At 38.0% G+C, this 72,089-nt stretch overlaps 2 protein-coding genes and 1 pseudogene across 3 annotated transcripts; 1 reads left to right on the top strand and 2 right to left on the bottom strand.

The window, feature by feature from the left end:
• Window positions 1-45,756: 45,756 nt before the first annotated feature.
• On the bottom strand, window positions 45,757-53,919 carry LOC132270559 (subtilisin-like protease SBT5.6; annotated as a pseudogene).
• Window positions 53,920-56,815: 2,896 nt separating this feature from the next.
• LOC132268256 (chitinase-like protein 1) lies at window positions 56,816-60,418 on the top strand. Of its 2 annotated transcripts, none has more exons than XM_059769077.1 (4): window positions 56,816-57,040; window positions 57,775-58,166; window positions 59,202-59,361; window positions 59,736-60,418. In XM_059769077.1, the coding sequence occupies exons 2-4, from the start codon at window positions 57,782-57,784 to the stop codon at window positions 60,148-60,150; spliced, it is 960 nt and encodes a 319-aa protein (XP_059625060.1). In that variant the 5' UTR covers window positions 56,816-57,040; window positions 57,775-57,781; the 3' UTR covers window positions 60,151-60,418. The 2 variants fall into 2 exon arrangements, with proteins under 2 accessions (XP_059625060.1, XP_059625061.1); XM_059769078.1 differs by having other exon boundaries at window positions 57,763-58,166.
• Window positions 60,419-67,947: 7,529 nt separating this feature from the next.
• LOC132270558 (uncharacterized) lies at window positions 67,948-68,529 on the bottom strand. The gene has a single exon (XM_059771737.1). It carries the CDS (start codon window positions 68,527-68,529, stop codon window positions 67,948-67,950), a length of 582 nt encoding a protein of 193 aa, XP_059627720.1.
• Window positions 68,530-72,089: the final 3,560 nt, after the last annotated feature.

Raw genomic sequence — 72,089 nt, 5'->3', positions numbered from 1 at the left:
GGATGAGTACTATATCTGTATACATCCTACGGGAACTATCCGATGTATAACATGACCTCAACCAGAATAGACGGAGATCACTTAGACTCACACTAGGTGGTCAAGTGTCGCCTTTCCCTACCCGGGAAATCAGCTATTATACATGGTGCACGGTACTGACAACACAGACTATAACGAACTACACAGTGATAACACCTCGCAAAGTACTGATGAATATACTGAGCATATAAATTAGGCAACACATGCCAACAATATTAATAAATGTACCGAGAATGTCAATTTAGGCAACACATGCCAATAATATTAATAAATATACCGAGTATGTCAATTAGGCAACACATGCCAATAATATTAAACCACATACCCCGACAGCCACACATCTGTCTATCGCAACGAATGCATAAGGTATAAATGAGTCTAAACTTATTAGTCAGCTCACATGGTTCTATATGGCAACACATCCATATAATATAAATGCGACATAATAAACAGTCCATTTATTCCCTGAAATGCACACAGCATAATAATCATGGTTTATATATCAATTAACAGTATAAACATCCTATAAGATATCATGGATAATTTATCTGACTAAAACCATGGCCTTATTTAATTTAACAGTAATGTTTGATACCATTAAATACGATAATAACACTATTTATATTTAACAATGTCGTTAAATAAATCACATTAGTATCCGTACTGCGAACGAGCCAATAAATGCTTAGAAAAGATTAATCGGCCATAAAAATGAGTAACGGGTGTTAAAATAATAATTTCGTGGCCCGTTAAACCCGTAATTACCAACACAGTACCTAAAAATCCAAGTTTAAGGTTCTGGAATTTACAAAACAGGCCCTAGGGGTATTCTGGTAATTTCCAGCAGCTGTAGGGACCCCACACGCGCCCTCACGCGCCTCCCAGAGCCTCCCCACGCGCAGCCCAACCTTCCCCACTCTCCCACGCGCCTCCACGCGCGTCTGGCATCAGCCACGCGCTCCCACGCGCGCGCACGCGCTGCCACGCGCGCACTAAGGGTGCCTTGCTGACGTGTCACTTCCTGGTTGGTTGGCTGCATCCGGATTCCGTACTCGCGTCACACCGGATCATCTCACCCTATCTTCCCTCCATCCAACGCCCACAGATCCGGGTGTACCGCGGTATCATGGACCGCGATGCACCGGATCAATCAGACTCCACTAATGGCCAGGATGCGCGCGTACACCCTCCTATGGTGTGCCGCGTCGCACCGGATCACTCCGGTCGTCTCCCCCACTGCCGGCGACCGGAAAACTCGCCGGAAGGTCGCCGGAAATTGCAGAAAATGCCCGGAAAAATCTAGAAAATTCTAGAAAAATCCCTAAAGTCTTATTTAATTATTTTTAGCCATTATTAATTTCATAGGACATTAAATAAATATATACCATCCTATATAATTAAAATTCCATTAATTTAATAAAATAAAATTAATAATTTATTAACCCCCAAACCTTGGCTCTGTGCATAAAAATAAGCTAAACAATTAATTTATTAATTCAAAGGGGAAAAGTAGATAATAACTTGCCTTTTTGGATTTAAAATAAATCCGCCGGTCTGCGCGTAGTCGGGTAAAATTGCCTACACCGGTCCAAGCTTCTTTCTCTTTCTCTTTTCCTTTCACTCTTATAAAATAGCTCTCTAGAATTTATACTTTGCTTCTAACTCCCTTTATTTTTTTTTCTAAGGCAAGCTAGTTAATTTATAGACAAAATATATAATATAAATATTACAAATATCTAATTTATAATAACTTCTCACCCATTTCTCATATTCCTACCTATATGGCTTTAATTCCAACCATAACCATTGATGCAATCCTATCCTAATCTCTAATTTCATCATGACTTTGGTTTAATACTATTATTATTATTATAAATATTATTATTATTATTACTAATATTATTATTAATAAACTTTTATAATAATTATTATTATTATTATATTATTATTATTATTATTATTATTAAACTAATATAATTATTATTAAACTAATATAATTATTATTATTACAAAATAATACATTATATCATCATAATACTATATAACACAAATATAATACTTTAATTAACTAATAATGATTAATATAAGCATAACCAACAAATAAAATTATTATTAATAATACATGCATAAATAAATTTACTATTTTAACATACACAATCACTTTACATGCACAATTAAATGAACATAATATAATAATGTAGTATGCACAAATAAATAAAATTAATTAACCTAACACAAAATTAATTTAAATACATTCTTTAAAATTACGGGGTATTACAATATATCATTGTCTTGTGTAATGAGTTGCACATTTTGTATTTGACATCTTTCATGCCATAGTAGTTATGGACTTAGAACATGTATTGTATGTGTTTCCAATTTTGGTTGTGCGTGGTAGATAGTTGATTATCTTGTATCTACATGTTGATATATACATTGTTGCACAACTTGTTGATTTTGGAAACTTGGGGATGTCGTTGTTTGACTAAGGCTACGACATGGTTCTAGTACTGGGGATTGTCCCTCTACAAGTCTAGTGCGCATATAGGGAGGTTACCCATGAGCTAGTAACCCTAAAGTAACTATGGTATTGGTTTGATCCGGCGTGACGTCCAAGTATTCACCTGGTTTGATTTCGCATTTTATTTCAAGTTGATAACTAGATGATATCGTAACTTCTTATTCCTTATTTGATTTTTCATTTTGAGTTTCAAGATGTTAACTTGAGAAATCATGTTTTATGCATGGTATTGGAAGTTCCAATGTTGGTTAAATTGCATCGATATCGTGACTTGTGTTTTATTGTTCTAATGTAGCTTAGGATGATTCCTTAGACTCATTTAGAACATAAACGCTAGGTGGCATGACCCACTTTAATTATTTTCGTATCTTAGATTGCAAATTGATACTGTTGAGAACCTATATCTTGTCGCGTTGTATAGTATGTTTCTATATGGTTAAATTGCATGAATGATGTGATTTATGCTAGAAATGATCTAAGGTAACTTAGGATGCTCCCTGAGTCTCATTTTGACATAGACGTTAGGTGGCATGAGCCCCTTGGCATGTTTCACCTTAAGGTGATAATTTTGTAAAATGCTAAGTTGATGCATGCTCATTTCCTACGAGTAGCTTTATGTTACTCACCCCGAAGTTACTGGGGATTTGTTTCAGGTACGAAGGCTTGGTTCGTGATGCTCATCATTCTTTGGATGACTTGTAGCTTTTAAGTTTCCATTTCATGCAAATGTTAGCATGAAATGTCATTTTGTAGCCTTATATGTTAAAACTTGTATCCTTGATTCCAAATATGTAATGTGTACCTAAGTACACTTTTTGGATGCTTATTCTGTATGTATGGCATGAGGCCAAGGGCCATTAATATTAAGGTTTACAAATATGTTTGTTTTTAAAACTTGAAATTTTAGTACTTGGTACTATTTATCGATTTTTTTTTGAAAAATGTGTCAACCGATCCGAAACTTCCAGGGGTCTTGTGGGTGTATTTTAAGATTGCATTTTCAATTTAGACAATTTAAAAACCTCCCGAAGCCCTATTTCCTTTCCTTTGGCAGCAGCTTGGAAAGATTTTAAACTTCTTGACCTGATTTTCTTGGGGGTATTCTGGGCATTTTACGTTGCATTTTCTTTGTTTTCGTTCGTGTTGTCGGGTAGAAAACTTGTTTTTTTTTTTTGGGGGGGGGGGGGGGGGTTTCTTCTTCGTGTTTTTCTATAAAAAATCGTTTGATAGCCCATTTTTGCTCTCAGTCACGGACAGATCCTGTAGCAGCTTTTTGACCCTCTTGACCTCTTCTGATATAGGGGCAATTTGGGTATTTCACAGTGAGTTTTTTTTGTTTTCCTCCAAGTAGTCAAATAGGAAACTTGATTTTGGGGGGGGGGGGGGGGGGTTCTTCTTCATATTTTTCCATAAAAATTCTTTTCAGACCTCATTTCGGCTCTCAGTTTTGGCTAGAACTTTTCTTCCCCTAGCATGTCATGGTGCTTGTCGGGGTGCTCGTCTCGACGTCATGACGTTGACTTTTGCTTTTGTTCGTTCTACTTCGTCCGAACTCCAAATCGAGTGAAATTTTTTTTGAACTTAATTAATTTTTCACTGTCTTTCTAATGCTATGCTTGGTTGCACTCAGATCTTTCTGGATAATTACCAGTTTACCCTTTTAGCCTTAAGGGCTCGTTTTTCTTCGTCACGCCGTTTCTCCTTCGTCCGGACTCTGAATCATGTGATTATTGAGTCTATCTTGATTAGTTTTTCGTTATTTTTCCAGCGGTGTGCTCGATGGCACCCGAATCTATATTTTTGGAAATAACTATTTTACCCCTAGGGTCTAAATTGTTACTTTTTCGATCTTTTGTTTCCGCGTCAGTTCTCATTGAGTTCCAGACCTCATAGAAGGTCATCAAAGTGGTCTTAGAGGCATGTTGTGGCTTAGCGACTGTTGTCTTGTTTCTTGCTTCCGCATATGGATCCGCTATCGGGTAAATCTCCGGTTCACAACAGGACGCACTGGCTTGAAGAACCAGGGTTGTCACATTCTCTGATTATAAAAGCCTCAAATACCTCTTCTCACAGAAAGACTTGAATTTGAGGCAGCGACGATGGATGTAGTATATGAAGGTTTATGAATTTGACTTGCAGTATCATTCTCAGAAAGCTAACGTGGTAGCTGATGTTTTGAGTCAAAAGTCACGGGGTAGTATGGCTAGCATTGTCATTCGGGAATGGAAAATGATGGATGACATAGTAGAGTTAGGCTTGTGTTTCTGTGAGGACAAAGAGCCAGCCACCTTATTTGGCCTTATTATTTAGCCAACTTTAATGAGTAGAGTGATTGAGGCGTAACAACACGATAATGAGGCTATTGCAGTTCGTACTCGCATTTCGAGCGGTGAGGTAGTAGAAGATTGAGCAGTTCATTCTGATGGAGGTTTAAGGTTTAGAGGCAAGTTGTTTGTGCTTTTGCCCTATAGAGGTGATATCCTTAAGGAGGTTCATTACTTTCGACTTGCAGTGCATCCAGGTGGCATAAAGATGTATCACAATTTGAGTCGCCAGTATTGGTGGAAGGGGATGAAGAAGGATATAGCTCAGTTTATGGCTAGATACCTTACTTATCAGCAAGTTAAGGCAGAGCATCAGAGGCTTGCAAGGTTATTGCAGCCATTGCTAATGGCAGAGTGGAAATGGGAACATGTTACTATGGACTTTGTGACAGGGCTACCAAGATCGTAACAAGGACATGGTGTTATTTGGGTTGTGGTTGATAGACTAACCAATTCAAAATGTTTCCTACCTATTCAGACCACAGATAGTGGGAAGATGCTAGGAAATTGTGCATTGATGAGTGCTCAAATGTGACGTATTTTAGCACCTAAGTGAGGGTATTTTAGTCCATTCATCTATCTTTATTTTTCTGTTTTAGTACTTATTTATGTTTCTATCTATTTTAGGTCAATAAGGTTCAAACGGGCTAAAAATGGTCTATTACAGCCTTTTTGGAGTCAAACAAAAGTTCCTAGAAGATTTCAGAAAAATTCGAAAAAAGGTCAAAACTACTGAAAATTTTGGATGGATCGAAAATATTTTGGATCGATTGAAGTTTTGATCAATCGAAAATGTGCTGGCAGCGAGCTGTTTTATTCTTGCGCGCCCAAACTCTACCTACCACATAGTTACGGGATTAGATATGTTGAGGGCTTATTTTCTGACTTGTTCACTACTCCAATGGCCTTTTATAAAGGGGGAATTGAACTATTTTGGAAGAGAGCTTTTTATCATTTTATTTTTACATTGTAATTTTATTTTCTTTCTCTAGAAAAGTTAGAGATTAGGGTTAGAAGACAGGAAAAGAGTGGAGGCACCAAGAACACATCTCTAGATCTACACACACTCTCTCTCTATAGAATTCAACAAAGAAAAAGAGGAAGAAGATGAAGCCATGTTTGGGGATTGCCCTTGAGGGTTCTAAGATCACACCCACCTCCTCCATGATTGGCTAGGCTTTTCCTTGGGGTTTGGATGAACCCCAAACTTGTAAATTAAACCTTTTCTCTTAACTTTTTAGGGAATTTATCTTGTAATTATTGCTATAGCCTTGTGAATAAAATGAATCTTAGTATATTTATATGATTCATATGGTTTAATTCTTCCTATTAATTATCTTTGTGATTACATGTTGTCTTATGTGTGATTATTTGGGAATTGATCTCTATAATAGTTTCTCTATGTTGGTTGCATGTCTATGTGTGATCAATTAAGGATCTAGTGATGGCTATGCATGATATTCATAGAATGGGCTTGTCAATTAATTTGATGGATTATTCTTATACTTGATGGGTTGTTCTATAATTTAATTCATGCTTGTATGTAGGTAGACAATCTTTACTTGATTTGATATTCCATGGCTTATTATTGCGAATTCCATGATTCTCTAGATTGATGTGTGCTATAATTTTGACTAGTTTGATGGGTCATACTTAGAATTGATGAGTTGTTCTACACTTAGTTTATTTTTTGGTTAGGTAGACAATTCGTTACTGAATTTGATGGCCCATGCTTAATATTGCAATTGGTAGTTGCATTTTATTCATAAGATGGCTTTCCCCAAATTAGTTGAAAGTGTGTGGTTTGGTGAACAAGCTTGGTGGCAATTCCAATGGACCCCAAGACCTCACTTCTCATCTCTTAAATCCCTATCTCAACTTAGTTTATTTTAATTGCATTTTAGTTAATTATATTTTGGTGTAATCAAACAATTAATCTCTCATTTGCAATCTTGTGATCCACTAGAGTCGAAGTTAAATTCCTACACGTATAATCCCTTTGGATGATCCCTATTCACTCCAGCTACGTTAGTAGTAGTGTTGGTAGTGGTTTTTATAAATTTAAACTTGACCTAAAAGGCTTTTCTTGAACCGCACATTCACTACATTATTTTGGCGTATACAAGCGGCCTCATCAAATTTTGGCACCATTGCCGGGGATTAGCGGTTTTGTTAGAATTAGACTAGACAATAGTGTTCATTTGATTACTTCTATTTTTATTTTATTTTCCATTGTATATTCTTTTCTTGCTCTTGATATTATTTGTCCAATTAGGTACCTGACTACAAGGAAGGCAATCATTGAATCTTAAAGCAATCATTGGAGCTTAAAGCTAACATTAAAATTTGAAGTTGCTTAAGGACCTTTGTGAGCAATTCTTGGAACCCTTGTATTTTAATTGTGCACTTCGTTGCATGCTTTTGATAGCCCTTGTTGAGGCTAATTTCATTACTTTATTTTAAGCCCAAGCATCGGCTTGTATAGAGGCCAATATTTTCTTGCATTTGGATTTTAATTGTGAATAGAGTAATTGTTTGATCCAAGTTTGGGGGGAAATTACATTCCTTCACCTTATACCCCTCTATCATATTTTAATCCTTATGAGATTGAGTCTAATGTTCAACATGCATCATTTTATTATGAACTTGATCACTCTTTTAATCCTCTTTATGACTATTACCCTCCCCCACCATTTTATAAAGAACCACCTCCATCACCTTATTCACCCGAGTTTCACGAAAAAGTGTTAGCTCTACTTGATGGGCTTAATTCACAAACTCAACTTATCCTTTCACATTCTCAAATTTTAGCCAAGCTTGAAGCTCAAGTTGAGCAAATTGCAAGTACTCTTTCTCGTCAAGAGGAGGAAGAAAAGGCAAATGAAAAAATGGCAAGAACTTCAATTTATATAGATTGGGATGATGAGAGTGAAGAGGAAGAAGTAACAAGTGAGCAATTTGAGGAGTTAATGAGTCCACTAATGGCTAATCCAATAGACCACAACATGATTAATGAGGACTTTCCTTGTTTTAATCATGATTTTATCCTAACCATTGCTACTTTAGAGAGTGACGAGACAGTGACCACTATAGAGGTAGGAGAGGAGGAGGAGGAACTTGTTGAAGAGGGCCTTCTTTCTATTATCTCCAAAGACCCTCTTAAGACATGCCTTTTTGAAATGTATAAAAATTGTGGTTTTGACCTTGAAAACTCCAAAAATGAAATAAACTCTCTAATGGACTCCTTAGTTAACTTGGAAGGTGAGGAAATAGTGATTATTAAGGAAGAGAAAAGGGAAGAAGAGAGTGCAATTCCTATTGAGTTTTTAAAAGACTTTGCCTTGCCAAGTGCAAGTTCACTCATCATTGATTTTATTTTCAAGACCGTAGATGAAAGGAAACAAATTGCATCTTTAATAATTTCTTTTTAAGTTATTCTTTTGGAGGATATGTATATTGTTATAAGTGGGGAATTAAATGAGAAAATGGAAAAAAAAGGGTCAATAAGGATGTTTCATATCCGGTTTTTGATATGTTTGACTAGTGAGTCGAACCAACGTCTTGCCAGAGACGCTAAACACTAGCATTTGTAGAGTTTTCAACTCTATTCCTCTCCCATTTCTTTTTATTTTTCATTTCTTGCGTCGTCTAGATATGTTTCATTGCACTTCATTGTCAAAAATCATATTTTTAAACCATATTCATGCATTTTGGGGCCTTAGAAAATTTCTGCCATTGAAAAATTTTTGAAATCAGCAATTTGTGCCCAGGCAATTCGATCGATCGAAGACTTTCTCGATCGATCAACGCTTATTTTGATAGATCGAAAATAGTCTCAATCGATCAAAAATAATTTCGATCAATCGGAATTGTGTCGAAAATTTTTGATCCCAGGGCAATAATGTTTATGTTTTTGATCGATCATAGCCCAACTCGATCGATTGAAGTAAATTTCGATCAATCGAGCACTGTTCAAAAAAAAAAAAAAAATTGCATCTCTTATTTCCTTGCATTTTCATTCCTTGCATGCTTATTTGTTTTATTTTTGTGTGTACATACTTGTTATGTCTAAAAAAAATAAAAAATAAAGAGTTTTTATTTTTATTTTTCATTATTTTATTCTTGCATCCTTTCTTACTTTTTGTTTTTTTTTTTATTTTTTTATTTCTTGCATTACACATATTCTTTCATTGCATTTTACCTTCTTAATTTTTCTTTTTGTATTTTGTTCATGTATTTTATTATTTGATTTTCTTGCATTTTGTATATACATACTTTCGTAAAAAAATAAAAAATAAATAAAATTAAATAATAAAAAAAAAAACTTTTCACCGTTGTGCCCTTTTGTGTAGTCATACATACTTTATGATTTATCTTGGGTTTGATCTCATATCTCTTTTTCATCTTGTGCTATATTGTCTTAAAATGCTTGATTTACTTATCTTATCCCATTTAATATTTGATGTGAGTTTGCTAGTGTGGTTATTTAAGTATTTTGTTGATTCCAAGTTTGGGGGTGCACTCTTTCCCAATGGATCACTACCGGGCTTCATGTCTTTTCCACCACGGTATATTTTTTCCATCTTTTCCATTGTTCTCATTGCACATTGAGGACAATGTGCGGTTTAAGTTTTGGGGGTAAGGTGACTTTGTTGTATTCTACTTAAGTTTGAGACTTAATTGCATGATTGAGATTTGGGATCCATTTGAGTAATGATTTTGATCTTTTGAGGACCATGGTACTTAGAATTTAAAAATTACTTGACTTGAGAGTCCAATACTCCTTGTATGCCTTGTGGATGCCATTTAGGAGTAAATTTTTCAAAAGATTGATATCTTACTTGCATTTGTGGTCCACATCATCCTGATTTTGTGATTGTTTTGAGATTCATTCTAGGATTCTACAGTAGCACAGAAGCACACTAGCAGTCATTTGTGGGGTACATACTTTGTTGACTATTGATTTGGTCATATCCTAATTGAGCTAGTAGTGCATTGAAAGCTTTCATTCTTGATAAAGGTGGATAACAAACCCTTTTCATTAAGTAGCCGGGATTCTAGCCTCATCAAGCACTTAATTTCTCGGGCCGAAAGGTAGAAGGCCTAAACTCTAGGTTAATAATTGAACTTGAAAAAAATAAATAAATAAATAAATAATAAGAAAGTTGCAAAAGCAAATAAAAAAAAAATGAGGACTTCTCCCAAAAGGTGAGAAGTAGGAAATGATTAGATGGAGGTAGTTTTGATTTATAACCTAGTCGATTTGAGCTTGTAAGTCGTTAGGGTGTCTAAATGCCTAATGCCCTAAAGCTGTCCAGTTTGGGAGTCATTGATCTTGTGACGGCCCAAGTTTTTCAACCCGGTGCGTCAGTGATGAACCAAAAGTGATCCGATAAAGGATCCGAAATGTGGAAGCTAAAGATAAACCAAGGTCTCTAGAGATAGGAGTCACACCTAAGACACAAATGTGATCCTCCATGAGGTCACGGAACTTAAAGAGGACAAAAACGGAAACAAAAGTCAAAAGAGACAAAATTTGCTATTCAAGGGGCAAAAAGGTCAATTCACTATTAAAAGGAGAAACTTGACTCTAAACAAGTCAAACAAGGTTAATACAACCTAATCTAATCATTTTGAAACATTCCAAGAGGTTCCATAGACTTTGGCTAAGAATCCCACAAAATGTCCCGTCCTAATTGAAGTAAAAACTAACACTACTCACTAAAACATACTTAACTCCCACTGTGTTTATAATTTTAGAATGGCATTGGTACCATTGGAAAGCTAACTCAAAATCCTAGAGTTTAGGCTCAAGAATTACCCCATTTGGATTAGAAACAAAGAAGTTATGACCCTTTGAAGTTGGAAGATCAGTGCTGAAACTCAATAGAAGCTAGGCTCGGTTTCTAGCTATTTTGGTCGACCGAAATGAAGTTTTGGACGATAGAAATGAAGATGCTGAGACTTGAAATCATGAAGAAAGGTTCATGTTGCTTCGATAGACTGAAATAAGGGTTCGGTCGACCGAAATGACCCTTAAACAGTGCATTTGGCTATTGGAATGTGATGTTACTGTGCAAATACAAAACCATTTGACATCGGTCGATCGAAATGGAGTTTTGGTCGACCGAAACACCTCGAAAACCTACTGTTGAACCTGCTATGAGTCTAAGATGCTAAGGTCAAAACTCTACTTTGAATCCCATGATGCTTTGGTTCATAATGAATGTGCAAAACTGATTTTTCAATGAGTTTTGAAAATGTGAACATGTCAACAAGTTTGATATGAGTAAATGAATATAAAACAACGGCCCATGGCCTCATACACATCATTTACAAGATTATCACATGTCAAACCTCAAATTTGATTAAAAGACATTTGAAGCAAAGATTTGATACAAAAAGTGTCTAAGTACAAAAGTAGACATGTTTGGCCCTTAGCCTCTTTACATACATACTTATAATGTCAAAAGTAATTCCTTAAAACATCTTTACACATCAAAGGAGTTACATAAGCTTCACAAGTACCATACACCCATGGTATACAAAATATGACATTAAAGACAAGTCATGCTAAACACTTGGATGCTAATATACAAAAATGCTTCAGCTTTCACATAAGCCACTAAGGATGTTGAGCATCCAAAAACATGGTCTCCTTACCTGAAAAACAATCCAAACTACTAGGGTGAGTAATCAAGTTACTCGTACGAGAAACATATGCGTATACCCTAAAGTTTCAATATCATTGCAAGATTAATATAGACGAATACAAGGGATCATTCCTCTTAACGTCTATGTTCAAGGTATTCTAAGGGATCATCTTAAGCTAACTTAAATGATTCTTTAGCAATACAAATTAATATCAATGTACTTAACAACATCAATTCGCCAATAACATGAATTTCAAGCTACAATTAAGCGTTGGTTGTTAACTTGAAATTAAATGCAAAATCAAGTAAAGGAAGACTTGGACATCACGTCTCGGACTAAACCAAGAACAAAATGGTTATTCCGGGCATTAACCCACTAGGAAGACCACCCTAGTGTGCACTATCTCAATTGGGGAGAACTCATACCTCCCTCACTAAAGCCAAACTTTAGCCATGCCACATGTAATAATATCCCAAAAGAATCCAAAATATATCAAGTTCAAGACTTATATATATATAATAAGGCATATCAACCACCTTACAAGCGCAAGTATTTTAAAACCACACAAACCATGTCTTAGGGTTCCAAGTCTAGAATGGCATGCCAAATGATTAATTCACAACATGATATTATGCACAATACAATATCATAAATTTAGCAATTTAAGTCATGCCTCAACAATAAGCTCTATATACTAATTATCAACATTTTAGCAATAAGCTTCTAAATTAATCACAATTTGTAATTTATAAGAACATAGAATTATTATCACAACAAATATAGCAATTCAAGTCAATAGAATTTGCATATAACATTTATAATTCTACAAGAGTTCTATATCACAACACATGTGAAATTACTAGAATTTAGCATATCACTAAATTATATAATCCTTCTACACATGGTTTACACATATCATACATGCTTAAATCAATAAACCCTAAGTCAAGATATGAGGGTTTCCTATAATATGCAATACTATCATATTAAAAGCATGTACACAATATATATTAAACCCCAAGGATTATAAAACACTTAGAATATAAGCATACTACCACCCCTACCTCAATAGAGAATTGTATCTCTATAATCCAAGCTACCAAGCACAAAATGGAAAATAAGCTTAGGATTCTTGAAGAGGAGAGTGAGAGGAATCTTTTCTCTCCCAAGGTCAAAAGTCTAGGGTGAGTGGAAGAGTGCCAAATGTGAAGTAAAAACTCTATACTAAGCTTTCCTCTAATGGAGTCTTTGCTAGGGTTCATGAGAGATAATGAAATGAAGAAGGTAAAGTGTAAAATGGTGAGTGGAAGGGCTAGAAATCCTCCACTCACTATGTGCTCTTGCACTACCTCTCTCACACACACAATGCAAGACTAAACCTTAATCCTACACTTGTCACTAATCCAATGCCTCTTCCAAGATTGAATCCCAAGCCTACACTTGTCACAAATCAATGGCTACATGTGCACTAATCTAAGGCCAACAAGTGGGTGAATCTCCACCCTCCAAATGTCAAGAAGTCATGGTGCCAAGTCTCTTCACCCAAATGCCAATAAATGGCTCCATGAGAGTGTGACACTTGTCACACTTTCCAAAATTTGCAAAATGGTCATTTTTCAAAATATCTTCTAAAATAAATTGCAAAAGGTCCCTCAAACGAAAAATAATTATTTTACATAATTACACTAAAACCCCAAAATTAAGAATAATTACACTAAAGTATGCATTCATGCCCTTTATGAATAAAGTAAGCAACTAGCATACTTTTCTACAAAAGTAAAAATACCAATGTCATAGAAATCAAATATCATGAATGCATGCAAAATCAGAATCAAATCAGAGCACAACAAGTGAGGTTATGCAAGGAAAAAATGAAAAATGGGAAAAAGACGAAATAGGGAAAAGATAAAATAGAAAAAAGACGAAAAAAGAAAATCACTGAAAATGAAAAAGGAGGAAAAAGACCGAGTCATTACAACCTACCCTCCTTAAAAGGATTTCATCCCCGAAATCGAGTCGTGCCTGAAAGGGAGAACAAATGGGGATACTGAGAGTGAACCTCCTATTCAAGCTCCCAGGTAGCCTCCTCAACGCCGTGATGTCTCCACAAGACCTTAACCATTGGAATGGTCTTGGTCCGCAAAACCTGCTCCCATAAATCAAGAATCTGGACCGGACCCTCCTCGTAGGTCGCGTCCTCATCAACAACAACATCTGTCCATCGTAAAATATGCGATGGATCTGGCTTTTACTTCTTCAACATAGATACATGAAAGACATCGTGAACCCTATCCCGGTCTGGCGGCAATGCTAAACAATAAGCAACTTCACCGACGCACTCTAAAATCTGAAATGGTCTAATGAACCTAGGAGACAACTTGCTCGTTTGCTAAAATCTTAGAAGTCCCTTCCGTGGAGAAATCTTGAGAAAGACGTGGTCCCCTGCCTCAAAGGACAATGATCTCCTCCTTTTGTCAGCATAACTCTTCTGCCTACTTTGAGCTGTAGCCAACCACTGCCGAATCAACTTAATCTTCTATGTAGTCTCAAAGACAATATCGGTACCCAAGGCGACTGTATCACCTACCCCGGTCCAACAAACTGGAGATTTGCAAGGTCTGCCATACAACGCCTTAAAAGGTGCCATGCCAATATTGATCTGGTAACTGTTGTTGTAGGCAAACTCAACCAAGGGTAAGTAATCTTCCCAACTACCCCCAAAATCCAAAATGCAAGCTCGTAGCATATCCTCTAATATCTGAATGGTATGCTCCGACTGACCATCAGTCTAAGGATGGAATGCCATGCTAAAATGAAGCCCCGTGTCAAAAGCCTCTTGAAAACTTTGCCAAAAGTGAGACGTGAACCTGGGATCCCTATCCAAAACAATGGATACCAGAACCCCGTGAAGCCTGACAATCTGCCCCACATACAATCCACTAAGTCTCTCTACGTCATCTGTCACTACTATAGGCAAAAAGTGAGTCGTCTTAGTCAATCTATCAACAATGACCCAAACGGCATCATTCCCTGCCTTGGATCTCAGAAGTCCCGTCACAAAATCCATAGTGATGTGCTCCCACTTCCACTCTGCCACTGGTAATGGTTGCAACAAACCTGCCGGTCTCTGATGCTCTGCCTTCACTTGCTGACAAGTAAGGCATCTAGCCACGAACTGAGAAACATCCGTTTCATGCCTTTCCACCAAAACTGTCTCCACAAATTATGATATATCTTCGTACCACCAAGATGGACTGCAAGTCGAGAATGGTGAAAATCCCGAAGAACAATGTCATGACAAGACAAAGGAACAACCATCTTCCTTCTGTACCTGAGACCACCTTCCGAATACAAGGTCCAACCCTCTACATTCTCGCCGCCTGAAATTCGATTGTGGATAGACTTCATCTCCCCATCCTCCTACTGTGCCTCAATAACTGTACTAACAAGAGCCGGTTGAGCCATAAGGCTAAACAAAATAGCCGGTAAAACATCTTCATACAACTGCAAACCAAGCTCTGCAAGCTCTTCTAGCATCTTTCATCTACGAATGGAAATGCTAGCAAGAGTACCCCGTGACTTCCTACTTAATGCATCGACCACCACATTGGCCTTCCCCGGATGATACTGTAACACAAAGTCGTAGTCCTCCATGAACTCAACCCATCTGCGCTGTCTCAAATTTAAATCCTTTTGAGAGAAGAGATATTTGAGACTGTTGTGATCGAAGAAAACTTCAAACTTCTCTCCATACAAATAATGTCTCCACCCTTTCAGGGCAAAGATCACTGCTGCCAACTCCAAATCATGTGTCAGATAGTTCAACTCGTGAGTCTTCAACTGTCGAGACCTATAAGCTACCACCCATTCAATCTACGTCAGAACACAACCCAAAACTTCTCGCGAAGCATCACAATAGACCATGTAACCCAAACCACATTCAGGTATGATCAAAACTGGAGCTGATGTCAACCTAACCTTCAACTCCTGAAAAGCAAAATCATAAGCCTCATTCCATATGAACTTGACCCCCTTGCGAGTAAGTCGAGTCATAGGTGCCGCTAAATGAGAGAAATCCCGAACAAATCTCCTATAATAGCCGGCTAGGCCAAGAAAGCTCCGAATCTCAAACACTGTCTTCAAACGCTCCTAATCCATCACAAACTCAATCTTCGACGGATCCACTACAACTCCACCCCCTAACACAACGTGTCTAAGGAACTTCACCTCTGGTAGCCAAAATTCACATTTCTCAAACTTGGCATACAATTGGTTATCTCTAAGGATCTGCAAAACTGCTCTCAAGTGATACTCATGCTCCTCCCTCAAAGCTGAGTACACGAGAATGTCATCAACGAACACCATAACAAACTTATCAAGATAGTCACTGAATACACGGTTCATCAAATCCATAAAAGCTGTTGGAGCATTGGTCAAACCAAATGGCATCACTAGAAACTCATAATGGCTATACCGTGTGCGAAAAGTGGTCTTGGATATATCCTCATCCTTAACCCTTAACTGATAGTAACCTTATCTCAAATTAATCTTCGAAAAGCATGTCGCTCCATTCAACTGATCAAACAAGTCATCAATCCTACGAAAAGAATATATGTTCTTAATCGTAGTATGATTCAATTTACGATAATCGATGCAAAGTCTCAAAGACCCATCCTTCTTCTTCGCAAAAAGAACCGGTGCTCCCCATGGTGAAGCACTAGGATGAATAAAGCCCTTAGCTTTCAAATCATCCAACTGACTTTTCAGCTCATCAAGCTCTGCCGGTGCAATACTGTACGGTGCCATAGAGATGGGTGTTGTACCAGGAATGACATTGATGGCAAAACAACTTCTTTTAAAGGAGGTAACTCTGTCAGTTCCTCAGGAAAGACATCAACATAATCCTCAACAACTGCCGGAAGAACATGGCCCGTACTGCTATCCTCGTCAACTAGCAAACTAGCCAAGTAGGATCTGTGGCGACTCCAGTCACTAATGCTGAAAACCATTGCCGAGTAGGAATCGCTCCAATCTCCCATAAAATGGAAACAATCTCCCTTGGAAGTGTAAACAGACACCCTCCCACGAAAGCAATTGATCATAACCCGGAAGAATGACAACCAATCCATCCCAAGAATTATGTCAAAACCCGTCATGTCGAGAACAACAAAATCAAACTCCAAAGTCCGTCCAGCTATCTCAATAGCACAACCCCGACAAACACGATCCAAAGACACTGGACCCCCTATTAGTGTGTCAACACAGAGAAAACTATCTCGAAGTGTGACCTGCAGACCCAATGAATGTGCAAATGATGCAAAAATGAAAGAATGTGATGCACCCGTGTCAACAAGAACTCGTGCCCAAGAACTAAAAACTAAAAAGATACCTCGAACTGAAGCGGTGCCTGTGGAAGCATCTGCCTGATGAAGAGCATAGGCTCGTCCCTGAGCCCTGCTGTGAACTGCCATGATAGCCCGACTGATGTGTAGAAACAGTAGGTGTAGAACCCCTAGCTGGATAAGTGCCAACCGGCGCCACTTACTGTGGTGCCTGAGGAACTCTGAAACTAGACTGAACCCCTGCAGACTGTGCCGGTACCATCTGTGAATCTGTGCCATTACGTGGCTTATTCAACAATCTTGGACAATCCTTCCTGAAATGACCTGGTTTCTTGAAATAGAAGCAAGCTCCCTGCCCTGTCTTCGTAGAAATTGATGTCTGACTGGCCTGTGATCAAAGTTGTGGGCAGCAAGGCTTGATGTGCCCCAGCTGCTGACAATGGTAACAAACCACTCCCTGGGCTGATCCCGAAGATACAGGAACTGTGGGTGCAGAACGATTCTGCTGTGATGCCCCTGTGAGTGAGTATTGTTCCCTGCCCTAGCCTTCTTCCACTGACTCCCGGAAGATGATGGATTATCTCCGCGAGGCTGCTTGTGTGAACCCCTAATCCGTAACTGATCTCGTTCCTCTGTTTTAGCTAGCATAGCCCTTTGGACCACTTCTCTGTAAGTCCTCAAATCAAGAATTGAGACCCGTGGCCTGATGTCAAGATGTAGCCCATCCTGAAACTTCATTGCCCTGGCCTCTCTGTTGCTACCATATCCTCGGCATAACGAGAGAGAGAAGTAAATCGTGTCTCACACTTAATGACACTCATAGTGCCCTGATAGAGACCTGCAAACTGTGTCCTTATCTCCCGCCTCATAGCCCTAGGAAAGAAGCGCTCAAAGAACAAACCACTGAACTCATTCTAAGTCATTAACTCAACATCGTGAACATTAGTTATAGACCTCCACCAAATATCTGCATCCCCCATGAACAAAGAAGCAGTCAAGGAAATCCTCAACCTGTCCGTGGGTACTGCCATACTGCCTAATTTATGAACCATAAGGTCCAACCAAGCTTCTGAGACTAGTAGATCCGAACTCCCCGCAAATGGATCAATCTTGACCCTTTGTAGTCGCATAAAATACTCTAGTGCCTCATTAACTATCGGTGCCAGTGCCGGTGCTGGAATCTGTATCCCTGCCACCTTCCTAAGTATCATCTCCTGTAGGGATTCAGCAATTCCCTGAGTGATACCCTGAGCCACTCGCTCCTCGTAATTCGGTGCCCGTGGTGGATTAACATCCACGCCATGAACTGGAATCCTGGGCCTTCCCGGACCCCGTGTAAACTCGATATCAGCCACCTACTCCTCAGTGCCTTAACGTGAAGACTCTCCACACGTTAAAACCATGATGCTAAATGCACGAAAGAAATAAGGTCAACAATAACACAAGTTATTATGACCAAGTGCAACATACACAATAGATGCACGAAACACAAAGCAAGACATGGTATGCAACATACAGTCATGTTAAAGCAATCAAGGAAAGTTGTGTAAATAGTTAAGCACTTAAGCAAGTAAGCATACATGTCAAACAAGGATGCTTTTAAACATATAAGCATAGAAGCACAAAGTCATGTCATACTACCAAACGTGCAATCAAAAAACACTTAAACATGTTATAAAGATAAAATATGCTATCAAAAGCATCTGGATACATCAAAGTACATCAACAAAAGCATGATATGCACCCAAAACCCGTTTTCCTAAGGTGTTCAAACCTAGGAGCTCTGATACCACTTGGGACGTCCCAAGTTTTTCAACCCGATGCGTCAATGATGAACCAAAAGTAATCCGATAACGGATCCGAAATGCGGAAGCTAAAGATAAACCAAGGTCTCTAGAGATAGGATTCACTTCTAAGACATAAATGTGACCCTTCATGAGCTCACGGAACTTAAAGAGGACAAAAACAGAAACAAAGGTCAAAAGGGACAAAATTTGCTATTCAAGGGGCAGAAAGGTCAATTCACTATTAAAAGGAGAAACTTGACTCTAAACAAGTCAAACAAGGTTAATACAACCTAATCTAATCATTTTGAAACATTCTAAGAGGTTCCATAGAGCTAAGAATCCCACAAAATGCCCCGTCCCGGTTGAAGTGAAAACTGACACTGCTTCACTAAAACATACTTAACTCCCACTGTGTTTAGAATTTGAGAATGGTATTGGTACCATTGGAAATCTGACTCAAAATCCTTGAGTTTAGGCTCAAGAATCACCCCATTTGGATTAGAAACGAAGAAGTTATGACCCTTTGAAGTTGGAAGATCAGTGCTGAAACTCAACAGAAGCTAGGCTCGGGTTCTAGCTATTTTTGTCGACCAAAATGAAGTTTTGGATGACCAAAATGAAGATGCTGAGACTAGAAATCATGAAGAAAAGGTTCGTGTTGCTTCGGTAGACCGAAATAAGGGTTTGGTCGACCGAAATGACCCTTGAACAGTGCATTTGGCTACTGGAATGTGATGTTACTGTGCAAATACAAAACCATTTGACATCGGTCAACCGAAACACCTCGAAAACCTACTGCTGAACCTGCTATCAGTCCAAGATGCTAAGGTTAAAACTCTACTTTGAATCCCATGATGCTTTGGTTCATAATGAATGTGCAAAACTGATTTTTCAATAAGTTTTGAAAATGTGAACATGTCAACAAGTTTGATATGAGTAAATGAATATAAAACAACGGCCCATGGCCTCATACACATCATTTACTAAATTATCACATGTCAAACCTCAAATTTGATTAAAAGACATTTGAAGCAAATATTTGATACAAAAAGTGTTTAAGTACAAAAGTAAACATGCTTGGCCCTTAGCCTCTTTACATACATACTTATAATGTCAAAAGTAATTCTTTAAACATCTTTACACATCAAAGGAGTTACATAAGCTTCAAAAGTACCATACACCCATGGTATACAAAATATGACATTAAAGACAAGTCCTGCTAAACACTTGCATGCTAATATACAAAAAATGCTTCAGATTTCACATAAGCCACTAAAGATGTTGAGCATCCAAGAACATGGTCTCCTTACCTGAAAAACAACCCAAACTACTAGGGTGAGTAATCAAGTTACTCGTAGGAGAAGCATAGCGTATACCCTAAAGTTTTAATATCATTGCAAGATTAATATAGACGAATACAAGGCATCATTTGTCTTAACGTCTATGTTCAAGGTATTCTAAGGGATCATCTTAAGCTAACTTAAATGATCCTTTAGCAATACAAATCAATATCAATATACTTAACAACATCAATTCGCCAATAACATGAATTTCAAGCTACAATTAAGCATTGGTTGTCAACTTGAAATTAAATGCGAAATCAAGTAATGGAAGACTTGGACATCACGTCTTGGACTAAACCAAGAACAAAATGGTTATTCCGGGCATTAACCAGCTAGGAAGACCACCCTAGTGCGCACTATCTCAATTGGGGAGAACTCATACCTTCCGCACTAAAGCCGAACTTTAGCCATGTCACATGTAACAATGTCCCAAGAGAATCCAAAATATATCAAGTTCAAGACTTATATATATATAATAAGGCATATCAACCACCTTACAAGCACAAGTATCTTGAAACCATACAAACCATGTCTTAGGGTTCCAAGTCTAGAATGGCATGTCAAATGACCAATTCACATCATGATATTATGCACAATACAATATCACAAATTTATCAATTTAAGTCATGCCTCAACAATAAGCTCTATATACTAATTATCAACATTTTAGTAACAAGCTTCTAAATTAATCACAATTTGTAATTTACAAGAACATAGAATTATTACCACAACAAATATAGCAATTCAAGTCAATAGAATTTGCATATAACATTTATAATTCTACAAGAGTTCTATATCACAACACATGTGAAATTACTAAAATTTAGCATATCACTAAATTATATAATCCTTCTACAAATGGTTTACACATATCATATATGCTTAAATCAATAAACCCTAAGTCAAGATGTGAAGGTTTCCTATGATATGCAATACTATCATATTAAAAGCATGTACACAATATATACTAAACCCCAAGGATTATAAAACACTTAGAATATAAACATACTACCACCCCTACCTCAATAGAGAATTGTATCTCTATAATCCAAGCTACCAAGCACAAAATGGAAAATAAGCTTAGGATTCTTGAAGAGGAGAGTGAGAGGAATCTTTTCTCTCCCAAGGTCAAAAGTCTAGGGTGAGTGGAAGAGTGCCAAATGTGAAGTAAAAACTCTATACTAAGCTTTCCTATAATAGAGTCTATGCTAGGGTTCATGAGAGATAATGAAATAAAGAAGGTAAAGTGTAAAATGGTGAGTGAAAGGGCTGGAAATCTTCCACTCACTATGTGCTCTTGCACTACCTCTCTCACACACACAATGCAAGACTAAACCTTGATCCTACACTTGTCACTAATCCAATGCCTCTTCCAAGACTAAATCCCAAGCCTACACTTGTCACAAATCAATGGCTACATGTGCACTAATCTAAGGCCAACAAGTGGGTGAATCTCCACCCTCCAAATGTCAAAAAGTCATGGAACCAAGTCTCTTCACCCAAATGCCAACAAATGGCTCCATAAGAGTGTGACATTTGTCACACTTTCCAAAATTTGCAAAATGGTCCTTTTTCAAAATATCTTCTAAAATAAATTGCAAAAAGGTCCCTAAAATGAAAAATAATTATTTTACATAATTGTACTAAAACCCCAAAATTAAGAATAATTACACTAAAGTATGCATTCATGCCCTTTATGAATAAAGTAAGCAACTAGCATGCTTTTCTACAAAAGTAAAAATACCAATGTCATGGAAATCAAATATCATGAATGCATGCAAAACTGGAATCAAATCCGAGCATAACAAGTGAGGTTTTGCAAGGAAAAAATGAAAAATGAGAAAAAGACGAAATAGGGAAAAGACAAAATAGGAAAAAGAAAAAAAAAAATCACCAAAAATGAAAAAGGAGAAAAAAGACCGGGTCATTAAAGATCTAACGCTCAACCTCATGAATCGCTAGAAAGCTTAATAGATCAACACATTACACCATACTTTTATCTTTGATCCTCTAGGTTAGTTAAAAATAATAATAATAATAATAATAATAATAAATTTATTCGAGTGAAAAGAATAAGTGCACCTAGTTGAATAAAGCTTTAATAAAAGGCTTACTCTTTATTTTGATGATCGGTACTAGATTTGTGTACTAGTTTGAGGCCAGATGTGATCATTTCTTTAGTTGGCTTAGATAGCAACATATTTAATGTCGGTTTAATTAAAAAGGATTCTAGAGTTGTTTTGATTTGCATAATCATTATCTTGATGTGTGGAAGACCATTCTTATTTGCTTGGTGTTGAGATTTTAGGAGATTACTTGGAAATGATTGAAAAATTGCATACTTGAGGTAATTCTCTCCCAATGCTTGTTTTGTATATTGGTTCCTCTTTAGTGAGAAAGAGCTTAATGTTTATGGGTATCATTTCTGGAAACCCTCACGAGACTTCACTCGTCCACTAGGGATTTAAAAGGCTTGTTGCATATGCTAAATGCAATAGTATTCCCTACGAAAGTGGCGTTATCCTTTTATTACTTTCTAGTTCATAGTTACTTAGATGTTTATTTCTTTCTTCTCCTTGTAGTTCATTGCTAGGGACTAGCAATATCTAAGTTTGGAGGTGTGATGAGTGCTCAAATGTGACGCATTTTAGCATATAAGCGAGGGTATTTTAGTCCATTCATCTATCTTTATTTTTTTGTTTTAGTACTTATTTGTGTTTTTGTCTATTTCAGATAAATAAGGTTCAAACGGGCTAAAAATGGTTTATTACAGCTTTTTTAGAGTGAAACAAATTTCCTAAAAGATTTCAGGAAAATCCGAAAAAAGGTCAAAAATGCTGAAAATTTGGATGGATCAAAGATTTCTTCGATCGATCGAAAATGTGCTGGCAGTGAGCTGTTTTATTCCCGTATGCCCAAACTCTACCTGCCACAAAGTTGCGGGATTACATATTTTAAGCGCTTATTTTCTGACTTGTTCACTACTCCAATGACCTTTTATAAAGGGGGAATTGAACCATTTTGGAATAGAGCTTTTTATCATTTCATTTTTACATTGTAATTTTATTTTTCTTTCTCTAGAAAAGTTAGAGATTATGGTTAGAAGAAAAGAGAAAAGTGGAGGCACCAAGAACACATCTCTAGGTCTACACACACACTCTCTCTCTAGAATTCAACAAAGAAGAAGAGGAAGAAGATCGAGCCATATTTGGGGATTTCCCTTGAGGGTTCTAAGATCACACCCACCTCCTCCATGATTGGCTAGGCTTCTCCTTAGGGTTTGGATGAACTACAAGCTTGTAAATTAAACCCTTTCTCTTAACTTTTTGGGGAATTTATCTTATGATTAATGCTATAGCCTTGTGAATAAAATGAATCTTGGTATATTTACATGATTCATATGGTTTAATTTTTTCTATTGATTCTCTTTATGATTACATGTTGTCTTATGTGTGATTATTTGAGAATTGATCTCTACACTAGTTTTTCTATGTTGGTTGCATGTCTATGTGTGATCAATTAAAGATCTAGTGATGGCTATGGATGGTATTCATTGAATGGATTTGTCAATTAATTTGATGGATTATTCTTATGCTTGATGAGTTGTTCTACAATTTAATTCATGCTTGTAGGTAAGTAGACAATCTTTACTTGATTTGATATTCCATGGCTTATTATCAAATTCCATGATTCTCTAGATTGATGTGCGCTACAATTTTGACTAGTTTGATGGGTCATGCTTAGAATTGATGGGTTGTTCTACACTTAGTTTATTTTTCAGTTAGGTAGACAATTCGTTATTGAATTTGATGGTCCATGCTTAATATTGCAATTGGTAATCGCATTTTATTCACAAGATGGTTTTCCCCAAATTAGTTGAAAGTATGTGGTTTGGTGAACAAGCTTGGTGGCAATTCCAATGGACCCCAAGACCTCACTTCTCATCTCTTAAATCCCTATCTCAACTTAGTTTATTTTAATTGCATTTTAATTAATTGTATTTTAGTGTAATCAAACAATCAATCTCTCATTTGCAATCTTGTGATCCACTAGAGTCGAAGTTAAATTCCAACACGTATAATCCATGGGGACGATCCTTACTCACTCTTGCTACGTTAGTAGTAGTGGTGGTAATGGTTTTTATAAATTTAAATTTGACCTAAAAGGCTTTTCTTGAACCACATATTCACTACATTATTTGGCGTATATAAGCGGCCTCGTCATATATCAAAGATATAGTGAAACTATATGGTACTCCAGTGTCTATTGTATCAGATCGGGATACTCGATTTACAACCCGATATTGGTGAGGTTATCATGAAGCTTTTGAAACTCAATTGAAATTTAGCACGGCTTATCATCCTCAGACTGATGGGCAGTCAAAATGGACTATTCAGATTTTAGAGGACATGCTACGTGCTTGTATATTGGATTTTCGTGGTAGTTGGGAAGATCATCTTTCATTGGTGGAGTTTGCCTATAACAACAGTTATCAATCTAGTATTGGGATGGCACCATTTGAGGCATTGTATGGTAGGCCATGTAGGTCACCTATTTGTTGGGCTGAGGTAGGGGATGCAACTACCTTAGGTCCTGATTTAGTCAAGGAGACTATAGAGAAAATCAGAACGATACGCCAACGATTGGTCACAGCTTAGAGTCGCCAAAAGAGCTTTGTCGACCGGAGACGACTACCTTTGTCATTTGAAGTGAGGGATCTTATGTTTCTCAAAGTTTCTCCACGTAAAGGGTTGTTGCGATTCATCTCAGTAGGAAGCTGTCTTCACGGTTTATTGGACCATTTGAGATTTTGGAGAGAGTTAGAGAGGTAGCTTGCCGTTTGGCACTACTACAACAGTTTTCTGATGTACACAATGTTTTTCATGTGTCTATGCTAAGAAAGTATGAACTGGATCGATCCTTCACATGTGCTTAATTAGAAAGACCTTGAGATTGAGAAAGATGTGTCATATGAGGAGTGACCGGTGAAGATTTTGGACTCTAGGGAGAAAGTACTTCGAGGCAAGACCATTTCCTTGGTCAAAGTACTATGGAGACACCACGGAGTGAAGGAGGCTACGTGGGAATGTGAGATAGAGTTCGATCCAAGTATCCTAACTTGTTTGCCAATAGAGGTATGTTTTAAAATTTTGAGGATGAAATATTTTTTAGGTGGGGAGGATGTAAAGACCCGAAAATATATATATATATATATATATATATTTATTGGTACTATTAATTGTATATTACTATTTAGGTTAGTTGATTTTATATTGATTAATTATATATTAATATATATGTGTATTCGTGCCTTATATTTGTTATATGCTAGTAGTATAAAATTAAAGGACGATAAATGGATAGTATGATTTGCATAGGAAGATGTGTTTGGTATCATGTGGGTGAGTAAGTGTTTTAGTTAAAAAAAAATAAGGAAATTCAATGCAACTGGGTTTCAGGTCTTATACATATATTGGGTATAAATATATGTATGCAGTATTAATAATGAAACTAGGAAAAAGAAGGAAAAAAAAAAAAAAAAAAAAAAAAAAAAAAAAAAAAAAAAAAAGAGAGAGAGAGAGAACGGTGGTGTGAGAAACGTGCGAAGCAGATAGTTGGTGAGAGAAAATTAAAAACCCCAGCCTTTTTTTCTTTGATCTTTTTCTCTAAACTTTGAAGATCTAGAAGTGGGATTTTGCAAGGAGTTCAAGAATTAAAGTTTCTCTATTCAACGTGCTCTATAATTGGAGCAGCTATTTGTGATTATTGATCTTCTAGAGTTTTGCTTTTCTTTGATTGAGGTAGGGGTATACTAACCTTACTAACCCTTAATTATGTGATTTGTTCTTCTTTGTGATTTTGTTGAGTCATGTTTTATATACTTATTTTAATTATTGTTTAGTTGTTTTAAAGTAAAGTAATTTTCTAATTTAATTTGTGTATTAATCGGGAATATACTATTGTTGATTGTGATGGATCATGGACAAAAATTGTTGCACAATTTGGAGTTTTAAATTCTATTTTTTGATTTATTTGAGAATTAATGCATTCAAGGTGTTAGATAAAATATTTTATTGAGTGGTAATAATTTGACATACTTGGTAAAGGTGTGGAATTTGGTTTAAGTATTGTTGATTGGTTAACAAGGTTGTACCGGAAAAGCAAGATAGGGCTCGGTGCCCTTAGGTGAAAAACCTTAGACTTGGACAAGTGGTGCTCGTACCCAACGGGTTAGTAGCCCGTGAACCGAGCAAATGTTACGTGGCTTGCGATGTCAAGTGCACGGAATTACGGACAATGCCCGGAATTTATTTGATTGAGACATGATAAATATTTGGGAGGAAATTGATTAAAAAGTTTATATGATTAATAATATTATTATTTTTATGTTCATGCTTTCATCAAAGTTGCTTGGTTGTGGCATCTCATATACTAATGGTTATTTTTGTGAGTGTATTGTTATTGGGCTTTGCTACCCCCCCCCCCCCCCCCCCCCAAAAAAAAAAAAAAAACACACAATTTTGCAGGTGAAGGAAACGTTGCTGGAAATATTTAGCATGCTTGGAAGAGATTTACTTAATGTTGCTTGGCTTGGAGAATTTATGATAGTTCGATTATTTTGATGTCAACATGGTTTTGTAATAACTTAAAGTTTTTATCTAGTTTATTTAGTTTGAATTTGTGACATGACTAATTTTATTATTTTAATCGGTACTTGTTAGACCAATTAATTGTGATTAATTTTAGGTAATTTGACAATTACTTTTATTTTATTTGGCAGTCTTCACATGGTTTAATTAAGCCACGAGAAAGTCTTTGTAGTTAAAATTTTAAAGGATTACCGTATAGGAGGAGACGAAGTGAGACTTTTCCTCCACCTTTATACACTTGATTACATCATATAATGATGACATAATGAGAAACCATGTATCACCATGTATACATACATGTAGTCTCTTTTTGGTTTAATGGCGAAGCTGTGGCTTGGGTGTTGTACTCTGAAGGGGGTGTCATTATCCGCATGCATTTTCATTTTTGGGTCAGATGAAAGAAATTGGTTGTATTAAATTGGGTTCAGATATAGTATTTATAATAAAATAAAAGTAAGCAAATAAAGTAAATGGGTCACGTTTAAAAATGCTTAGTTGTTATTAATTTTATTATTTATTTATTTTTATTTATTTTTATTCACGAACTGGGCCGGTTTTGGAGACCGGGGTGTGACATTACAAAACTCCATATATTTGTAATTGTCCCTATATATATTATATGAGTATTGCTATTAGACCTGAGGATACGAAAGGTGACCTGGGCCGGATACGATTCAGACCGTTGAGAACGGGTCGGGCGAGAGCAACCGCCCCGAACCAAGTATTCATTAACCAGGCCCAGGACTAGGGAATCAAGCTGAAAGCCCGACTCCAGAAAGAGGAAATTGAGCCCATGACCAAGAAGAGCCCAGGCGATCGGCCCAGTGTAAGGAGTTAGTTAGGAAGCTTCTAGAAGATCTGTAACAGCCTATAAATAGACTGAAAATAGAGGGAAAAGGGGTTGGAAAATATTTGAAGTGTAGGGATATTCTTTCCAAATTAAGAGGGAAAATTTCTTACATCTTCAATGGCACCATCCGTGGGAACGATGAAGATTGATTCGCGTTCGATCCAGATCGATGTGATCAAGGCTAATTCATAAAAGAGAAGCTTGATCTCTAGAAATTGGATTTAGATCGGTGAGATCGGAGTCTGTCTTGCAAAGTGTTGGCTCTAGTTGATATTTAAAGATAGGAATCGGATCTAAAAAATCTCGATCTATTCACCGAGATTAGATCTGACAAGTTCACAACAGAAATAGAATCAACAGATTGTAGATCAGATCTGGCCAGAAGAGATTGGAATTCAGTTAGTTTGAGGCCAGATCTAGTGTGTTCACATTAGTTGCAATCAGATCCAATCAGGAATTCACAGTTGATTACTCTGCTCCGATTAGGAACAATGATCGGAGGTGAAAGCTCTAATCCGTAGGAGAATGGCCAGCAAACGAAGCTTGATGAGTTAATGAGCATGATCGAAGCCCTGAGAATAGAGAATGCAGAATTGCGAGCTGGAATGGAGCGTCAGAAGGCTCCGGTAATTCCACGGCCACCTCCAATAAGGGAGCGAGCCTTACAGCCTGATGTTGCTCACTAAGTCGAGCAGGAAGGGAACAATCACGTGGATCTTCACCGTGAAGAGATCAAGCCAGGCGATTTACCGCCAAATACTCGTCACATAGAGGATTGAGAAAGATCTATCCATTTGGATCTGCATCGTGAGCGGATCAGGCGAGAGGAAGCCATGGAGTTTAGTCACTATAAAGCTACGTCGCCGTGGCAGAGAGAGCTCACGGAGGAAAGATCATCTGATCTACCCTACCAGCCTTCAATGGCTACGTACGACTATAGAGGTTTGGATGGCAAATCTACAGATCAGAGGATTTTCTCAAGGTTTCTAAGGGAGAATGAAGCCCTCTGTTCATCAGCAAGAACGGTTACTTTACTGTTTACTGACGAGATACTGAACGCTCCGAATCTGAGGAAGTTCTCCATACTAGTGTTCATTTTATTTAACGGAACGAGTGACCCTATCGATTACATTTACCATATCCAATTAAAAATGGCTCTGAACATAGAGAATGGTCCTTTGATGTGGAAGTTCTTTCCTACAAGTTTGAGTGGACCAGCGCTCAATTGGTTCAAGAATTTGGCTAAAGGCTCAATAGCTAGCTTCTAAGACCTGTGTGACAAAGTCATCAGCCAGTACTATGGGAACAAGCGCCCGGCCAAAGATGTCTCGAGCCTGTTTACAATGAAGCAGCATGAAGACGAACGACTTCAAGCTTTCCTCACCAGGTTCAACCTCGTCAAAAGCATGGTAATGGAACGTCATCCATCTACGGCAGTTCAGGCATTCAAGCTAGTAATGAATCGAGGGACACCGTTCCACACTAGTCTGGTGGTGAATATGCCGAAGACAATGGACAAGTTGAACGAGATAACTGATGGTTTCGTGCGATTAGTAGAAGAAGAAGCGGCTAATGCAAGGAAGACGTCGATTATATCGACAGAGGAGAAGTCAAAAACCAAGATCCGACAAAAATAAGCTCCAACGTCAAACCTCCTGGAAAGCAAAGAAGAGGCCCAGAGAAAAGGAGTTAGTCACTCCACTTAAAGTCACCCTCGCAAGGCTGTATTAGGAGAATAAAGATAAGTTCCGCTCCCGCTTACCAATTGGACAACCTCTCGAGCAGAAAGATCAATCTAAACATTGTGTTTTTCATAGTGATTTTGGTCATCAGACTAACGAATGCAAGTACCTAAGGAGGCAAGTCGAGATGTTGATAGCGAGGGGAGAGTTTGTAGGATATATTCAAGGACCGGCTGTGGAGTAGAACCGACCGGCAGAACAAGTGAAGAAGAGTCAAAAGCAAGGTTACCATAACGCTCAGCCCGTTCGGATAATAAATGCAATCCATGGCCGACCTGAGCTGAACGAGGAGTCAGAAGAATTACTCCAAACACGCCTCCGCCAAGTGCAGATGAAAAGAAGGATAGGTAGCGTTAATGCTCTGCACCAGTAAAGTGCATCAGTTCATATAAAGTTTGCCAGAACGGATCTGCTGCATGTACAAGTCCCACATGAAGATCTTCTGGTTGTAAGTTTGACAGTGGCAGAATGCTTGGTGTGCAGAGTTCTAATCGATCCAGGTAGCAATGCAAATGTCATGCCAAGAATAACGTTTGACCAACTCGAGATCAAGCTAGAAAAGCTCAAGCCTACTGGAAATCTATTGCTGGGGTTCGATGGGAAATGAGTAGAGCCCATTGGAATGGTTGAACTATCGATATAAGCTGCTGAAAGAGTTCTGACAGAAAGTTTTGTGGTCGTTGAGATCCATCCGTTTTATAATCTCTTGATAGAAAGAGGGTGGATCCATAGGGTCTAAGGTGTCCCATCAACATTACACCAGGTGATGAGGTGTTTGAGCCCGAATGGGAGCAGGGTGATTGACATTCATGGAGATCAAGTTACAACAAATGAATGCTATTTTGTGACAATAAAAGCTGCTGGAAAAGGAAAAGCTCCAGCTCGGTCTGACAGTCCGAGATAGCAATTACAGGAACCTTCCCCCAAAGTGATCGGGGGGGAGGATGAGCCTTTAGTTCTTACCGAGGAGCCCCTCATCGATGTGCAGATAGATCTTTATAAGCCAGACAGAACAACAAGGGTAGGGTCAAGGCTTACAAAGGGGGAAAAATGGCAGTTAATTGACTTCCTATCTTATAATGCAGATGTGTTTGCTTGGAGTCATTCAGACATGCCAGGGATTAGTCCCTCCGTGTCTTGTCATTCCCTCAATGTAGATCCGAATGCTAAGCCTGTAAGACAGAAGCAGAGAAGGTTTGCCCCGGAGCGTAATCAAGTTATAACTGATGAGATTGATCGGTTGCTAGACATAGGATTCATCAGAGAAGTTCAGTACCCGGCTTGGCTCTCAAATGTAGTTGTTGTCCAGAAAAAGAATGGGAAATGGAGAGTGTGTATTGACTTCACCAATCTAAATAAAGCATGCCCAAAAGACAGCTTCCCATTGCCAAAGATTGATTAAATGGTGGATGCCACCACTGGATATGAATGGTTAACCTTCTTGGATGCTTACTCAAGCTACAACCAAATCCTTATGGAGCCGAATGATGAAGAGAAAACTTCCTTTGTCATCGAACGAGGAATCTATTGCTACAAAGTCATACCGTTCGGACTAAAGAATGCTGGCGTTACTTATCAAAGGTTGGTCAGCAAGATTTTCAAAGATCAGATGGGAAAGACCATAGAGGCTTATATTAATGACATGGTGGTGAAGAGCAGGAAGAATAGCAATCACTTGGAACATCTACGCAATGTGTTTGGTATGTTGAGGAGGTATGGAATAAAGTTAAATCCAACCAAGTGCTCGTTCGGCGTGGGCTCAGGGCAATTCTTGGGACACGTGGTCAATAACAGAGGAATTGAAGTTAGCCCAGCTCAGCTAGAAGCTCTGATCAGAAATGTAGAACCAAGAACGATTAAAGAGGTGCAAACACTCACCGGTCGAATAGCCGCGTTAAGTCGATTCATTTCTAAGCTGTCAGATCGCTACAAATCGTTCTTCGACACAATAAAAGGCTATGGAAAGCAGGCCTGGGGGATGAGCAATGACAGGCACTGACCATCTTGAAAGAGTATATGCGGAACCCTCTAGTCTTGTCCGCCCCTGAGCCAGGTGAAAAGCTCTTTTGTACCTTGGTGTGTCCAGCATCGCAACGAGTGCTGTCCTGGTGCACTGTGAAGAAGGTAAGCAATTCCCAGTGTTTTATGTTACCAAAATAATGGCCGAGCCAGAGAGACGACATTCAAAGGCCGAACGAGTGATCCTCTCGTTAGTAAATGCAAAGAGGAAACTCAAGCAGTACTTTGAATCCCATCTAATCGTCGTTCTAACTGCCATTCCTATAAGGGTGATCATGCATAAGCCAAACCTGTCAAGGAGAATGACGAAGTGGGCCATAGAGTTGAGCTCATTTGACATAACGTATGAACCTAGAACGGCAATCAAAGGACAAGTAGTGGCTGATTTCCTACTGGAATACGATACAGAAGACATAGAAGAAGATCTTGGGGGTTCTTCGTGGAAGCTCTTTGTGGATGGTTCTCCTAATCAAATGGGTGAAGGAATTGGGATCAAATTGCAAACGCCGGAGTAAACCATGCTAAGCTAAGCGATCAGACTTAAATTCAGCGCAACTAATAATGAGGTAGAATACGAAGCATTACTGGCTGGACTGAAGCTGGCAAAAGAATTGAAGATCAAAAGTCTAATTGCTTTTAGTGATTCATAGTTGATCATTTGGCAGGTGACTGGAGAGTATAGAACAAAAGATGAGACAATGGAGGCGTACCGTTCTACCGTTCTACGCGAAGCAAAAGACTTCGATCAGGTCAAATTCATCTAATTGCCGAGGGAGTGCAATGAAGATGTCGATCAATTGGCTTGTAGTGCATTAAGTTCTGGAAAAACATTGGCCAGGGTTTACCAATTGACGTGTTGTTTCAGCCATCTATCTTTCAGGAACTGTCCGGTTCAAACCCTCGACAAGTTAATGTCATACCATATGAACCGAGCTGGATTGACCCAATCATGACTTTCACACGGGATGGTGTGCTACTCGAACGGAGAGATAAAGCAAGGAAGATTAGGTTAAATGCTGCAAAAGATGCTATTATGCATATCAATTGTACAGATGGTCTTTCTCAGGTCCGTACTTGAAATGTGTAACCCCCACAGAAGCTAAACAGATTTTGCGAACCATCCATGAGGGTGTGTGTGGCAATCATTCAGGAGAAAAATCTTTAGCGCACAAAGTGATGACACAAGGATATTTTTGGCCGAACATGTCGCAAGATTCAGAAGAATTCTCTAGAAGATGTGATAAGTGCCAAAGGTTCGGACCATTGATCCACCAACCACCTGAAGACCTGCACATAATGACCAAACCATGGCCTTTCGCACAATGGGGGATGAATGTGGTTGGCCCCCTGCCGACCGCGAGGTCACAGAACAAATACATTCTGCTAGCAACAGAATACTTTACCAAATGGGTGGAGGCAAAGCCATATCTTAGTGTGACCCAAACTCAAGTAAGGCGCTTCATTTGGAGTAATATTATCTGTCGCTTTGGTGTATCAAGGTCAATCGTTATGGACAATGGAACTAATCTCGATAGTAAATAAGTGAGGGAATTGCTGGAAGAGTATGGGATCAATCACAAGTTAGCAACGGTCAGCCATCCGCAGGAAAATGGTTAAGCTGAAATTACAAATACAACAATCTTTGCTTGTATTAAGAAGAAGCTTGAAGACAAGAAAGGTAAGTGGTTCGATGAGCTTCCCAATGTTCTGTGGGCTTACAGAACAACCCTAAGGTAACCAACTGGTGAAACCCCATTCACTATGGCGTATGGCACCGAGGCGGTGATACCAGTTGAACACTTGGTCCCGACTATTTGAAGTTTGGCGTGGAGTCAGGAGTAGAATGATAGTATGTTGAGATTTAATCTTGATTTGTTAAAAGAGAAAAGGGATGCAGCAGCAATAAGGCTTGCATCGTATCAGCAAACGCTTGTGCATAGTCATAACAACAAGGTGAAACATAGAGATTTTGCACCTGGTGATCTAGTTCTAAAGAAGAAGGTGGGAATTGTCAAGAAGATGGTGTCACCCTGGGAAGGACCGTATAGAGATGCAGAAGTCATTGGAAAGAGGGCATGTGTCCTAGAGACCATGGCTGGAAGGTTAGTCAATAAACCATGGAATGCCACATCTTTGAAAAGGTACTACCAATAGAAGGTTGAATTCCATTTTCAGTAATGCACATTTTGGGTTATGTACTCACAGATGTATGTGTAGAGTTTCCAAGATTTATAAAAGAAGTCATTTCATTTCTAAAAGCTGATTTAGCAAAGAATACTTAGCAAAGTAAGTGGCAAGTGGCACTATGAGCCGAACACCAAACACTTACATAAAAAGTGCCCAGTGGCAAGTGGCATTCTAGCCGAGCTCCAAGTACTTAGCAAAGTAAGTGGTAAGTGGCACTATGAGCCGAACGCCAAACACTTGCATAAAAAGTGCCCAGTAACAAGTGGCATTCTAGCCGAACGCCAAACACTTAGCAAAGTAAGTGGCAAGTGGCACTATGAGCCGAATGCCAAACACTTACAAAGAAAGTGCCCAGTGGTAAGTGGCATTCTAGCCAAGCGCCAAGCACTTAGCAAAGTAAGTGACAAGTGGCACTATGAGCTGAACGCTAAACACTTGCAAAAAAGAATGCCCAGTGGCAAGTAGTATTCTAGCCGAGCGTCAAGCACTTAGACAAGTAAGTGGCAAGTGGCACTATGAGCCGAATGCCAAACACTTGCAAAGAAAGTGCGCAGTGGCAAGTGGCATTCTAGCCAAGTGCCAAGCGCTTAGACAAGTAAGTGGCAAATGGCACTATGAGCAGAACACCAAACACTTGTGAAAAAAAAAAGGTGTGTGAAGTGACAAGTGGTATTCTAGCCGAACGCCAAGCACTTTAGCAAAGTAAGTGGTAAGGGGCACTATTAGCCGAACACCAAGCACAAGTGCAAAATAAAAGTCAAGTGGCCAATGACACTAATAGCCGAACGCTGAACACTTGTGAAATGAAAACCAAATAGGAAAGTCAAATTATCAACTCATTCAGAATTGAAGAATGGGAGCTTGAAAAAAAATATATCATTTCATTCATCACAAGATAAGTTCTTGAAGTACATGAGTAAAAAAAAAAAAAGAAAAAAAGATCAACAGAACACTAGTTTGCAGTTTCTTCCCTTAATCCGGATCCATTGCCTTCCCCATCATTACCAGCTGGCTCATTGTTATTCTCTTCACCTTTGACCGCATCACCATCTCTGGAGGGAAAGTCAAGATGAATTACCTCTTTAGTCAGTAAAATTCTATCAGAGGTAACTGATGTGGAAAGAAAAATGGTGGTGATGGGAGGAACATTCAGAGGGCGAAAGGGTGGGATGATCCCTGAAGCTGCAATCTCTTGGCATTCAATAAAAATATTTTCAGCAGGGGCAGAGGGTGGATCCTGGTAAGTGTTCGGCGAGTCAATGTCCAGAGAGGCATCCAGCTCATCTGGACCAGCACAGGAGCTCAATTCGCCCTAGAGGGGAGAACGATCAATAAAACCATTTCTATACCCCTCAATATACCTAAGAGCCCCAATCCTGGTGAAGCGAGCATGTAGAGCTCTCATGCCACCATCAACTATGCCTATGACATTCAGTAGAGTTGGAACGAGACAACCGTTTAACAATTAAGGTGCGATGAAGGTCACCCTTCTCTACCCTCAAAGCATTCCTTTCTGTCAATGCGACGTTCTTTTCAATCTTCAGAACGTCAGCCTCATCCTGGAGAGAATCCCATTCGGCCTTAAGAGCATCTTATTCAGTCTTCAGAGCGTCCCTCTCAGCCTTCAGAGCGGTCAATTCATTCTCTGACTCGTTTAGCTTAACAAGCAGCTCTGAGTTCTTGGCATCAGTTTACCTTTCCGAGTCAACAGATCTTTTAAGACCAGCAGAGAGGGACTTGAGTTTCTTGTTCAGAACTTCAATGCTCTTCTGAAAAGTGAACATCCCAAATAGAGTCTGCATAAAGGCAAAGATGTTTTGATAAGTACAACCATCAAATAATCATAACGAAAAAGGAATATATTACAAGGAGAGGGAGAGTTACCTCAACAACAGCTGCTGGGAATCCCTGGTACATTTCATTGGAGGTCATTTTATTTTGAACTTCAATATCTTTGGAGTCCAAAAGCCCTTGTAAAAGGCAAATGATGTGAGTGGGTCCTTGAATAAAGAGTCTGTAGGGGCAATGACTGACCCTTCCTCATACTGAGTAAGGGGCGCCATGGGATAACTGTTGGTAATGAACCGGAGGTTCTGGCTGATTCACCCTTCGGAATGGACAGCTGAGGAGAGGGGGTAGAATTGGTAACCCTAAAAGAGGTTCGAGCCCTCTATGCTGGAGGGAGGTCACTCTGATCAAGACCACCTTCAGGTATTGGTCTTTTTCCCAAGCTTTTATTTGAAACGCCAGCCTAGGTTAGAGGAGATCTTCCATTGTTCTTAGAAGAACCCCCAACATCCTGAGTATCATCTAGGGAAGTTTCAGTCAGAATGTCAGAAGGTACATTATTCGGCATGGTAGGCTAAACTTCAGTGGAGATGGACCCAGAGGGCCCAACGGTCGGATGCTCAGTAACTTGACCCAAAACCGGGGTAGCTGAGGTGGCCGTTGTGGTGACTGGTGTAGCTGAAGGAGTGGGAGCAGAGCGCTTCCTCCTACTGAAAGAAGGAATCTGGATACTCTCTATCGTAGATCCAAGGAGGGATATGTCAGAGAGATTGTTAGAGGTGAGCAAGTCAGTGGCTGAGGGGATGTTGTTCAGAACTCTCTCCTTCAGAATATCAAGCATGGCCCTGCAAACGCTGTAAACCAATTCATCATAAGGAATCTGAAGGCAGCTACAAAGAAAAGTGCAGAAACTAGGAAGGCAAGTTTTATAGTGACAATCAGCTGGATGTTTTTTAGGTTTCTTGTATTGAGGAATAGAGCACTTTCCGAAAGTGGTTAGGATGGGGAAAGTCTGAGCGAATGGGGTTCTCCAATTTCCACTTACCCCAATTAGGTTTTGCCTCCAACCCTTTTCAAAAGATTGCTTGTCCATACAAATAGATCATTTCTCGATGGGAAAGAAGTGAAAATACCTTTCGCTATTTCTAATTTTTGAAACTCGATAGCAGAGGAGAAGGTCTATGATGTCTAAATCAAGATTCCTATCACGGTTTAAAATCAGAAGAACCGATATTACCCTAAGGAAGTTAGGGTTAACCTCAAGGGGAGTAAGCCCTAATTTGTTGAAGATATAGCAGAAGAGCAGGTGTAAAGGAAATCTAATCACACTCAAATAACGAACCGAGAAGAGAATCTCCCCAAGAAGAAGACCTTCGCCGGAACTCTCATCCAGACCCATGGGGTAAACCCTAAGGGAGACATCGTTGGGGATGTTATTCTTCAAACGAATAGCATCCAAATCAAGAGGAACCATGTAAAAAGAAAGGGGGGAAAGAGGTCTCTGAGGGTAAAGTTCTATTTTTTCTAATAAAGAGTAGCAAGAGAAGGGAACTAACCTTGGAAATAAAGTTTGCGAGGCACCCAATAACAAAGCAAAAATTGGATCACAAAGGTAAAAGCTCGCCGGAGAAAGCAAAGGAGGCCCACCGGAGAATACAAGTAGGAGACAAAAGTGAAAAAGGTTGAAGAAAGACAAAAAGTGACTGGCTGGGATTTTTAAAATGAAAATGACTCAACAATTGGGAAGCTATAGTAATAATGGTGCAGCAGATCTCGAAGTACGATCCTCTGAACCAACCACTCGCTTACCCATGTCATCACTCCAAGCCGTCATGCCCTAGTTGTGTCTTTTCGATAATCCCACCCTAATTAATGAGAGAGAGATTATGGGGGCAGATGAGGATACGAAAGGTGACCTGGGTCGGATACAATTCAGACCGTTGAGAACGGGTCGGGCAAGAGTAACCTCCCCGAACTAAGTAGTCATTAACCAGGCCCAGGACTAGGGAATCAAGCTGAAAGCCCGACTCTAGAAAGAGGAAATTGAGCCCATGACCAAGAAGGGCCCAGGCGATCAGCCCAGTGTGAGGAGTTAATTAGGAAGCTTCTAGAAGATCTGTAACAGGCTATAAATAGACTGACAATAGAGGGAAAATGGGTTGAAAAATATTTGAAATGTAGGATATTCTTTCCAAATTGAGAAGGAAAATTAAATTTCTTACATCTTCAAGACCCAACTTTAAAAATTTGAAAAACTGCCGACATGCAACGTGGCAAGCCGGGTGTGTGCTTTGAAGAACCAACTTCCAAAAAAACAAATTGAAAAAAGCTCCCATAAAAAAAATGAAATCTCATATGTGAATTTATACTTATGTAATTTATTTCATAGTTTTATTTAGTTGAATTTTATTTTTCGATTTGTTGGATATGTGAAATAAATGGGTCTCTCCCTTCATGAAGCTCTCTTATGTAAATAGTAGCATATAAATAACTTAGAACTATTTGTCGTCGAAAGCTTGTCGAGGCCATCGGAAGCTTCGCAAGTCGTTCCAAGTAGGTTTTGGGATCATTATTTGAATAGCCCTAATTGTTTCAGAACATGAATTTTTAGCCCTAGATTCTTTTTCAATGAGAGAAATCGGTATATATCTGAGATTTTTGGACGACTGGAGATGAGAGAGAAAATTTCGCAGGCAGACGCTGGACCTCCATCACCTGGTCGTCGCTGCAACCAATGATTTTAAAGGCGGTGACGGCAAAGGAGATTTGACCCAACAATCTCTGCCAATTCCGGTGACAACTTTTACTCTTAGAAGTCATTCATTCAACTATTTCTCTCTGGATTGGAATCTCTTTTAGGTGGATTGTGAGTATCGTATGTTGCGATAAAATTGGGGACGAGTGTGCGAGCAAGAGGGAAATTTTGTGGTTTGTTACATGACTTGACTTGCCTAGTTATTATTTCACTTGGGTCGGTTTTAAAGTTCAAAATTATCATTTTCCATATTATATTGTTGTTTGCAGTTCCAATAATATTTAAAATTTTACTCTATATATATTCATGCCATGCAGTGAAGCTTTAATTATCTCACAGATGTTGAACCATTGGTAGATTATTATTTGATTTGGGTTGGAAATTTTTTTAAAATTTGATTATTTAAACATTTACCATTTGGTAGTCAAATGAACCGGGCCCATGAGTGATTCAGCCTTTTTTTTTTCTTTTTATCTGTAGCATTCAAGCTTTCCCTTGCAACCAGTATCCAAATAATTGAACTTTCAAAAAAGGAAAAAATAAAAAAAAATAAGAAAAAAAAAGAAAGAAAAGAAAATCCAAATAATTTAATTGTTGCTTCTAGATTGATTATAGATGTTAATTATCATTATAAATATATAGTTTGGTGGTGTCAAAAAAAAAAAAAAAAAAAAAAAAAAAAACGTTATATAGGCTGACAGGCTTGACAGCTAATTTAGTGATAATCATGTAGTTTAGTGATAATTTTTTTAAAAAAAGGACTTGTTCGCTAAAAGACAACTAATTTTTTTTTATAGTTATCTCTTCTTGACTATCAAATTTCTATTTTTATTTTTTCATAATAATACCCACTTATGTTGATCAATGCGAAGTCAAGCTTATACTTTAAATAAAGAAAAAAAAACTTTGGGATCACATTGAATAGTTCATTTAGTAGTAATTTTTTCATATGGTTGACATTTAAATGAAATGAAAAGCTACTCAAATTCGCATTAAGAGATCTAAAATTACAGTTATATGAAAACTAGCTTGAAGCTTTAAGAAAAATAGTTACAATTATCTGAAAAAATACATCAAAACATGATCAATTTACCAAAGGTTGCAATTTCACTACGTATGCACCACCAAAACAAAAAATTTCCCGCGAAGGTCAATCAAATTCTATAAATATAGGTATAAAAGTACGGTGTTGGGCTGGTGTTCAGATCCAGCCCAATTTAACGAAAAGAAAAAACATTTGGCCCAACCGATTGATTGGTCCAGATACAAAACAGTCCAATTTGACAAGCCCAACGACTGAACCAAATTGCTGCAATTTCATCTAACTGGTCAATTCCGGTGATACAAAAACCTGAGTTTGGGCCTCTGGGTGCACCAACGGCTCATATCAAATATATTCTCTCGGCCAGAAATTGGGTGATCATGAATGCACCTACCATACCAAATATATCACCCATATCAGAATATGGATGATCATGGAAAAATTTCTTCAAGTAGTACATACTAACGATTTAACCTGGTTCGTCTTATAGGCCTTCTGATGAAGACGGCAAAGAGATTCACTACATGAAGAAGAAAACATACGTACAATTCTCTCTAACTCAAACCCATGTACATTCTTACTGTCTTTCACTCTCTTTCAGAGATATCTATGTAGGAAAACATGCTAGTTTTAAAAAAAATTCGAGGGATTTTAATTCATAAATCTTAATTCATTACATAGAGACAAGTTTTATACAAAAATAAAACATGATATATCATTCAATTAACAGATTGAATACTTACATCAAAGGTCTGAGTAAACCTTTAAATCTTTCCTCTAAAGTGAATGTTCTCACTTATTATAGATCCCCTAGCAAGATGCATTCTCCTTAGATCTCCATCTTCTTGGTAATTGTTTTGCCTTTAGAAATCACTCATAAGCCTCCATGAAAGACCTTGAAAAACTAGGCTTGTGGGAGCCTCCATTAGATGAGAACATAAACTCTAATTTTCTAGAGAGATAAAATATATTCCTTTTTCCTTTTCATAAAAATCACTCCCAAAATATACATAGACCATGTATATTTATAGACAACATAAAGATAAAGAAAAGGAAACAACAAATCATTCTCAATCTCGAATTCACATGTCTCAAATCTAATAGGATTCGAATATCAAGTTGGGCTATGAGTGAGAATTCATTGGGCCTATTATTTTATTGGTTACAATGAATTAATAATTGACCCGGTCCATGAACCCAATTCATTTAATTCATAAATTAATTTCTACTCCACTAAAAGAAATTAATTGAACTCCAATTAAATAATAAATAACCTCTAAGTCAATGTTGCACTTTGACCCCTCTATGCATAATTAGTTATCGGATAAATAAAGCCATCAATCCGACTACTTAATTAATATATTTATTTTGGTACCTTTGATTATTTCTGACTCGATCACAATAAAACATTTGTTTGACAAAAATAATAATTTAAATAAATAAATATATAATAAATCATTTTGTCTAAAAACATACAAAGGCCTTAGAATTTACTTTATGATCAACCATAATCAATACAAAATAAATACAAGTAACAATGATGTAAATATTGAAAATATAACCCTCTATCTATTAATTACATAACTACCCAAAGTGTCGGTCTAAGGATCCCGAAGAATCCGCCGAACAAATCAAAGTAATTATTAATTAATAAAAGAGTTTATACTTTTCTCATATTTAAGAGTCAAATGCCATGATGGTGATAGGGAGTAATTGCATACGACGGCTCTTGCAATATATCTCAACCTAACGCGGATCCAGTTTAAATCTTAATTAATTATGAGTCCATCCATAATTACCGACTATGAACAATTTATGATTATTATTTATATTCATATATTGATCGCCATCACATACATATATAAATATCTCTTGTAATCAAGTGGACACTATCAATTCTATAATGAATCGAAACAGAATACATTAAATTCACCAATTGTATAAAACATAAATATTTCAAAACGTCAAGAACATATGTCACTATAATCCAGATAGGAATTTGTTATGCCAGGGCATATAAATCCCAACAGCTCCCACTTGCCCTCATAGCCAATTCAAATTGCATCTAACTCCAATGTTATCCAGATGACGATCAAAATTATTGATCAATGACACCTTTGTTAATAGATCAACAAAGTTGTGTTCCAATGCAATGTTCTAGCCACAAGTACATTTTTTTGCCAGACAATATCATATAGAACATGATACTTCCTATCAGTGTATCTTGTTCTCTATGGAACATTGGGTCATTGGTTTGGACTATTTCTGCACTATTGTCGCAATATAGCTCAATAGGCAAGCTAGTATGCTCCACAACCTCTAAATCAGTGAGATCAAACCAAAAAGGCTTCCATTGCCGCCTTTAAGGCTACAATGTACTCCACCTGCAGGTTTAAGTCAGCAGTTGAAATCTGCTTAACAATCTACTAACTGATTTCCCTTCCATTAAGTGAACATACACTGAGTCATGAACCTCATAGTATCTACTTTTGATTGAAAATCAGACATACTTGACTAGGACCATATTATCACATCCATAAATGAGTATGATATCATTGATTTTCCTTAGGTACTTAATGATATTTTTCACAACAAACCAGTTATCAAGTCCAAGATTGGACTGATATCATCTGACTATCCCTACAATATAGCGGATGTCATGTTTGGTATAGATCATGGCATATATGAGACTCCCATATGCCAAAGCATATAGTTCCAGTCTCATTTGCTCAATCTCCTCTGCTAGTCTTGGAAAACTACTTACTAGAGAGAGCAATCCATATCAATAAAGCAAGAACTCATTCTTTGAGTTATGCATACCAAACTTGGTCAAAACTTTATCAATGTAGGATTATTAAGATAAGCCTATTTTCCTTTTAACCTGATCTTGCAAAAGCTTGATCCTAGAAATATAGCTTACATCTTGAAAATCATTCATTTAAAAGTAATTGAACAACTACCTCTTTATTGATAACAAAACTTCCACATCATTCTAAATGGGTAGGATGTCATTAATTTATATAGAATCAAAAAAATAATGACATTCCATTGTACACTCATGATTTATTCACTAAGAAATCTTCTGGTATCTTTTTGTAAATTAACTTGCCTTCCATAGGTATCACCCTACTATAAAGTTCTACAAGATCCTAGAATTTATTAGAATATATAGATTCCAACTCTGATTTCATAGTAACTCGCCAAAACGATCTGTATTCAAATCAGTTCACGCTTCCGTGTAGCTTACTGGGTCCAACTCATGTTTAACAGGGATGTCCATAACGGTCTCACCTAAAAACATGATTCTGTCGGATTGGATGATAATCCTCCCACTACATCAATGTACCGATGCAGGAAGCTGTGTACTAGATGATGCTGACGCATCAATAGGGAATTCATATATTATTCTTAATTTCTATAATAAGTTTGTTCATCTGTGGTACACCTGGTACTCATACCATATTCTCTAACACTATGCTACTGGGTATATGATTCATAATATGATCCTCTTATAGATAAACAGTGAATCTAAACAATCAATTTTTATTATTGAGATTATAAAATAATCTATCCTAGTGCATTTAGAGTAGTCATCAAATCAAGCATGCCTATGATCTGCTTCCAACTTACTTGTCCATATCAAGCGCACATGTGCAAGACTACCCCATATGTGCATGTGATTCAAACTAAGATTTAGTCAAAAACACAGCTCAAACGGTATCCTTGAGATAGACTAAGATGGAATACAGTTCATAATACGCATCGATATCATTAACGCTAAACTCTTAAATGAAAAAGATAATGTAGCATAACTGTTCATAGATCTAACCATGTTAAGCGGAAATTCTGTTATTCCTATTTGACACCTCAATCCATTGAGCGTCAATTGCGGAAAACTGGTACACAATACCCTCATTGACTATATAGTCTTTGCACTATCCCAAGAAATACTCATATCCACGATCAGATCGAAGTGTTTTGATAAGTTTACCTAATCTGTGTTCCACGTTAGTCTTGACACTTTTGGAATATACCAAAATTTTAAGACTTGTGTCGCATCAGATAAATTTATCCAAAACGTGAGTAATATTGCTTGGATGTTCATAAGACCACACGTGTCTATGTGTACTGACTCCAATTGTCATTTATGTCTATTCCATCTGGCTGATTAAGCCCTTAGAGTTATCTATACTTCAAAACAGGATTCACAAGTTTGGTTTAGGCTCCTCTGCCTCACTAGGTTATAAACCTTCTTTGACCATTGAATCTTATTTTGACTGATTATAACCCAAAAATAGATACTAAAAACACAATGAATCAGGAATAACAAATTTTCTCTTAACATTCAATCCAGAAAATACAACATTAGTTTCTACGTCATGCAAATATTAAGAGTTTGTGATTATAGTATATCAACCATCTTTCAATACACCCGAAGCAATCGCACATCTATTCAATTTTATAAAACTAGTTTTACAAAATAACAAACCAATTTTTATAAACCAAAAGTGAAATAAGAATTAGAATGTGTCTAACATCTGTGCATAAAGATAGTTCTATAATACTAATATCCTCATACTCTCTAATTTCATATATAATACTCCCACTGACTTTGCTACAACCTTGGCATCAGGTTAAAAGACAAATATATATCCACATTATCGAGACTTCTGGATTCCTGAAATCCTTGCAACGAATTGCAAACATGTTTAGTGGCTCCAGAATCTATCCATCAGGAATTAATAGATACAACCACGTAACACGGCTCAATGATTAAATATATTTTCCTATGCCACGTCATTGCTTAAACAGTTCGTCCTTTAGTGTCTTAGTTAGCGGCAAAAGAAATAGTTTCCTTCGCCCTCAATATACACTATCTTATTCCCTTTAACCTTTTGGATACCCATATTTTGTGTTAGCCTAGTCCTATTATCATCCTTTTCCTTTTCTTTGCCCTTCCACTTGGGCCTAGAAGAAGATGGTATAAACTAGATTAGATTGATAGGAATGCCTATACTTCTGATTATCCCTTTATCTATTACCAATTCTATAAGAATATCAGCAAGTGTGAACTCAAACTGATTCCTTATTTAGTCTACTTTGAAAGAGCCGAACGAATTTTGTAACAAGGTAATAATCATATCAATTTGAAACTTACCATTCAAGTCAGCCCTATTGATCTCCAGTTTAATTTTTAAATAATAAACAATCATTTTTAAAATACGATATCATACTGGAGTTCCTTAGGCTATCTTAATGGTATTCAAATCTGACATAGTATTTAGACATAAATTCTATCTAATCTCACTAAAACATCTCATTGATATTTAACATAATGCTTGAAGAAAATAAAATAATGTAAATGTTAGCTTTGGAATGTATTCGAGGTAAACTCTAAAATATTGCACCAAGTCCTATCATTTGCCTTATTTAATTTATTAAAAGCATTAATGTCAAATTCGGTATCTCAAAGTAAAAGGATTAGGTATAGGAGTAGTAAATACATTTTGTACCCCTACGTTGTGAATCAAATATCTAAATTCCTTTCCCAGTTAATATTAATAAGGTCCAGTCACATTGAATATATTAGCAAGTAGATAAACAGGATTAGACATAATTAATCTGAATATAAATGCATTCATATAATATGCAAGGTGAATTATTAATACTATCATGCATATACTTAAAATTAAAATGAGTTTGTTAACCATAAAGTATAATAAATCTCAATAGAATAAGATTTTATTATCACTATTGGTGAACAATCCTTGTTAATTAATGCGGGTCCCTCAACTCCGTAGCATCATAAATCACACAATCAATATGTCAATAACTTATCCTGATGGAGGAGTTCATTATTACTATTGTTGGGATTTATTTGCTATTAGGTGAGCACTTCCATTAAAATAATAATATGTGGGTTCCTTAACCACTGCATGAAAAATCAGATAACCAATACGCCAATAACTTATTCGGTTGGCGAAATTTATTATTACTATTGGCGGGCAAATCCCATCATTTCCATATCTCTTAAGACAATGCCTTGTCTATCTATATAAAATGATTCCCGATTTGGTTTAGCCTTTCTAAAATCACCTAGTGTACACCACTCCGTTGGGGAGCTAACACTATTGATTTTAGATTGAGTGTATAACATTATTAAAGCTCTAATGAAAAATAAAATATTAAATATCTTGTCATTATAATCTAAACTCTTTAAATCATGTGTAGGACCTTATTTTTAAAGATCTAATTACAATGAACATTTAATATTTTTATTTTCATGAGACAACTATTCTTGTAATATTAAGACTCTTTAAATCATGCGTGGGACCTTATTTTTTAACATCTAATTATAATGATTTTAATAACGAAGGCCATGGGGTAATGTATAAAAATCCCTGCTCTCACTCAATTTTTAACAATATACAACTAGGGTTTTCTATTCATGATTTAATGTATGCAAAATGCCTTGATTTTAATCCAATTAAATTTAGAAAATATATGGATTTTAAATGATTCACTAATATTTAATTTGAGGCAAAAATAATTTACAAAAATAATTTTTCGTTTTCCAATAAATGCCCTCAAATTAATTAGCAATCTAATTCAATTTATTTTCATAACTTAATTAATATAAATCAAGCCATTTAGATAAAAATCATGGATCCAATGCATGAACAATCATAATCAATATTAAATTATTCCATGCATCACATAAATAATCAAACCACAGACAGAAGCAATTTAAATGGCCAATGGACTTGGCTTTTAACATTTAAATACTATTATTGCTGTGCTGGTGTCCTTCAACAGTCTGTAAACACCTATAGGAAGCTTGTACGCATTAGGAGAAGCAAAACGCTGCTTGAAACGCGCCTGGAGGGCCCCACACGCGCTCATACGCGCCTGGGGCATGCAGCAGGTGAAGGCACGTGCCCCCACGCTCAGGCACGCGCCTGGGGCGCGTGGTTCGCGCCTCCACGCGCCTTCACGCGCGTGGAGGCAAATTCAGCCTTGGCTGGCGCATGCAATGCACGCGCCAGCATGTCATGCATCTGCCACTTCCTGGCGCGTGAGGAACACGCGTCAGGCTCACCCAATCTGCGCCACATCTGATCCACGCCTCCTCCGACGCCCCTTTTCGCAGCCGGCGAAGCTCCGGCCAGCGGAAAAACGCCAAAAAATTCCAGAAAAGTATAAGAAAATTCCAGAAAATTAAATTAAGCCCAAAAAATTGTAGAAAAATTCCAAAAAATTCCAGAAAATTATTGAAGCATAATTTAACCCTTTTGGACCTTTTTGAAGTTTCATAGCATCCTTTGATGAATATTATATGGCTTTAAAAATATTTACAATTTGAAATACAATGAAAAAAAAAAATTAAATTACATCATTGAACTTTCAAACGGCTAAATCAAAGCCTTAATTACATTCGAAAACCTATAAACTTCATCTATGCCCCAATCACACATCATCATCCATTCACAATTATACATACATCATCATGTATCAATATATATTAATATATTAATTCATACATCAACATACATCAATAAATAAATATATGCACATTAAAATTGGATCCATGAATGATGAATTTTGATAAAAACATGATCTCTAATAATGAATCAAACCATGCTCTGATACCACTGTAGGAAAACGTGCTAGTTTTAAAAACTTTTCAAGGGATTTTAATTCATAAATCTTGATTCATTACATAGAGACAAGTTTTATGCAAAAATAAAACATAATGTATCATTTAATTAACAGATTGAATACTTATATCAAAGGTCTGAGTAAACCTTTAAATCTTTCCTCTAAAGTGAATGTTCTCACTTATTGTAGATCCCCTAACAAGATGTCTTCTCCTTGGATCTCCATCTTCTTGGTAATTGTTTTGCCTTTAAGAATCACTCATAAGCCTCCATGAAAGACCTTGGAAAACTAGGCTTGTGGGAGCCTCCATTAGATGAGAACATAAACTCTAATTTTCTAGAGAGAGAAAATATATTTCGTTTTCCTTCTCATAAAAATTATCCCCAAAATATACATAGACTATATATATTTATAGGCAATATAAAGATAAAGAAAAGGAAACAACAAATCATTCTCAATCTCTAATTCACATGTCTCAAATCTAATAGGATTCCAATATCAAGTTGGGCTATGAGTGAGAATCCATTGAGCCTATTATTTTATTAGCTATAATTGGCCCGGTCCATGAACCCAATTCATTTAATTCATAAATTAATTTCTACTCCACTAAAAGAAATTAATTGAATTCCAATTAAATAATAAATAACCTCTAAGTCAATGTTGCACTTTGACCCCTCTATGCATAATTAGTTATCGGATAAATAAAGCCATCAATCTGACTACTTAATTAATATATTTATTTTGGTACCTTTGATTATTTCTGACTCGATCACAATAAAACATTTGTTTGACAAAAATAATAATTTAAATAAATAAATATATAATAAATCATTTTGTCTAAAAACATACGAAGGCCTTCGAATTTACTTTGTGATCAACCATAATCAATACAAAATAAATACAAGTAGCAATGATACAAATATTGAAAATATAACCCTCTATCTATTAATTACATAACTACCCAAAGTGTCAGTCTAAGGATCCCGAAGAATCCGCCGAACAAATCAAAGTAATTATTAATTAATAAAAGAGTTTATACTTTTCTCATGCTTAAGAGTCAAATGCCATGACGGTGATAGGGAGCAATTGCATACGACAGCTCTTGCAATATATCTCAACCTAACGCGAATCCAGTTTAAGTCTTAATTAATTATGAATCCATCCATAATTACCGACTATGAACAATTTATGATTACTATTTATATTCATGTATTGATCGCCATCACATACATATATAAATATCTCTTGTAATCAAGTGGATACTATCAATTCTATAATAAATCGAAACATAATACATTAAATTCACCAATTATATAAAACATAAATATTTCAGAAACGTCAGGAACATATGTCACTATAATTCAGATAGGAATTTGCTATGCTAGGGCATATAAATCCTAACAATCTAAACAATACAAATCCTAGTACAGTTATCTATTACAATAGGGACTACAAACTAGATTGAAACCCGCAAGACAAAAAAGGTTCAAAACAATCCCGGGGTAGAAAATGTCCGTCCTAAATCCATTTAATTTTAGCTCATTTTAGTTAATCAAATACATAAGAGACCTAATCTAGGCTTTTCAATAATGTGTAGCAAGCTATTTTTTCTTCTACTGTTCCATACTTATAATTCTAGTATTCAAAAAATAAGAAAAGAACAGAGTTTATGGAGACACTGATCAGGCAAGAAATCCATGGGGTTTATAGAAACTAAGGCCATAAAATGCTTGACAAATAAATGTGCTAAGGATAACAGTTACCGTGCTAAGAACCAAATCAATAATCCAACTGGTTTTTCGATTGTCAAAGTGTACACACCTCCACTGCCACCGACATTTGTGACAGTCCTGTTCACAGTCATGGTGCCACTAAATTTGGCATTAGCAAGGGATGGGTAGTTCAGATTGCTTGATGAAGGCAATTGCTCAGGGCACTGAAATGATGGTTCAAATTTACTGACACCAGTACTAAAATTGCAGAGGAAGATAAGGTACTCCCTGTAAGTGGTGTTGTAAACAAGACCAGGATCAGCTGAGTTTGTTGGTTCGAAGTGGCCAACTCCATACTGGAAGGGGGTTGCGGGATTTCCTAATGCATCTGTCATCTGTGTCCCCATGTTATCGTTTACTTTAGCTGCCAAAAATAATAATAACAGTAATCAACACATAAGGTTGTGATACATTGCCTGCTTGGTTCAGATTTTTGATTGACGTGTTTTTTGAAAACTCGTAAAAAAGAAGTCTGAAAACAATATTCTTTTTTTTTCTTTTTCTTTCCCTTTTTTTTTTTTTTTTTTTTTCGTGAGAACTGTTTTCTAAGTGACAAACCATGCAAAAAGGCGCATTCACGTGCACTTGCACTTGCACATATTCAAATGTAGATATGTTTGTGTACCAGTGGTCAATAGAGCAGATTTTATAGCCGCGCTGCTCCAATTAGGGTGTATGGCTTTGACAAGTGCAGCTGCAGCAGCCACATGAGGGCAAGACATGGAAGTGCCAGAGAGAATGTTGTACTTGACTACTCGATGATCATCAGCCAAATATGTGGGGGAAGTGTCCTCAATCCATGCTGCCAAGATATCTAATCCTGGAGTAGTAATATCAGGCTGCAAATAATCAAGTAGGCGATCATTAAATTTGAAATCACAAAACCAATTAAGTTGGTGGTCAATAAATTTAGATACAAGTGATATGATGTTAAAATAAATATAGTTCTTTGAAAAGAAATTGCAAATTTAGGTGTGAAAAATGAGTTTGTAGTTGCAAATCAATGGTTCATAATATATTTCTAGACTCGTTGTTGTATAGACATATGTTAGTTTAGCATTTCTTTTTTTATTTTGTTATGTTTCTGTATTATTTAGCCTTATTATACATTCAGCAAGGCTTTTGTTTTGGCACCTATAAGCTGAACACTAATTAGTACTATAAATTACCTTGAGAATATTAGGATCAAGGCCGTTTGGACCTCTGGATGAGAAAGCTGCCATGAATGGGGCTGGCTTAGTGCTAAGAACCGTTCGCGCTGGGATTATTGTTGCGATTGGATTCTTATCAGTGCTTATGTAATTGAGAATTGTAGCCGAATCGTTGGAAAATATTGTTGTTCCAGGTAGTAAATGAGCATCAACTGATGTTCCCATGCCATCATCAGGTTCTCTACGATCATACCAACACCCCCAGCTCTTTTCACCACCAAACCTTTTTCAGCATTTCCAATGTGTCCTCTCAAGCAAAAAATAATCTTTCCTTTCACTACATCCAGTGGGAGGCTACCAGGAAGGCATCGTCTGAAGATTAACAAATTCAAGTCATTAGGAATACAAAATAACAATCCAAAAATCAAGAACAACGGCAAATGAATATTTACCCCGTTGTTCTATTTGTGATTGTGCCAGGTAGTTCTGCATTTCCTGCATAGACCAGTGGGTGCTTATTGTGCAACTTATATGGGGTTATCGTTTGTCCCTATAACAGGTTACAAAACAAATAATACGGTGAAAATCTAGGAAAGGAAAATCAACAAAATGGTCATAAAAGTACCCTTTTTTTTTTCTTTTTTCTTTTTTTTTTTTTTCTATAGGAGGTTAGAATTTGTTCCATGACTGAGTGTTACCTCAATTTTCATGCCATTTCCTAACACAACAGGCAAGCTAAAGACTCGGTCTATGCTACTTGCCCCAACAGTGATGATCCATGGTGCCACATTTTCGACAGTTAATGAGGCAGGGCCACTGTTGCCAGCACTACATGCCACTACAATGTTTCGCTTCATGGCATGTAATGCCCCAATTGCAATCCCATCTTCTGTGAGTGGAACAAGATCATCTGCACCGATGGAGAAGCTGAGCACATCAACACCATCGGCAATGGCATCATCAAAAGCTGCAATCATCTCTTCATCAAAGCAAGTGTTACCATCCACTACTGGCTTCCGTTTCCTCTTCAGTTATTATGGCTGCATCACTCATATTTGAATCACTTCCAGTTCTTATCCCTCAAGATTGACTCCCAGAGACCTCTGACGCAGAAATTGGCTCACAAGTTCCTTGTTTTATGTTCGGGTCTACTGAAAGATTCTCTTCTTGCTTGCTTTTTAAGTTTTTCAATCTAGTCATGCTTCTTGTAGCAATACCTTTACTTGAGCTCGGGATACCCGTCTCTCTTCCCATATTTGTTGCATGTGAGATCCCATCATCACTTCTAAACTTCCGCTTGACCTTAAGTTTTTTATCACTTGGAGTTTCATTCAGTACAGAATTACTAGTCTTTATTGGACTACTTTTCCTGTGTTCGAGTGATATGATGCTCCAATATTATCTTTGAAAGTGTTGCCACCATATTCCAGCAGCATATCAGTGAAAATATTCTTTGTTAACAAAGAATTTTCAGAATCATCAAGGGTGGACATTAAGATAGCACGTATCCGAGTCACTGGAAGATCATCCAAAGAAATTGGCAGAGAACTGTTTGAAACATCATTGGAAGACATGTTGAACCCATCTAAACTAGAAACCCTTGATGGAACAGCTCTACTGGTAGATTCTTCACCAAAACATCGAGCAGCATACACTTCCCAGCAATATGGAAACCCAAAAAGGAAATGATTGCAAATTAAGAGTTTCAAATTTGGACTCCATTTTGTTTGTGGAGAGGGGAGTATGGGCAGGGGAGGGTAAAAGAGCTACTTTTAAATAAATTCTAGCAATGTCATTTTGTCATAGATGCATCTATATATTACGGATCTTTCCCTTGATATTCAAATTCAAGATCAGAATTAAAATATTATTCAAAGAAAAATGATACATCCTCCGAATTTGGAGGATGCTGATTGATTATTGTGTGAGGGGGGGTGTGGGCCCCACCATATAATGTCAGGGTGATATCATGTGGTGGGGGCCGACACCCCAACCCATATATCACCTATTCGGCATCCTCCGAATTCACAGGATATATCATTGCTCTTATTCAAAAAGAGGAGGGCAGGGAAATGGAGGGTGGAGTTACCCAGAAGCAACTAGAAACACAGGAAAATACATTTTAATGTAGCTATTCCTCAAACCAATGACCATTAATGGCTGATGCATACATATATGTACTTATATTAACCTTGTCATTTGTGAAACCTACATATAGTACCCATGAAATATTATGAAGCAGGATAAGATCATCACATTAATACTGTAGAAGGCTGAAGGTACTGAAACCAAAAGGATTCACTCAACTAACTCACCTCAGACGAAAAGCCACTCTGAAGTGTGAGAGACCTATTTATGAAACCACTAAGTGTAATTGTGAACCGTCTCAAGTGTCATGGACTCATGCCTCTTGGCAATTGCTGCAGATCGAAAACTGTTATTCCTCAACTCCTGTGGTAGGAAGTCCAATAAGCAGTAATTGGAAATTTGGAACAATTGATGATGTCTAAGCGCTATAGATCTTGACAATCAACAACCACAAAGTGAAACAATTTTTACCAAAAACTCACATTTAATAGTGCAAATTTTTTTCTAATGTTGGGGACCTATAAATTAAATTAAAGAAGAAAATGACTAAAGAGAATTATCATCATTATAATCATCTGATCAGGGTATATAAGCTGCCTTTATGGTGTCATTAGAAAAGCACAAACAATTTAACATGGTTAGATTGACAGAATTAAGCGTATGCAGCCAACACAAGAAAGAAAAACTAGAGAGAATATAAAGGTTAAATCAGAATTATGGCAATATGATGATCAGTGGTTTTGCCGAGCTAAACCATTCAATTTAGATTAATTGATCTATAAACTGTAAACTCGAAACAGCAGTAATCTTATTTTAGAATCACATTTCAGGATTAATCATTCCATCTACCTAGTTTTCAGATAAGAAGCCCTAATCTCTTGCGAATTCAGTTTCGCTATCAAACACCTAAACTATTCTTAGCTATATTTTCACTTTTTACTAGTTACTTGGTAATACGATTTGACCAACTGTACTGTAAGTTTGTAACTTGAATATTTGGAGTACGACTCGCGGTTCCATTAAATAAAGATTATAGGAATGAAATAAAATTTACGAATGTGTATAAATCAAATAAATTACCGACAATACAAATTCCGTTTATAAATCATAGTTATATAACATAATTAAAAGATGAATCCCAAGCTTACTATTAACTTTCAGAAAAAGATGAACAAAAAATGGAAGGCAGGCCTAACTTTTAAAGGGAGGAAAGTATTGCAGATGTCTAGGAAAAATAAAATGAGATTTAATTAAAGCAGAATGAGAAAAAGCATGACTTTATATATCAGCATGAGAATTGTTGATGGAAAAGAGCATTACTTAAAGTGTTTTTGATGACATTCACCTAAGAATTCATATCCAAGTAGCGCCCAAAGAAGGAAACAGAAAAATGAAGCATCATTAGTCTTGAAGCACCATCTACACTGAAACTCACCACCCCTCAATTTGACTGATTGTAAGAAATTACAAGTAAATATTGTAATTGAGCATGAGGCCTCATGCACTACATGTTAACCATATAATTCAAAAAAAAAAAAAATTGAAAATGAAAAAAAAAAAGATATATATATATATATAAGGTGCACGGAAAATATCAAACATCTTATCATGGTCAGGGCCATACTATGCAGTTTTTCCAGATTTATTAGAATAATCATTTAGACTTATATCTTTGACATGGCCACTGAAGGAACAACTGAAATAGGGAGAAAAAAAAAATTCCATATTTTCCCATCAAATTTTCAATTTAAAAAACCCTAATCCTCTTACTCTAAATGGAATTCAAAATTGTTCTAAAAAATGCGAAAACCCTTCTTGGGTTTCATTTAATTTCTCTCAATCACTTCAATTGTTGATCTAGGAAGCTGAAATTTGCTCAAAAATTAGATCAAAATTTCAAGATAAATAAAGATTGGGAGATGGGGAAAGAAAGCAACTCTTACTCTCTACTCGAAAACCCTCCAACGCCTAATTGTCTGCGTCCGGAGCCTTAATCAGCCACCAATCATGCAAATAAACCTGTAGAAGATTTATACACATAATCATGCATATATACACTGTATATATAAATATCATAGAGATTAATGAAAAGGGATAACACCTACATTTTTTATGAACGAGGAACAGATGGTGGTGGTCTTAGAAGTTTTCTTATTTTGATTGGGAACAACTCTTGATTGGGAACAGCTCTGTATGGATTCGCCATGCGAGTTGCAACAACTTCCTCTCTCTCTCTACCCAAAAAATTTCCCCCCTCTCCCCCTGTCACGGTTTTTGGCGGGAGTCGATTTCATCCATTCTACTGTAACCTTTTTCTCTTAAAAGGACCGTTTGGATGGATGGAAAGGAGAGGAAAACAAAGAAAGTTAATGATACGTCGGTCAAACACCTTAAAAAGCTAATAATACGTACTACTCCTATTTCTTTAATTTTTCGTTTGTGATGCAAAACCGATCCACGGCTTTATATATTGAAACACATAGCAGTGTGTTATGTGCTAGGAAGGTACCAAGAAGTTGTGCTCGTATCGCATTGGTGGTTGCTTCACTGACATTTTTTAACATTTCGCTGATACTTTTTGGACAACACTTCTAAGACATTTTTAATATAAGTCTATTAACTAATCTTAAAAATAATATGAATATTATCGTGACAAAATAGTAAAATATTGGTATATACAATAATAATGACATAATTTCATTTTCTAATTTATTTTAGAGCCATTCTTAATATAAAAATTATCAATGAATTAAAATTTTATAATACTATTACTAAATAGATGTATAAAAATTAAAAATTATATTTATATGTAGCCGTGTCCACGTCGTACTTGTGCTCTACTTTTTTTTTTTTAAATTTAACGTGTTAACGTATCCTTGTCGTATCGTGTCCATATCCCGTGTCCATGTTTGCGCTACATAGGTTATGTGTGATTTATTTACATTCATTAATTGTTCTACAGCATGGAAGCCCACCTTAGTACCAAACATGGTCTAATCTTAGGAATAGATATTTAGTGCGCTCCGTGCACCGAGCTAATCGAACCTATTTATGATGTGTATGTGATGACGCGCGTTATACATGTACGACTCTAATTAGCTTGGTATGGGGTTGACCTTAGGAGTGCTTGTAAATTTTGAAAGATAGCAATTATTTATCACTAAATTTTGTATTGCACCATTAACCTTTACATATATTATATATAGAGTCTTGATCTCTTGCTCTCCATGGAGTAAAAAAATTAATCCACACTTTTTATATAAACCGTTAGATTAAATCTAACGGTCATTTTTCAATCCCGCGTATGTCATTTCTTTTTAACACAAAACCATTTCCACGTTATTTTTAGTTTTTATATTTAATTTTACCATTACCGTGTAGACAAATGATTACTCTTTATGAAGAAGGTTGTGAGAAGAGATTCATCCATTTTTTTTAGTTACCTTGTCGTTTCTGAGGTGGATTCTACAGTCCCACTATAATCAGTACATCATTATCATCCAATAACCAAACTCACAAATTCACAGATTCAATAATGAATTTCATCCCAATGCCCTACTTCAAATTGAAATAGAAAGAACTTTTGTTCAAAACGTTAAATGAAATTTTCTTCAATTTCAATTCCAATGAATCACCTCGATATTCCAAAATGCAACATTACAATATATTTGTTGGTAAATTTACTTATACTAGAGAAGTATATTAATTTCCTTATACAGAGAACAATAAGATGTTTCTTAGGAAAAAGTTATAATATCATACTATTATTGCAAAATTGAAAGATACATGCCTTGTTTTTCTTTCAAATAAACATATAAATAAAAACATACGGGTATTATTTTTTTTTTCAAAGGTTTCTATTTTTATTTTGATAATTATCTTTTATTGTTACAGTATGTGGTAATAGTAAAATTAAATATAGAAATTAAAAATAGGGCGAAAGTGATTTTGTGTTAAAAGAAAAGGCCTAGGTGTATTTAAAAAATGACCGTTAGATTTAATCTAACGGTCTAAGTGTGGATTAATTTTTTTACTCCATATGAAACAAGAGATTAGGACTCATTATATATATATTCGGATTGTACATGTTATTAGGCTTCAACCTAATCTACGAAACATTTAATTCATTTCAAATTTAATCCAATCTTAGAGTCTAAACTCGAAAAATGCTTTTAAATCTAAAAACCAGCATCAAACTTTTAAGCCAAAGCTCAATCTCGCTCAAGGTTATGAATAAAGTTATGGAATTCAAAGTCAATCCCAGTTAATCCTAGGTTCCTAGCCTTATAATCCTAACTTTTAATCAGGGCGGATTATCGACTAAGTTGAGCTTATCAATATAGTAAGAATTATGATTGACCAACCTATAAGAATTCAAAGGTAGGGTATTATGAAAAAAAAAAAAAAAAAAAAAAGGAAAAAGAAGAAGGGTAGGGTATGATGTTTCCCTTTAGGAACGTCGAATTGATAACTTGAATTTAGAATTGAAAAAAAATTATTTTGAAGTCAAATTCAAAAAGCACAATTTTTGTATCTTTCAGTTTGATATTACGTTTAAGAGTACCGAATCTTTGACCTGGCTGAAAAGAATTCTAATTCCAAATCCAAGCCTGTCATTCGATACTCCAAACATGACATACATGTATTAGAGTGGAATTCAAATTGTACTAAAACTTTCTTATGAATTATTCATTTATAAAATGATAAAAGAATAAGATATTAAAATTTTGGCATTTTAGTCTACAAATGATATTTTAATTATTTAGTGATGTTTAGGAGGTTTAAGTAATTACGTAAAGAAAGCTGCATGGAATACTGCTTGCCCTGCGCTACAAGAAAAGTAATTTTTAATCACCCACTTTTAAGTAATTTTTAATCACCCACTTTTTATCACAGTTCTACATTAATCTTGGTAGAAGATACTTTCTACCACCAAAAAAGTGATATTCTGCCACTATGTTAATTGAAATTTCTCATTCCCAATTAAATCACTCCAAAACGTGAAGTGACCTTTGCAATTGTCGGTGAGGTTTGGTTGGTGGGTCAGACCCTCAGGATTCAGTTATTGCTTCATTCCAAATCCAGCTTGTTCTGGAACATTCACTACCCAACCAAACACAAGCATTTAATTATTTTATCATTCATATATATATATTTTAATTTATTCCCAACAAACCTGAAATACATCCTTCAACAAACATTTTCTTCCATAACCCAAAGAATATATTATATAAGGTAAAAATAAATATTCAGAAATCAACTCATCATCAGCATCAGTTTCATTCTCAAACACACCAGATCTAAGCAAGGAAGATCTTCGCTCTCCGGTAAGTTATGCATTCACTCTTCTTTTCTTCATTCTCTCTCTAAATTACCAGAATTAAACCATTTAAATTGCAGTTTTGTAGGTCTTTCTTTTCTGGGTTTTACTTTAATTTTGAGAACAGACGAAAAATCAAACTCTAATCAGGCTCTGTTTGTTGTTATTCCTTCTCTCTTATTTTCATTCTCTCTCTTAAATACCAGAACTTTCAACATTCCCTGTGCAGTTCTTGTAATTTTTCTTTCTGGGTTTACTTTAATTTTGATAATAAACGAACAATCAAACTAAAAAAAGCTCTGTTTCTTGTTATACTTTGACTCTTATCTTCATTTTCTCTCTAATACACCAAAAATTCTTTGCTGTCGTGTAGATTTGCTTTCCTGGGTTCATTTATATTTTAATTTTGTCAATAAACAAACAATCAGACTAAGAAAAAACTGTGTTTCTTGTTATACTTTCTCTCTTATTTTTATTCTCTCTCTCTAATACCAAAAAATTCGCCATTCTTTGCAGTTTTGTAGATTTTCTTTCCTGGGTTCATTTATATTTTGACATTCAAACAATCAAACTCAAAAAAAAGAAAAGCTCTGTTTCTTGTTATACTTTGACTCTTATTTTCATTCTCTCTCTCTATGATACCAAAAATTTCACCATTCTCTGCATTGCTGTAGATTTTCTTTTCTGGTTTGATTTTAATTTTGACATATACCAACAATCAAACTCAAGATTTCTGAGCAGGGAAAGAATGGACACGAAATGGTGGGTTTTAGTTATGGTGATGGCAATAGTGATGGTTATGGTGGGCACTTCAAATGGGGATTCTTCGACTCCGACATTGGTGAAGACGGTGAAGGGCAAGAAGGTGTGTGACAAAGGTTGGGAATGCAAGGGTTGGTCCATGTATTGCTGCAATCTCACCATATCAGATTACTTCCAGACCTACCATTTTGAGGATCTATTCTCGAAGAGGAATTCACCGGTGGCCCATGCCGTCGGCTTCTGGGACTACCGGTCTTTCATCACTGCGGCTGCCATTTATCAGCCCCTCGGCTTCGGCACCACCGGTGGCAAGCTCATGCAGATGAAGGAGGTTGCCGCCTTCCTCGGCCATGTTGGCAGCAAAACTTCCTGTGAGTCAAATTATTGATTATTGAGTTGCGTTTGGTTGATGGAAAATGGTAGGGAAAATGTTTTCAACTAAGGAAGAAGAGAAATCTATTACAATTTGAAACAGAAGAAACAAAGATAAAATAAAGATAAAAACAGGTTAAGTTGGTATGGACATATTCAACTTAAATTCATAAATGGATTTTTAAGAAAAGGATCTTTAAGAAAAGAATATTAGTTTGCATAGAAAGTAAGAGATAAATATGCTGACAACTTAAACCAACATAGGATCAGTTAATTAGAAATGCTTTAAAAAGTTAATATAATAGTAGAAATTACTTGTAAGAGAAAATAATGAAAAATGAGAATTTATGTGGCCGACCTCATTTACATGGGATAAGGACAAGGCCAACGATGATGGTGATTTTTCCTTCCGTTTGTCTTCGATGAAACAGAGGGTTAGGGGCTCAGCGCTTTATTGGATATGGATTTCGGAGTTTTTGCTTCTAATGGGTTTAAATCAGCTAATACAAAAAAGGTTTATGATAATTATTTTAGAATGATTTGGTTTATGATAATCGATGCGAGGACTCAGTAGTTTTAGTGTTAGGCTAATTGAATTGGTATTGAAAGGAGCCAAGGAACGTTATAATAGGTGTTCTGACAGATTTTAACCAATCATTAACTTTTAGTTGTTTGAATAATTGGACACTGCCAATCTTTGTCCTAACTGTTTTCCACCTGAGATTCCATTTGATGTGATTGAAATGGATCTCAATTTCCTTCTATCTAGTATTTTGATGATTATTTGGTGTAATCAAATCTAATGGTTTGGTTTTACCTCGACTTAGATTGAATTCATTCAAGTGTATGTCACTTGAACTTTATTTAAGGTATGATAATACGAGTTTATTGCCGTTTTTAGAAGCCTATTTCATTTAGGATTAAATTAAACCACAGTAGTACTGATTTGAAGAACTTTGTTGAATCCTTTTGTTTCGTTTTCTTGTGTCTAATGTTGGATGGAGAATCATGATGGTAAACATCAAATGTTGCAGGTGGTTATGGAGTGGCCACAGGGGGGCCATTGGCTTGGGGTCTATGCTACAACAAAGAAATGAGTCCCAGCCAATCATATTGTGATGACTACTACAAGTTCACCTACCCGTGCTCTCCTGGAGCTGAATACTATGGCCGCGGTGCTTTGCCTCTCTACTGGTATATATGTTTCTTCTCGTCACTTACCACTGCAGTTTCGTTTCCACATTCGAGTATTACTGGTTTCCCTTTTGTTGCCTTGTCATGTTCTACCTAGTTGCTCTGGTAGAAGACTAAGGTTGTAATGGAAGGAAAATCAAAATTCGAGTAGTTTATATTAACTTGTACTTAGGTTCTCTAATTATGTTCAGTAATTTCATTTTTACCTTGTTTTCAGGAGTAGGCTCACCTAATATTTTATAGACTAAATGCCCAAGAATTGTGTGTGTGTTTTATTTTTGCTCTAAAAACATTTGTTATAGGTAATGGTTTATGGATTACTTCATTTAGTGGCTCTTGAACTTACGATGCTTTTGTTGGTTATATCATAAAAGGAACTACAACTACGGAGCAGCCGGGGAAGCCCTGAAGGTTGATCTGTTAAACCAGCCCGAATACATAGAACAGAATGCTACCCTGGCCTTCCAGGCTGCAATCTGGAGATGGATGACCCCGATCAAGAAGTCGCAGCCTTCAGCCCACAATGTCTTTGTTGGCAACTGGAAGCCCACCAAGAACGACACTTTGGCCAAGCGGGTTCCTGGTTTCGGTACAACGATGAATATCCTGTATGGGGATCTTGTTTGTGGCCAGGGTGAGATCGACTCCATGAACACCATCATATCCCATTACCTACATTATCTTGACTTGTTGGGCGTCGGTCGAGAACAGGCAGGACCCAATGACATACTCAGCTGCGCCGAGCAGAAAGCTTTCAACCCATCCTCTCCCACCACATCTTCTTCCTGAGGTTTAAAGTGCCACTTGCCATCGTTGTCGACTGATCCTCTCTAAAGTACCATAAATAAGAGAGGCAAGTAAATGTTGCTGTGAGATCACATTTATATTTAGCTGTGTGAAGAAAATTAGACTGAACAGTTACAAGTTGTGCATTATATGTGTGCTGTTTGGTTGTCATATTTTAGACTCTTGCGTTTCATTTTTGCGACTGATGTAATCTTTATACATGTATGTGTTCCAACAATTCTACAATGAAAGAAAATTGTATTAGCTCTCACAGTCGTTGTACTTCCTTTGCTTGAATCTGTTTCTGACAATTCAGAGCCTTGCTTTTTAGCTTTGGTCTAGAAAATTATGCTGAGAACACTTCATACATTGAACCCGTTTCGCCTAGGAATAGTTCTCTTTTGACTCTTTGATCATCAATAGGGCCTCAATTAGGTATGGTGGCTAAAACTATAACTTCAGGTTGCAGGAAACTAGCATGGTAAGGTAAAGATTTTCCATACCGGATTAGGACTCCGAATGCCTCTCAAGTCCTTGTGAAACCCATCTTCGTGTTTTCATCATGTGCATCAATCTTGCAATTTTTCTGCGAGATGGCATTTGGTTTGCACGAATATACTTGACTATACTTTCTCATTCACGGTTCAAGCAACAATGGTGTCTTTCTAGGATAGGCATCGGAGAGGGAGATATTGAGGGCTTATACTCTTGCCACACCTAAATGAACTAGATATTGCTACAATATACAAGCATTGGATTAGTAGCAGACTTCTGAAGATAGCTCAAAATAAGAAGAAGATCCCTGAAAACCGTGTGGAACCTCATTAAGTCAACTTGGCATAGTCCTAGGCTGCCTACGTATCTCAGCTGTGAATAGCGTTGTGAGAATCAGGTCAAACGTAATTCGGGTTATGGTGAACTTGAAACAACTAAAGCAAACACAGGAGGACTAAATGGTGCTAAGAATCAAGCTACAACTCAACGACCAGAATCGAAGACTAAAATCGCCACAACTAAATTCCAGCATGAACAGAATGCATCTCAGCCTAGGAACTAGTCCATCATGCAACTTAGAAACTTCAGCTCTGGCAAAGTTGTCGAGCGGAGTAACGGGTCAGTGGCCTACCGGTATCAGCCTCTTATTTCCCAAAAGGAGGTCAGGGGTTCAAGTCTCAGAAGAGACAAGTATGTGTGAGTACCAACTAGGAAAAAAAAAAAAAAAAAGTTGTCGAGCGGCAATAGAATCATCAATGAAACAATGGATCGAATGTGCCTTGTCATTGCAGATGAGAACCCAAAACCCTCTTCATCATTGGATTATACATGACATCCCAAGCATTTTTTACTATACATTTCTTCAGATTAATTCCAAATTAATCAGCTTTAAAAATACCCCGTGTATCCACTAGTAAGATAAATGATTTTTTGAGTGGTTCTTTCAGTCGATTCTGGTAAGAGATGGTGGTTGGCGCGAGATTTAGCAAAAAGGAGATCACTGAATTCATTTTTGTGGTAAGGTTAGACGTGTAGTTGATATCCCATTGGCCATGGGGATTTTAGTGGCTACTTAATTACTATGAATATTTTTGTTATTTCAATATAAATTCAATATGGATATTGTATTTATATTTTTTTCGTAATTATATTGTTCCAATTGTTCTCATTTTCTTGAATTTAGCAATCAATTATGTCATATTTTTCATTATATTTGTATGTTATACTTGAGTTAATAAATGGGTTACATGACCCATTTAATATAGCAAGTTATTAAACCGGTATGTGTGTCTGTGAAATTATATTTCACTTGAATCATCGATGACATGCAAATTGTTCATTTTGATGACATGCAAATTGTTTGATGGCATCAACTGCTGCACTTATCTTCATTGACACAAACTTGTAGGAGGTCTCAAGTTGAGATTTCATCCATGACATAGCTTCCCAAGTATGTTGCCCAATCCATTGAGAGTTACTGGTTAAACAAACAGATTTATTGATCAATTTGCTTTGTGTGAGACACACACACACACACACATATCTATATTTGGTCAGAGTTGGGAAAGCCTAAGATCCCATAATTAATCAAAATTTCCGTACGAAATCAGTGCTTTTGGTGCTGCGGCAGGAAAATGAAGCAATGATCATGAGAGAGTAGAAGAACAAAAAACTGTGAAGTATCAAAATTATAGAACGGTTTGCAGATTAAGTAGCTTGTTGAGTGAGTCCTCTTTCAATCGAGCCCAAGATTAAGTCCTTATTATAAATTAAAATTTGATGGCCTCTTGCTAATTGACTCAGATTCTAAGCTTTAGCTAGAGGTCAATAAAGTGGTTGCATAATTTCCATAGGGCAGTTGAGTGTTAATTACTGAAATAGAAGAAAAGTAGCAAATATCACCACAGTGATAGCATGTTATTAGAAAAATGAGTGGCACATTTTTAATCCTACACAACATCCCTAACAAGACATCAAGATAATCCATTTACAGTCCATTCAAAGTAATAATAAGTCCATTTCAGTTTCCATAACCTAATATGTAGCACACCAATAATTAATATCTAAATCCAAAAACATACTAAGGAAAACGACATTCATATCAGCAATTGATCATAGCTTATTCATTTTGACATCGGCCTCAGAGACACTCAAGCCAAGCTTCAAGGGATTATTAGGCCTAAAGTCGAAGTAGTTAACATCCCTAACTACTTGAAGATGCAAGAACTTCCTTCGATTTTCTCTCTCTAAAATTCTTACACTTCAACAGAATGAAAAAGTCCAAAAAGCCTCCCCCTCTCTATACTCGTATGATCTATTTATAGACCATCACCAAAATTCTAACCAACTTATTGTATAGGGCTCTTATTCTAGGGCCTTCTTCCTTTTGGGCCTGACTTCATTATGTGAGCCTCAGATGTTGGGCCTAACTCTCAGTGTTGTGTTATGGGCTGAGTTCAACTGTTCGGTCCGATCCTTCTTTCGTGGGTGTTGGGCTCATTGCAGTACCCTTTTAGCTTGGGCTCGGACCTTCCATTCAATCTGATGCCTCACTTGCGGGTCGGGTCTGGTCCAATCCGTCTTTGGTATCTTCAATTGCCCCCATAATTACCCCCTAGTAAATAAGGGGGTAATTATTATCGGCGGCCAATCATGACACTGATGGCTCAAGAAGACCTCGTGGGAAAATGGACGGTCGGATCTAAAACCAATGCTTCGAGATTCCAAAGAAACTCCTCGTTTTCCTGACGCTTCGACCTTCGGGCCCACTCTGTCCTTATAAGTATCAGAGACGTTCTCTCAAACCTTTTTTACTGTCTCCATCTTGCATCACTGTTGGCCAAATCTTTGCTTGCCTCTCTTTCTTTTTAGTCAAATCAAATCAAATCAAATCTCCTCCGGCGAACCTCTGCGAAAGCTCCTTTTTCCAGCGATCTTGCAGTAATCTACGTTTTCTCCTTCTGAGGTTAGTTTCGCTTGCCTTTTTCTTTTGGAAGATCACTTTTTCTCCCTTAAAAACCTCATTCATTTTCACCATGCCTGTAGATCTAGATGTTCTTCGCATGAAACTTCATCTCCCTGTCGATATAGAAATTAGAAACTGCCCTAAAGACGTGGATATCAGGACTGGTGCCGGCCTTCTTCCCGGCGAAGTCTTGTTTACCCATCTTCAGTTGAACATCATTAGGTTTCCTTTGCATCCTTTCTTTAATTATGTTTTCAACAAACTAGGGATCTCCCCTCTGCAAGTAAATCCAAATTTTTTTAGGATCCTATCCGTTCTGCTTCTACTGACCCGTGACAGAGGTCTGGATCTTGATATCATAGATCTTCTTCTCTGTTACAAGGTCAGTAAGATCCGACTTGAGGAACCATTCTACCACCTCTACCCGATTGAAAAGATGTCCATATGCAAAGACACACTCAAGTCTGAAAAGGGTTGGAAAAGCAACATAATAGGGGTTAAGGGGGCCTGGTCTTCTCCAGCTGCAGAGGATTATCCAATCCCGAGCACCTTTAGCATGTGTTCTGTCTCTTCGTATAAGAAATTCAAAACCCATAAGAATGATTGTCCCTGCGAAATTTGTGTTCCTCGCTTTTGTACTTTCTTGTGCCGTTCCTTAGGCATTCCTTGTGACGATTTGAGCTACAGTGTTTGCAGGGATAGGGACAATTACTTGAAGAATTACATTCTGAACGACGTTCCTTCCTGCTCAGACCTCCTTACCTCAGACAACCTTCTCGCCATTTCAGCCCTCGGCAGCGCAATGAGCCAACTCCAGATTCCTTCATTCGGCAGAAGGAAGAACCCTCCTCGAGTTACTGTTGCTGCTGCTACGGCAACCTCTTCTACTGCCTCGGCTTCTTCTTCGGCCACTATTTCTGACACCATTCCGAACGTAGTGGCTGCTGATCCTGCCGTTAGCGTTCCTTCTACCAATCCGAATGCACTTCCTTAGGTCAATACTAATTCTGCTGTTACTGCGGTTGCTCAGGATAAAGAGCGAGGCAAAAGGCCTCATCCTGACAATGTAGCCAACCTTGATGATGCATCTCATACAAGAAGGATCTGAATTTCTTGGCCGGGTACACTCTTGCATCGCCCAGTCAATTCTCCTGCCCTCTCTGGGCCTGCTACAGCTGCAGCTTCAGCTTCAGCTTCTGTCTCTGTAACAACACCATGGACATTCGTGAAGCCGAACGAGACTATGTTCAAGGATGGTTAGACCGCTATGGCATATTACAGGAGCATGTGGACTCCCAAGGACATTGAAACCGCCAAAGGTCTATCCCAGAAGGAGGTGTTCAGCCACTTTCCCTTATCTGCCATGGAGGTAATTTTTATCTCCCAATCAGAAAAATCTTTATGCTTAACCCCCTCTGACCATGCGATCGGTTTAACCGATGTTCATGCATATCTCTGCAGACCCTGTTCGGTATGATGGCCATGCAAAAGCAGGTGGAAATAGGGAACGCCAAGGCTCGAAAGTTCTCTGACAGCCTTGAGGTGGCCCATAAAGAAAATAACATCCTCGCCACCAAAAACACAAAACTGTTCGTCCAGCTTGGAAAAGTTAAAAAGAGAGAGACGCTCTGAAAAGGGAAACTGATTCTCTTCAGGATAAAAGGGATGCCCTTCACCTTGAGAAGAGCGTTTGGCAGACCGAGCGCAACTCGCTCAAGGACAAAAAATCTGAACTCCAGCGCCTTTTGGCTGAGGAACAGTTCGCTCGGATGACCTTCGAGAAGAGAGCCCTGGAGGAGCGTGATACTCTGCTTAACACCATTAGCAAGGTGAATGGTGGTATGCTGGCTCTTCATGCCCGGTTTTCAAGGGTTGGGGCTCTCAGGTATGCTCAGGGGTACAGAGAGGGTTTCTCCGACCGTGCTCCTGCCGACGGGCAGACTGGTTCCACTCCGGACGAAGTTGATAAGGATCTAGAAATTGATCCTCCAGGAGTCTATGTTGATCCAGACTCCACTCCTGCTAAACACATTTTTGATGAGTGTCAGGAGATTGCTTCTTCCAGGGTCACTACAGTTCCCTCTGTCGTTCAGCCTCTGGACGTTCTTCCTCTGTCTACTATGGTCCCTTCTTCAACCGCTACTGAGATTGGGCCCCAACAGAACGATTCAGTTATTCATCTCGACTCCCCACCTCGTGAGGATGGGACGACCAATGAAAATGAAGAGGCGAGTCAACACAATCAAGAGGCTGACAGGACAGAGGCAGCTAGTTAGGACTCTTCTGATATTTTAATTTCCTGCTTCTTTGTAGTTATGTCATCTGTATGCTTTATCTTTTGTAACCTCAGATCATATCATGAATGAGATGACAAAAACATTGACTTTATCTGTGCATGAGCGGTAACAACCAGCTTCACAATCATCTACTTTGCAATGTCTGGCGCTTGGCTTATAATGCCAGCTGCCACTTACTTTTTGTTTTTAAACAAATGCTTAGCAAGTGCCTGGCGCTCGGCTAGAATGCCACTTGGCTTTTTATTTCTTAGCAAGAGTTTAGCGTTCGGCTCATAGTGCCAGCTGCCACTTACTTTGCTTAAGTGCCTGGCGCTCGGCTAGAATGCCACTTGTCACTTGACTTTTTATTTTTTAGCAAGAGTTTGGCATTCGGCTCATAGTGCCAGCTGCCACTTACTTTGCTTAAGTGCCTGGCGCTCGGCTAGAATGCCACTTGGCTTTTTATTTCTTAGCAAGAGTTTGGCGTTCGGCTCATAGTGCCAGTTGCCACTTACTTTGCTTAAGTGCCTGGCGCTCGGCTAGAATGCCACCTGCCACTTGGCTTTTTATTTCTTAGCTAGTGTTTGGCGTTCGGCTCACAGTGCCAGCTGCCACTTACTTTGCTTAAGTGCCTGGCGCTCGGCTAGAATGCCACCTGCCACTTAGCTTTTTATTTCTTAGCAAGAGTTTGGCGTTCGGCTCAGAGTGCTAGCTGCCACTTACTTTGCTATTTTTACTTGATCAATCTCTTAAAGAGGAATATTACTTTTATAAATCTCAGAAACTTGTACATTCGCTTGTATTCAATTGAAAATGAACAAAATTCAACATTAAAACTCTTAACTTTCTATTGATAATACCTCTTTAGAGACGTAGCATTCCGAGGCTTGTTAACCAGCCTTCCGACCATGGTCTCTAGGGTATATGCCCCATTTCCTATGACTTCTGCAATTCTGTATGGACCTTCCCATGGTGGCATCATCTTTTTGACTATCCCCACCTTCTTTTTCAGAACCAGATCACCTGGTATAAAGTCTCTGTGCTTTACCTTTTTGTTATGGCTATTCATAAGCGTTTGCTGGTAAGATGCGAGCCTTATTGCCGCTGCATCTCTCTTTTCCTCTAGCATATCGAGGTTAAAACTCAACATACTGTCGTTATGCTCTCGGCTCCATGCCAAACTCCGAACAGTCGGAACCAAGTGTTCGACCGGTATAACTGCTTCGGTACCATATGCCATGGCGAATGGGCTTTCTCCGGTCGGTCGCCTTGGGGTCGTTCTGTAAACCCATAGGACGTTCGGCAGTTCATCTAACCATTTTCCTTTATTCTCTTCAAGCTTCTTCTTGATACAAGCAAAGATTGTTCTATTCGTGATCCCCGCTTGTCCATTGGCCTGGGGGTGACTTACTGTCGCCAGCTTTTGATAATTCCATATTCCTCCAACAGCTCTCTTACTTGCTTGTTGTCAAGGTTTATCCCATTATCCATGACGATTGACCTCGGAACGCCAAACCGGCAAATAATATTGCTCCAAATGAACCGTCTCACATGAATTTGAGTTACGCTCGGGTACGGCTCTGCTTCCACCCACTTAGTAAAGTAATCTGTAGCCAGCAGCACATACTTGTTCTGAGCTCTTGCAGTTGGCAGAGGACCAAGCACATCTATCCCCCATTGCGCGAAAGGCCATGGTATGGCCATTACGTGCAAGTCCTCAGGTGGTTGGTGAATCAGTGGTCTGAACCTTTGGCACTTATCGCACATTTTGGACAATTCTTCCGCATCTCGCGACATGTTTGGCCAGAAGTACCCTTGTGTCATTGCTTTGTGCGCTAAAGACCTTCCCCCTGAATGGTTTCCATAGACACCTTTATGAATAGCTCGCAGCACCTGCCAAGTCTCTGTGGGAGTGACGCACTTTAAGTACGGCCCAGAAAAAGACCTTCTGTATAACTGGTCATGCACTATGGTGTATTTTGCAACATTCGATTTGATTTTCCTAGCTTCATCTTTTTGCTCGGGCAGAATACCTCCCCTGATATAAGTTATGATCGGATCGATCTAACTTGGCTCATGTGGAATAACATTTACTTGCCAAGGATCTGGATTCGAAGGTTCTGCAAAAATGGATGGCTGGTTTAATATTCCTACTGGAATTACCCTAGCCAATGTTTCCCCAGAACCCGAGGCACTACACGCTAGCCGGTTGGCATCTTCGTTATGCTCTCTCGGTATTTGGATGAATTCAATTTTTTCAAAGTTTTTGGCCTCCCGCACAACAGCAAAATGATAAGCCTCCATTATTTTATCTTTGGTTTCATACTCGCCATTCACTTGCCGAACAACTAACTGCGAGTCACTAAAGACAATCAAATTCCTGACCTTCAACTCCTTGGCAAGCTTAAGTCCTGCCAGCAGTGCTTCATACTCTGCTTCATTATTGGTGGCTCGGAATTCAAGCCGGAGCGCTTGACTCAAGGACGTACCTTCCGGTGTCTGTAATTTAATCCCAATGCCTGCCCCCATCTGATTTGAGGATCCATCGACGAAGAGTCTCCACAAGCAACCTCGAAGGTCTTCCTCTATGTCTTCTGAATCACATTCCAGTAGAAAATCTGCCACTGCTTGCCCTTTGATTGCCATTCTGGGTTCATATGTTATGTTAAATGAGCTTAACTCTATGGCCAACTTCGTCATTCTTCCTGAGAGGTCTGGCTTGTGCAGGATTATTCTGATAGGGAAGGTGGTTAGAACGATGATAGGATGGGATTCAAAATAATGCTTGAGCTTTCTTTTCGCATGCACTAGCGAGAGTATCACTCGCTCGGCCTTTGAATAACGTCGTTCGGCCTCAGTCATCGTTTTGCTAACATAGAACACTGGATATTGCTTCCCTTCTGGACAACGGATCAGAACGCCACTTGTCGCGATGCTGGATACCCCAAGGTATAGAAATAATTTTTCTCCTGGTTCTGGAGCTGACAGGATCGGAAGGTTCTGCATATATTCCTTCAAACTTGTTAATGCTTTGCGCTGTTCATCCCCCCAAACTTGTCTGCCATGGCTTCGTATTGTGTCAAAAAATGGTTTGCAACGGTCTGACAGTTTTGAAATGAATCGGCTCAATGCTGCGATCCGTCCCATAAGTGTTTGCACTTCCTTGACTGTTGTCGGCTCGACATTCTTAGTCAGAGCTTCTGCTTGGGTTGGGCTAGCTTCTATGCCTCTATGATTAACCACGTGTCCCAGGAATTGACCAGAACTCACGTCGAATGAGCATTTGGTTGGATTGAGCTTCATTCCGTAGTGCCTCAACACATCAAATACGTCCTGCAGATGTTTCAGATGGTCAGCTTTCTTCTTACTTTTTACTACCATGTCATCAATGTAAGCTTCCATGGTCTTCCCTATTTGTCTCTTGAAAATTTTGCTAATAAGCCTTTGGTAAGTTGCTCCGGCGTTTTTCAGTCCGAATGGCATGACTTTGTAGCAATAGGTCTCGCGCTCGGTAACAAAAGAAGTTTTCTCTTCATCAGTAGGGTCCACGGGGATCTGATTATAACCGGAATAAGCATCTAAGAAAGTTAAGTGCTCATATCCAGTAGTAGCATCCACCATTTGATCAATTTTCGGCAGCGGAAAGCTATCCTTGGGACAGGCTTTGTTTAAATTGGTGAAATCGATACATACCTGCCATTTCCCATTCTTCTTCTGCACAACAACAACATTTGACAACCAGTCAGGATAACACACTTCTCTTATAAATCTTGCGTTAAGTAGCTTGTCAACCTCCTCGGCTATGATCTGGTTACGCTCTGGAGTAAACCTTCGCTGCTTCTGCTTCACAGGTCTTGCATTGGAATTTACGTTCAAGGAGTGACAGGATACGGAAGGATCGATTCCAGGCATGTCTAGGTGGCTCCACGCAAATACATCGGCGTTCTGAGACAAGAAATCAACTAACTCATGTTTCTCTGCTATAGCAAGTCGTTCCCCCACTCTGGTTGTTCGTTCGGGTCGGAACTGATCGATCTGTACATCAACCAGGGGTTCTTCGGTCAAGTCCAGTGGCTCCTCCTCCCCATTCTGCTTGGGGGGAGGTTCCTGTAATTGCTATCTTGGGCTTGCTGAACAGATAGGTGCTTTCCCTTTTCCAGCATGCTTTAGTGTTACTGAATAACATTCCTTAATTACAACCTGGTCCCCATGGATGTCGATTACCTTGGCTCCGTCTGGCCCCAGGCATCTCATTACTTGATGCAAAGTGGAAGGAACACCTTGAACTCTATGGATCCACCCTCTGCCCATCAGAAGGTTGTACGAGGGATGGATTTCGACAACCACAAAGGTCTCCATCAGAACCCTCTCTGCAGCACGTACCGCTACCTCCACCATACCGATGGGTTCCACTCGTTTTCCATCAAACCCTAGTAGAGGATTCCCGGTAGATTTGAGCCGGTCCGGCTTGATTTCGAGCCGATCAAATGTATCCCTCGGCATGACGTTCGTACTACTTCCAGGATCAACCAGAACTCTACGTACCAAACTTCGGCCACTGTCAAACTAACGACCAACGGGTCCTCATGAGGGATCTGAACACGCAATAGATCTGTTCTGTCAAACTTTATTTGTGTTGATGCGCTCTGTTGGTGCAGAGTGTTTACACTGCCCACCCTTCTCTTCATCCGTGCATGGCGAAGGCGTGTTCGAAGTAATTCATCTGACTCCTCAGTAGGCTCAGGCTGACCGTGAATTGCATTGATTATTCGGACTGGTTGCGTATTGTGAGGGTTTGACTTCTGATTCCTCTTCACATGCTCCATTGGCCGGTTCTATTCCGTCGCCGGGCCTTGAATATAACTTGCGAACTCCCCTCCGGCTATCAGCATCTCTACCTGTCTCTTTAAGTTCCTACATTCGTTAGTCTGATGGCCAAAGTCAGAATGAAATGCACAATGCTTAGACTTTCAATGGAGTAACCAGCTCTTCCTCTCTGGGCCTCTTCTCAGATTTCCATGAGGAATGCTGTGGCTGAACCTGCTTTTGTCTAATCTTTGCTTTGGTTTTGTCCTCTGTTGATATGACGGATGTTTTTCGAGCGTTTGCTGCCTCTTCTTCTTCCAAGCGCACAAATCCATCGGCTCTTTTATTGAGTTCATCCATAGTCTTCGGCGTGTTCACTACCAAGCTTGTGTGGAATGGAGTGCCACGAGTCATGGCCAGTATAAATGCTTGAACCGCCGTAGAAGGGTGACATTCAATTACCATACTCTTGGTAAGGTTAAACCTGGTTAGGAAAGCTTGGAGGCGCTCATCCTCATGCTACTTCATTGTGAATAGGCTTGAAATGTCCTTTGCCGGACGTTTATTTCCATAATATTGGCTTATGAACCGATCACATAAGCTTCAGAAACTATCTACTGAGCCCCTCGGCAGGTTCTTAAACCAATTGAGGGCTGGTCCAGCTAGACTTGTAGGGAAACACTTGCACATCAAGGAATCATTCTCAGTGTTCAGAGCCATTTTTAACTAGATGTGATACACATGATCAATCGGATCGGTCGTTCCGTCGAACAGAATGAAGATGGGCATGGAAAATTTCCTCGGACTCGGAGCATTCAGAATTTCATCAGTGAACGGTGAGTCAACCGTTCGAGCTGCTGAACGGAGGGCTTCATTTTCCCTCTGGAACCCCGCGGTTGCTCTCTGATCCACAGATCTCCTTTCTGAACCGCGATAGTCGAACGTCGCCATGGAAGGCCGATAGGTCGGATCGAATGATCTATCCTCTACGAACTCTCTGTGCCATGGAGGTATAGCTTTGTGACGATCAAACTCCATTGCTTCACCTCGGTTGAGCGTTTCTTGATGTGGATCAAAGGTCATGGCTTCGTTTCACCTGATCTGTTCACGCTGTGGATCCACGTGAGTTGATCCTTCACGATCATCAATACGACGGGGATTTGGCGGCAAATCATTTGGCCGGACTTCCTCGCGGTGAAGATCTGTCTGATTGTTCCCTACCTCCTCGCCGTGATGTGCCACATCGGTATGTGTAACTTGTTCTCCAGCCGGGAGCGGTCGCGGAATCACCGGGACTTCTTGACGCTGCATTTCAGTCCTTAAATCTGCATTCTCTCTTCTGAGAGTTTCGATCATGCTCATCAACTCATCAATCTTCACCTGCTGGATATTTTCTACCG

This window comes from Cornus florida, unplaced genomic scaffold (assembly GCF_030987335.1).
Source record: "Cornus florida cultivar Cherokee Brave unplaced genomic scaffold, ASM3098733v1 CherokeeBrave_3.0.0_Hap2_Chr08, whole genome shotgun sequence".
NCBI lineage: Eukaryota > Viridiplantae > Streptophyta > Magnoliopsida > Cornales > Cornaceae > Cornus > Cornus florida.
This window is presented reverse-complemented; position numbering and strand designations above follow the sequence as displayed.

Coding starts and splice junctions, on each gene's coding strand:
- LOC132268256 (XM_059769077.1), top strand. CDS start 57,782: ATGGACACGAAATGGTGGGTTTTAGTTATGGTGATGGCAATAGTGATG. Junction 58,167..59,201: donor TGTTGGCAGCAAAACTTCCT/GTGAGTCAAATT, acceptor CAAATGTTGCAG/GTGGTTATGGAGTGGCCACA. Junction 59,362..59,735: donor GGTGCTTTGCCTCTCTACTG/GTATATATGTTT, acceptor ATATCATAAAAG/GAACTACAACTACGGAGCAG.
- LOC132270558 (XM_059771737.1), bottom strand. CDS start 68,529: ATGGCAATCAAAGGGCAAGCAGTGGCAGATTTTCTACTGGAATGTGAT.